This window comes from Sarcophilus harrisii, chromosome 6 (genome assembly GCF_902635505.1).
Source record: "Sarcophilus harrisii chromosome 6, mSarHar1.11, whole genome shotgun sequence".
NCBI classification, from domain to species: Eukaryota; Metazoa; Chordata; class Mammalia; order Dasyuromorphia; family Dasyuridae; genus Sarcophilus; species Sarcophilus harrisii.
This window is the reverse complement of record NC_045431.1, coordinates 249763853-249835941: the sequence shown is the minus strand read 5'-3', so window position 1 is coordinate 249835941 and position 72089 is coordinate 249763853. Positions and strand designations below refer to the sequence as shown.

Here is a 72089-nt window from a genome sequence, read left to right as displayed (position 1 = left end):
CTGAGTAAATTGCATTTCTATAGACAACTGAATCAGGAGACCTCAAATTCAAACTTCTGAAATAGCCCTACCATAATTTAAAAAAAATAGACAGATGCCCAAAAAATGAAAATCTCTTCTTTCAGACTTCCCCTTCCCTTCAATATAAGATTCTATGGATGAGTTTCATACCTATGTCCAGAGTCTAAAATTGATGTTTTTCAGGATCTAAAACGTAACCAATTCTTGTTCATATACTTAAATTTACCCTTCAGTAGTCACGAATGTTGAAAACTATCTTTGTATGTATTTTAAAAAGTAAAAAAAAAATTAGAAAAAAAGTTAATTACAGAACCAGGTTTTGAAACAGTTCCTCCAACTCTTTCCAGTTACGTGCTTCAGACTTTTATTACTTAGGAGAAATGTGAGTGGAAACCTGAAAGTCCACTAGTAATCAGCATACTTCCAGAGAGTAAACCTGAGATAATAAATTAAACAAATGAGGTAGAGCCAAAGCACTAGGTAAGCCAATCTCAACTGAACCAAGGAGAATTGTGGTGTGAAAGTTGTTACAATCTGTGGATTGGCTAGAATATAGGAAACCAGGTGTAGACATCATGGGGCAGATTTAGATGTTGGAAATTTTGCCAAGAAAATAGCTAAGTAAGATCAAATGAAGATCAAAGCAACACTAGACAGCTACCTACAATTCAAAGTGTTCCTGAGCCCTGATAATTCTTTCTAAATGTACATGCTCATTTCCCTCTAGAAATAGTATTTTTTTTTCATACTAAAATGTATGGCAAAAAGAAAAGAAGAAAAAGGAATGATTATAGGGAATTTTAAAGTTAAAAAAAAGATCTTTATCTTGATTTTGGGGCCAGCAACAAAAGTTCTTTGTTTCTTTCTTCAAATGTTAGGGAAAATCAAAATATTCCACAATAAATAGGAAGATTAAATCAGTAAAAGTTCCCCGGATCAGGAAAAATACATTTGATTCTGAATTGTGGCATTTAGGTTGTAATCAAATGTTTATCTATTTGATAAGTAATAAAAGCTTACGAGGAACCCAGTTTCAAGGTAACATAGCTAATAAGTGTTTGAATAGGAATCCAAAATACAGTTCTTCATTTTAAAGTGTAGCCTGGGTCAGTCATTTCAGCCCAGGGTAAAGCCCTAACAAGATTCCCAGAACTGGAATAAAGACATTTTCCCTCAAATCTAGGGGGAAAAAAAAGGAATCCCCCCACCATTTGAACTATATTCCATTGGGAAAACATGAAAAATTTTTTCTCTTATTAAAGGGGTAAATAGATGATCAAAAGTCTTGATAAATAATAACATATTCTAATAACAAGTTCTAATTTATCAAACTCCTTAATAAAACAAGTAATCTAGGAAAAAATAAGATAAGAATGTACATTGTTTAATCAAAATTTAATTTTTATTTTAATATTTTCTCAATTACAAGTAAACAAAACAATTTATTATTTTTTTTATTTTGTGTTTTAAATTCTTTCCCACCTCTCTCCTCTTTTTCCCCTTTGAGAAGATAAGAAATTTTATACAAATAATACAGGTGCATTTATGGAAATCATTTCCATATTAGTCATGTTGCAAAAGAAAGTGCATTCTTAAAATATTCTTAGAGAAATAAAGAATGAGGTGGAGACTGCAAGATTCAAAAAGGTGCAAAGTGACCAACAACAAGATTTGTGCAATGAACATTTAGAGGTTTCCCTATTTGGCTAAGAATATATTCAAGTACCTATCTAGGGAAGAATTTAATTGCTGATAGAAACCTTGATTTTAGCAATGGTCCTGTGGATGGCATCTTTGACTTCTTTGTTCCTCAAGCTGTAAATGAGGGGGTTTAACATGGGGATCACTGCTGTGTAAAACACTGACACCACCTTGTTGAGGTCCAGAGAGAAGCTTGCACTGGGCCGCACATAGATGAAGAAGAGAGTCCCATAAAGGATGCTGACAGCAGTTAGATGGGAAGAGCAGGTAGAAAAGGCTTTGCGCCTTCCCTCAGCAGAACGGATTCTGAGGATGGCTATGAGGATGTAGATATAAGATATGATGATGATCAGACCACTGAACACCAACACTGACCCAGCCATGATAAAAAGGACGATCTTGTTGACTGAGATGTCAGCACAGATGAGAGTAAAGAGAGGTGAGATGTCACAGAAGAAGTGATTGATGACATTGGGGCCACAGAAGGGGAGCCGGAAAGCACCAGTGGTGTGAGTCATGGTGCTGGTGAAACCTGCAGCGTAGGGGCCGGACACCAGCTGGATGCAGAGTCTCTGGGACATGGCCACAGAGTAGAGCAAGGGGTTACAGATCGCTACATATCGGTCATAGGCCATAGATGCCAAGAGGAAGCACTCAGTGGCCACAAAAAAACCAAAGAACCATTGCTGCAAGGCGCAGCCCAGAAAAGAGATGGTCTTTCTTTCCTCAAAGAAGTCTCTCAGCATCTTTGGGGCCACCACAGAAGAGAAACTGATATCCACAAATGATAGATGACTGAGGAAAAAATACATAGGGGTGTGAAGGCGAGCATCAATTCGGATGAGGAAGATCATTCCCAGGTTGCCTGTCAGATTAAAGAGATAAAAGGACAGAAACAACACAAAGAGGGCTACTTGTAGCTTAGGATGATATTTCAAACCCACAAAAATGAACTCGGTGACCCTGGTGTAGTTTCCATTGGCCATTTATTCCTGGTGATCGCTGCTAAAAGAAAAAAAAAAAGATAATATATTTGGAATTCATGCTTTCAACATGAATGTCCATATCATATACTGACCCAGATGCAATACACCAGCTAGTGAAAGATGGGGCAATTAAATATACTAGTATCCTAGATATACTTCTATTGGCAATGCATTTTATTCATTTGGTGACATTATTTACTATTACTATTATTATTAATTATGATGATGATAAAAAGGACAAAAAGAAGAAGAAAAGAGAAGAAGGAGAAGAAGAAAGAAGCAGAAGGAGAAAGACAAAGAGGAGGAGGAGGAGGAGGAGGAGGAGGAGGAGAAGGAGGAGGACGAGGAGAGGAGGAGGAGGAGGAAGAAAAGGAGGAAGAGGAGGAGGAGGAAAAAGGAGGAGGAGGAGGAGGAGGAGGAGGAGGAGGAGGAGGAGGAGGAGGAGACAGGAGGAGAAAAAGAACAAGAAGAACATGAACAAGAATAAGAATAAGAGCAAGAAGAAGATATATCAAGTTGTGCAATGAATAAAGAAATGTTAAATTTGAGAAAACTTGAATTCAAGTGCTGTCTCACACATACTGGCTGTGTGACCCTAGAAAAGTCATTTAACATGAGCAATCACTTAACAGTATTAATAGTACTTTAGACAACTCTCTAGTTCTATATTAGGACCTTCTTTAAATTGATAGTAGGAGTTCCCTGTATCTCTGGAACCACTAGCCCTTCCCTATCATTATCATAACCATCTTAATATTATAATAACCTTCCATTATTATTTGATTTTATAGATTTCAAATTACTTTCATCTTCATCATCTCACCTGACCCTCATACAATTGTATGAGACAAAGTGGGTAATTTTCTCCCCATTTTATAGAAAATGAAACTGAGGCTCAGCATGTTTAAATGATTTGCTGAAAGATACAATGATGGTAAATGAAAAAGTGAAAAACAAAAACAAAAACTCAGGCCTTTTTATTCTTAAATAAACAATTCACATTTTAGGTAAATCTCTTATCAATTTAATCATAGATATATTCAGAGGGTTTGTTTTTGTTTTATTTTCCTCAAACAAACACTATTACTAATGTTTTGTTAAATAAAAAACATATCAGAATTTATACATATATTTATACATATTCAAATTTCCACATTCATTCATATAAATAGATTCAAAACAGGTATAGTATAATTGGGAGAGAAGGGGTGCAAGCATATAAAGGGGTTCAGTGACTCTTGAATTGATCCCTCAAGATAACTAAAGAATCCATGAAATAGAGATGCAAAGAGAGTTTTCTCCATGCAATAGGCACAGCTTGTGCCAAAACATCAAGGTGGGACATAGAATGCAGTGTATTGGAAAGAGCAACCTGTCAGTGGACAAGGATTTATCAAGTACTTGCTGTATGACCAAACCTGAACTAAGCACTGTTGGAGATTGGTCTGATTGGGATACAGAGGATTTGAATGAAAGTTATATGCAGGAATTATGGAAAGATCTATTAGAGATCATTATAATGGACTCTAAAAGCAGAACAAGTGTGAATTTCCCCTTAAAGAACCATTAGTTTCTTGAGCAGAGAGTGAAATGGCCTCTATATTTCAAGGAACCCAGTTCAACCAATCTTTCCTCTTGACTGAAAATTTGGGCACAAAGTTGTCCCTAAACCAATAAGTGATAATCATTTTCAAAAGGTAGAAACAGGGAACTGATTCCTTCCTGAGTTATTCTTTCTTCAATCTTGGACTGATAATTCAACATGAACACACACACACACATACACACACACACATTTTCACATATATACACACATAAACATAAATGTACCCACTTGTTAAAAAAAAAATTCAATTCAATGAGCATGATAATGCCTACACTGTTCATGGCTCCTCTACTAAGCTCTGGTACAACACAAATGCAAAAAGGGCATTTCTTTCTACAAAAAGCTTTTATATTTGTAATCCCACATTTAATTGGTGGGGGAAGTTTTTACTAAATGCTTTTTTGTGCTGAGCACTGTACAGATTTTATCACATTATATCCTCATAAAAATGTTGAAAGGCTGGTTCTATTATAATATACATTTTACATTTGAGGAAACTGAGATACTCAGAGGTTAAATAATATTCCTAGGGTCAAACAGCAAATAAATGTCTGAGATTAGATTTGAATTCAGGTCTTAGTGACTCCAGACCCAATGCTTTATCATCTCTGTCACCTAAGCTAGTATGGGACTATGCATATGAACAGGTAAATAAATGAAAAAAAACATAAATTAATGTGAAATAATTATGGGGATGACAGAATATGATGATGATATATACATGTATATGCATATACTTATACAAACATATGTATATGTACTTATATACATGTATATATGCATATAAATGCATACTTATACATAGGCATGTGTACATATATACACACATATCCATATAAAAGTACATATATCCTTCCATCAAATTGGACTGATAATTGTCTCTCATATACCATTTTCTATTTCCCAGTTCTGTTTCATAGAGATAAGTAATTCTAGTCTGCAATATACTCCTTGCTTATTTCCAGTGGAATTTCACATTCTTGTGTAGAATTCATAGCTTATTTCAAAGCAAATCTCAAGAGATAAGTCTCATGAATACACTTTTTTGTATTGATTTAAATGATAAAAATGACATTTTCTCCCTTTTATTATTATTAATAATCTCTATTATTAATTGAAGCTTTACATGATCTAATCCTTCCTTACATGCATATATGTATATGCATGTAAACATTTAGGTGCATATATGTGTACATTTATAGATAAAAGTTGGAAAGATTAGATTATGCAAGGCTTTAAATGCCTTTAATGCCTAAAAGGCTTTAAAGGACATACTGAGAACTTTGTATTTTATTCTTGAGGCAATGGTGAGCTACTGAAGATTTTTGTATAGAGCAGCAACATGTTTTAGGGATATCAAATTGGCAGTCATTCACAGGCAGGGTTAGAGCAGGAAGAAATTTGTAGCAGAGAGACAAATTAGAATATTGAAACAATCAATTTCTTTTTCTTATTCTATCTACTTCACAGAGCTGAAAAGTGGAACAAATCATATACAAACAATTAAAAAGTTAAACAAAACCATTGTTTACTCCCACCCTATCCAAACTACCAGACCCCAGCCTACTTACCTCTCAAAGAGAAAAAAGAAGTTGGCACTTAATTTGTATTCAGTTGATTCTATTTCAATACACTGGTGTCCTTTTAGGTGACTACCAGTCTTCCAAGGTAGTTTCATAACAATTCACATTAATCAAACTTCTAATCAAAATGCCAATACTTCTACTACAAGCCCTATATCTGAAGATGTCCTGCGGAGGAAACAAGTATTTTCTGTCTGCTTTTACAGTGCTGACTCTTTTGAAGGAAAATTTCACATTTTGTCTTTGGAAAACTCAGTAGGGAAGAAAATCACTGAATTTCATGAGACTCTTTAATGGAAGGTGATGTTCACAGCATAAAATAAGTACATGTCTTTAATGAAACCATACCTAAACCCTTTCAAGCAAAAGAATTTGTTAATCTTAAAAAAATCTTATCAAAGTATCTACTTTGAAATATCCAACTTCAGAAACTGAATGTCTTTTTTGTGATTCCTCTTACAGAGGATAGATCGAAAAATTGTAGATGGACTTTTCGTCCATGAAGGAAAAACCCATGGCTAGGATATCAAAGATTCATTGACACACAAATTTTTTTTAAGTAATAGCAAATAAAATTTATTCATTGACTGAGAGGAAGGGAGAAAATAACATTTTTATCATTTAAATAATTTCACTATTTGCTCAAATAACAAATCTTTCAAAAATTCTCACCTATAGTTTTTTTTTCCTAGCTTCAGGAGGACCATTTGATTTTTAACAGTTCTAGCCCATTGAGGACTAAAAGAGAAACAGAACAGTAACTGAATTGGTTAAAAACAACATGTGATCAATGTCCAGCCCAAGTTCTAGATGATACTCATCATCACAATCTCTGGTGTAGTATTATAATCTCTAAGACAACCAAACCATTGTCCCTTACTCTTCATTTGAATGACCTATTTGGGGAGTGGGGTGGACCTACTTTGTAAACTGTTACTTTTTTTCTAATGAAAGCTGAGGCTTTTTTTTAAATGGTGGTGGGGGTATTCTTGATTAAAAATAACTCAGCTTACATTTCTCAGAATTCCTTTGTTTTATTTGCAAAGCTTTACAAAAGGATCACAATCAGAATGAAGGATTCAATGTTTTGTTTCTCACCCTTACCCTTTCTCTTTTACCTCTTTTCTATACCACTATGGCTCACAGAGGTGACAATATTTCCCAGTAGTCTTTAGTTTAATTCTCATTCACTTTCACTGAGGAATCTTCCTTCCTTCTTTAGAAGAAATGTCGAGTGATTTTGTTCCAGCGATCTAAATTGCCTGGTCAAGGCTACTTACATCATGTTTCTTTTCTTTTTTTTCCCCTAAGGGAGCCAATGTCTCTCTAGTGTCCCCCTTCCTTGGGAGTTACAATGCTAACAAGAAGAGAAATAATTAAAAAGTCTTCACTACTTTCACATCCTAAACAAGTCCATAGAGATTCAATTTCATAAATGTTTTCTTCTGTCTTTCTCTTTCCTTACTCGTATCTTTATGAGTAAAGCAATGGTCCTTAAAAACCATATTACTCAAGCTAATGATTCTTGTGACTCCTCATCAAGTATCACTAAGTATCTGTAACATTTTGGCTAACATGTACGAATGGCATACCATGCCATTAAAGGTGAGTTAAAGGAATTCGGGGTGTACAACTTAGAGGGAAAAAAAGGAAAAAAAAAACTTTGAGATCTAGAAAAAAGTAGGACAAAATAGAATGAGAGATGTCTTCATTATATTCATTCTATTTGACTCCATCCAGAGAGTAGAATGAAAAGCACTGGAAAGAAGATGCAGAGTAAGTCCAGGCTCAATATAAAGGGGAGAAAACAAAACATTCTCAATAATTAAAAATGACCCTACTTTAAATAACCTTGAGCTCCCTTTCCTTCAAGTTCTTCAAGTGGAGGTTGGATCATTTTTTTCAATCAACATGTATTAAGTAAGCACTTATTATGCGTCAAGCACCATGGTAATCCATGAGAGCACAAAGATAAAAGGGAATTAATTGTTGTCTATGAGAGTTTACATTCTAATATAAGGGGAGATCATATATATGTACATAATATTTAGACACAAGAGATGGAGACTCATGTGAAAGGAGCATCCAGAATGGCAAGAATATGGGGTGCTTAAAGGAGGGATGTCTGTAAAAAAAGACTGAAAAGTAAAGAAGAGATGAGGTTGTGATTGTTAAATGCTTATTAGAGTTTCACTTGATACAATAAGTAATATTCATTAAGTTAGAAAGTAAAATGATCAAATCAATACTTAAGGAAAACTAGTTGGTAGCTGTGTAGAGCTATAGGTTCCAATGGAAAGAGATTTGAGTCAGGGAGACTAATTAGGAAACTATGTCAATAGTCTAGGCAAGAGATGCTGAGAGCCTGAACTGTATTGGTATTCATGTGAGAGAGATAAGGGATCAAGTATAACAGATGCTGTAAGAGAGAAAAAACAATATTTGGTACCTTATTGGATACATAAAAAAAAAAATTTAAAAGATTAAAAGTGTAGTAGGACCATCAAAAAGAGTAGGGAAGTTTGGAACAAACATTATTTTGGGAAAAGAGGACAATAAAGAAATAATGAATTCTATTTTGCACATGTTGATTTTAGAAATGCCTAAAGGACATGGAACAGATAGATGGTGCAGTAGATAAGAGCACCAGGCATAGATTCAAAAAGGTCTGAGTTCAAATACAGCCTCAGACACTAATTAGTAGCTTTATGACTCTAGGAAAATTATTTGTTATTTTCCTATAAACCCCTAATCTGTGAGCTGAGATCACACAGAAGAACTTGCAAAGCATGTCAGGTCATAGAGAGTCAGACAAAACTGAACAACTTAACAACTACAGGACTTGAGAGAATAATTCTATAAACCTGTATCTATGAGTCATCAGTTTGGAAATGATAACTGAACCCATATGAACTAATGATGTCACCAAGTGAACGACTACTGGGAAAAAACAGAAAGCTCTAAATTACAAGTTTGTTGTCCATTTCCAGTTATGGAGCTTGACATGACTGATAATGAATTGAGAATCTGAAAAAGACTAGAAAGGAGAACTAATAGATTGATATTAGTGTTATCAAAGCCTAAAGAGGGAATATTAAAGAAGGGATCTTAAGAATAACAAATGCAACCGAAAGGGCTACAAGGATAAGGATTAAGAAAAGGACACTAAATTGGACAAGAAAGAAATGACTGGTTCCAATTGAGTGATGAGCTCAGATGTGAAATTATGGATGTGAGAAGAGAAGAAGGACATGCACCAAATGACTTTTGAAGGTGTCTGGCCATGAGAAAAATAAGAGATATATTATGATAGATAATTGAAGTGGTAAGACATAGGGAGGGAAGTGTCTTTTGTCTTTTCTTAGGTGAGGGGAAGTTATAGGTATATCTAGTTGTCAGCAGAAATGGAACCGGAGACACACATACACACAGAGAGAATGACAGAGAGAAACAGAGACTGACAGACAGAATCAGAGACAGGCAGAGATAGAGAGAGACACAGAGACAGAGAGAGTTTGAAATTAACCATTTTCAGCAGTATTATGGAGGTTATTCTCAGATATTGGTTAGATAAGATGGCCTTTGAGGTCTTTTATATTTCTGAGATTTGATCATTCTATACCAGGATAATAGTAGAGATTCTGATCTGAAAAGGATGTTAAAGATCTCATAACACAGTTTCTCACTTTATAAGCTATGATCCAATAACATAGTTAATGAGTAGCAAAGCCAAGATTCAAATGAAAGTCTTCAAGCTTCAAATTCATTGTGTTTTCCATGTCAAAAGGACTAAAAGCTTCTTAACTATTTCAACTCAACAGACTTCTATCCGGTGTTTAAGATAGTCTAGATGCTGAAGAAGATAGGAGATAAGTAAGATAATTATTTCCAAATAAATTATAATTTAGTTGATTACCCAAAAAGAACAACTCCATCTTGGAAGTTAAGGGATAGGAAGCAAGATAAAGAATATAAATAAAGCAGAGGAGTGAGAAGGGATAGGGTAAATAGGTAAGAAGATAGTGAGTACAAATGGGAAGGAGGAAAATGCACAAATAATTATAACTTAGAATGTGAATGGGATGAAATTACCCATAAAAAGAAATAGAGAACAGATTTTAAAAATTGAATTAAATAATGTCATTTTCACAAAACATAAAAATAAGATATACACACAAAGATAAAATAAAGGACAGGATTATAATTTAGTATGTTAAAAAAAGACAGGAATAGTAATTATGATCTCAGAGGAAGTTAAAGTTAAAATAGATTTAATCAAAAGTGAAAAAACAGAGAAACTATAGTATGTGTCAGAAATATAACTCAACATTGTTCTAGACTATTTAAAATACCTATACAATATAAAATATGCCTGCCAACACAGACACAGGTACTATATGAACATAAACATAAATTATTTTTTGTACAAATAAACTCAGACCTAAATAATTGAAGTAATAATTATTGTTCATGGTTAGGTCTAGCCAGTATAATATTTAAATGACAATTTTACCTAACTAATCTATTTGTTCAATATTATCCCAATTAAATTTCTTAAAAATTATTTTGATGAGTTAGAAAGTAAATATCAAAATTCATTTGGAAGAATATAACGTCAGAAACTTCAAAAAAAAAAAGAGTGAAAAGATGGAAAAGAGATGTATTTAGCACTATCAGACCATAAACTGTATATACTGTTGAAATGTAAAAAAAAAATTCAATTAATTTAAATTTAAATTTCTTGTACATACAAAAGCTATGTATCAAGAATAGAAGAAATGCAAAAAATTGGGGGGAAACTTTCATAGACAATCTCTCAAATAGGATGTGATTGGGTTGGAATATTGTTGCAGGGCAGAAAATGAATGATGAGCTGCTTGATATAGAAAAAATATGGAGAAATTTGGACTCATGAAAGAAGATGTTTTCTACCTTCATAGAAATAGATAACAGGAAGAAATAAGCATAGGATGGTCTTATAAACATGTATATGATTATATATCTGTATATTTTTAAATATCTATATATATGTATTTATAAATGTATATATACACATATGTGAATATATGTATGAGTACATATATATGTATGTGTATGTGTAAATATATATACATATATATATATATATATATATATATATATATATACTAACTTAATTGTAGCCTTCTTTACAGTGGAGTGGGAAAAAATAAAGTAAAAATGAACAGCAGATGACAAAAGAAAATCAATAAGAAATCTGAGAAGCTTTGAAAATAATGCATAATATTTATTATATAGGTGTTCTTGAAATGGAAATGTATTATTTTACATTAAATATTCTCCTATGGTCTGCTTTTTATGTGGCAATTTTTTTTTCTTTTCACATTTTGTTTTTTTTTTTAATTTTCAGAAGAAAAAATATTGTTTTTTAAAGATCTGAAGAAAGAGATTTGTTCTTTCAAGGGGGCAAGAATAAAAAACCATTTATTAAGTTCTTCCTATGTGTCATTCACATTAAGAATCTCTGGGACTACAAAGAATCAATATGGTCCTTTCCCTTTAAAAGTTCGTATCGTATATAAATGCACTTAAAGGTGATCTAGAGTTGAAAAGTATGAGGTTTGGAAGGAATGGGAAGAAACCATAATGCCCTGATTCCAGAAATATATTAAAATTAAAAACTCTCCCGTCAGAACTTAGGGTCCAAATGTAAAATCCATGTTTCAGTTAAAGGAAGAGAAAGACCCACAGCTAGGCACTGTGCTTTGGAAATGATTGGAAACTGTCATGTTGGCTTGGTTCTGGGAAAAGATAGAGCACTGACTTGATTTGGAAGGTTTTCTACAGGAAATGCCATTTAGACTGTATTTTAAATAGTCAAAAATTTAACTGGAAGGGATGGGAAAGTATTAACAGAACTTGAAAAGATCAGTGATGGTTGGGTAGACAGATTGATTCATTCATTGATTTATAGGAACTTTAGAGTATATAACTGGATGGTAGGTAGTAGTTGTATTATTCTATTATACAAATGTCAGAGAAATTAAGTGACTTGTCTTGCATCACACAAGTGAAGAGATCAGAGATATGATACAAACTCCAAATCCATCTAACTCCAACATGCTTCATTTAGCTCTCCATAAAATTATTTTCCTACAGCAACCTTGTAAGACAGAGAGAGCATGGATTATTCTCCTCATTTTACAGATAAGAAAATTGAGACTTATAGATATTAAATGACTTACCCAGAGTAACAAAATGTCAGAATTTGAATGAGTTTAGGGTACTAAAGGTAGGAGTAGAAAGGAGGGCAAATATAAGATGCATTTAGGAAGTAGACTCAAGTCTTGTAGAATTTTGGGAGGTGCTATTAGACCCTAAAGAAACACTGACAAGCAATTAAATGTATCAGTTAATTTGGGCAGGGGGTAGGGAGGAAGTTAAATGGGAAAAATGGATTTGATGTCCATAGGTATGATAAGTTAAAGATATAAAAATAGATTAAATTGACAACTGAGAGAAGATTATTGAGATAAAAGCCATAGGAAGTGCTTACTTTTAAGGAAGAAAGCCAGTGAGGAAGACAAAATCGCTAGAATTGATCCTAAGGAATATTGCTGGGGAACTCAAGAAAGAGGAGCTCATGAACCCAAAGATTTCTTATTATCTATTATCTATTATAGACTTATCTATAAATATGGAGGCTTCTGCTTCTCTCCATATATTCCTGAGGTTTTGGAAAGAAAATTTAAGGTCCCTAAAAGAACTTAGAAATAAACCATTTCCAAAAACATGGGTAAAATAAGCAATTACTTTAGGTAATCAGTTGTGCTATACATCCAAACTCGTGGTCTTTCTTAGAGTCACAATAGTATCCTAGGGCCCAAGATAGGAATTGGTCAACTCCCCAATGGTTGTAAGTGACAGTTATTTTCAAAGATATAAAAGATCTATGAAATACCAGATTTTCCAGATTTTCCCAGGAGGATGATGCCCATTTATAGACCAAATTCTACCACCTTTGGGGAGCCCAATGTCAATAAGGCATTATTAAAATAATTTTGGATAATCAAGAACAGCAGTAGTTATCACTGGTATTTTTATGTGGGATGTCTGTTTGTGTATGTAAACACATATGTGCATATGAAGAAAAAATGTTTCCAACAAAATGAATCCCTCCAAAGGAAAAAAAAAGTATATGCTGAAGGCATGATTAGATAGAGGAAATAAGCCGATTGATAGAATAATGTGTTTCTATTAAATTATCTTCCATGGAAAGAAGAAGCATACAAAACCTGCAAATGCAAATTCTAGAATGCTGGAAATGTGCAATTTAATGGAACAGAGGCAAATTGATAAGGAATTTATTCCATTTCCTTTCTTGGAGAAGAATTTAATTGCTGATACAAAACTTTCTTTTAGCAAGTGTTCTGTGGAAGGCATCTTTGACCTCCTTGTTCCTCAGGCTATAAATGAGAGGATTCAACATGGGGATTACTGCAGTATAAAACACAGAGACAACTTTGTTAAGATCCAGAGAGAAAATTGCACCAGGTCTCACATAGATGAAAAAGAGGGTCCCATACAAGATGGCGACAGCAGTAAGGTGGGAAGAACAGGTAGAGAAGGCTTTCCGTCTCCCTTCTGCAGACCGGATCCTGAGGATGGCTGTGAGGATGTAGATATAGGAAACAAGGATGGTCAGACCACTGAATACTCCAACAGCTCCAGCAACAATGAAAACTAACAATTTATTAAGGCTGGTATCAGCACATACAAGGGACAGCAGAGGAGATATGTCACAGAAGAAGTGATTGATGACATTAGGGCCACAGAAGGGAAGACGGAAAGTAGCTGTAGTGTGTGTCATAGTGTTCATGAATCCAACAGTGTAGGGACCAACCACCAGCTGGATGCAGAGTCTCTGGGACATGGCCACAGAGTAAAGCAGAGGGTTACAGATTGCCACATAGCGGTCATAGGCCATGGACGCCAAGAGAAAGCACTCAGTGGCCACAAAAAAACCAAAGAACCACTGCTGCAAGGCGCAGCCCAGGAATGAGATGGTCTTTCTCTCTTCAAAGAAGTCTCTCAACATCTTAGGGCCCACCACAGAAGAAAAACTGATGTCCACAAATGATAAGTGGCTGAGGAAAAAATACATGGGACTGTGAAGGCGGGCATCAATACGAATTAAGATGATCATTCCCAGGTTGCCTGTTATGGTAAAGAGATAGAAAAACAGAAAGAGTACAAACAGGATGACTTGAAACTGGGGATAATATTCCAAACCGAGGAAAATGAATTCAGTGACTCTGGTGTAGTTTTCATTGGCCATTTACTTGGATTGATTTCTGCTGGGACAGGAAAAGATAATGACTGACAAAAAATGTCATTGACAGATGTTTTATAGCACTTTAAAGTTTACAACGCATTTTACATAATAATTTCATGTGAACCTGATAATAGCCTAGTGAAGCACATGGCAGAGTACCATGGAGAGATCATTAGCTCTGGAGCTACAAGATCTAATTCAAATACTGCTTCTGAAGCCTCAGTTTGCTCATCTCTCAAATGGAGGGCTAGGATTAGATGGCCTTATTGATTTTTCAAGGTTATGAGTTGAACAAGATTTTGTGAGGATCAATTGTGGTGGACTTGGATCTTTACAACAATGAGGCAATTCAAGCCAGTTCCAAAAGACTTGTGATAGGAAGAACAATTCACATCCGAAGTATAGAAACTAAATGTGGATCAAAGCATACTATTTCACTTTTTTCTTATTATTTTTGTTAGTTTACTTAATTTTTATTTCTCATTTTTTTTCTCTTTTCATCTGATTTTTCTTGTGCAACATAATAAATATGGAAATATGTTTAGAAGAACTGCACATGTTTAATCTAGATGGCTATCTTGAAGAGAGGGGAGAATGGCAGAAAGGGAAAAAAAATGGAAAACAAGGTTTTGTTAAGGTGAATGTTAAAAATATCTTTGCATGTATTTGGAAAAATAAAATACTATAAAAATCATTAGATGGCAAAAAAATAAATAAGTTTATTTTTCAAAAAAGATTATGAGTTGTAGGGAAAAAATACTGTGAATCAGTGAAGATATATACTAACTCCATACCCTAAGACTTCCCTGTAATATAGCAAAGCACAACCTTATTTCTCCTTAAAATTATCAAATAAGTGCTTATGTATATTCCTGCTGTGTTAATCATCAGGTTTTGTAAAGCACCCTACACTCTTAGATCCCAAAACTTATATTGCAAGTTATCATCTCACATACCAATATGTTCTAATCTATAATTAGAATGATGTAGACATAGTCCATGCAATATACATTTAAGAGTAGGAATCACTTTAATTCCATGAAAATAATTGTGATTTTTCCAAAATGATTTTGTTCATTGTCATTAATATGAATGACACTGATAGAACACCTTCTTTCTTTAGACCACAAGAGATAAACTCATTATAAGAGTTTTATCTGGAGGAAACTGGCACAGCATCAGAGCTGGGAAAAATATTTGGAAGCCTCAAAGACCATGGGAAAGTACCAACAAGGTTATAATGAACCACATATCCATATACACACATTCTACACACATTCATATTCCTATACAATATATTTTTTGCAAGAAAAGAAGAAGCCTGATGACTACAGTTATAAAAACAAAAGCAAAAAGAGCATCATTAAAACCTTAACATGAATAAATAAACTAATAGGAAAAACTGTCCAAGAATAAATTAGTCAAATATTTAATCATAATATAATACTTCTATTGATAAGAGAAGTCACTTGTTTATCTAAATCAATTCCAATTTAATTCCTTTAAAATTATTAAGTGCCTATGATACATAAAGCATGGTGCTAACTCTGGAATGCAGAAAAATAGAAAACACATAGACCTGCCCAGAGGGGGAGAATAAGGATTGAATATGATTTGGTATCAAAAAGACCTAAGTTCAAATCTTATTTGTGACTTGACTACAAGTTACTTGATTATGGCAAGCCACAGTTTTCTCATTTGTAAAATGGGAATAATAATAAGAATACTTTCCTTGTGGTGTTTTTGTGAGCATAATATATGTAAAACCCTTTGAAAACATTTTATCTACATCAGTTATTGTTATTGCTACAGTTTTTTCAGGGAAATCATTAATTCCTCATCAACATCCTCCTTCAAAACCTTACCATGTAGAGGTGAATCCAAGGCTAGAAGAGAGGGGACCAAGACCACACAGGTCTCACCAAATTGAAGGCTTCAGGTAGAAATTCAATGACATACTATCACCCAGGAACCAGCTGTACTGACTGGAGAGACACTCATTATAAGGCTCACCCCAAGATGAGTTAATCTTGACCAGAAGCAGCTCTCAAAGAAAATCTTTGAAGTTTTAGCGACATGGTAGTGTATGCAAGTGAGGAGAGTAGTTATTTTGCAGAAGTCGGTTTTCCAAAATATTGAATAATTACAACATATTCTGAAGTGGAACAAATACTAAAGCTATCTTGTCCCAATGATATTGGAGCAACGCTCACTTTCATGAACTACCTGATGAGTTGTTAACCAGTTTTTATTTGAAGACTTCCAAAGAAAGGGAAACTCACTCTTTCCTAAAGTTTCCCAGTAAGCATTTGAACAGGCTGCATTTTTAAGAAATGTTTTCTCATATAAAGCCTAAAATTACTTTTTTTTTCAACTTCCCTCCAAATTCTCTTAACTCCACCATCTAGGACAAAACAAAGAAGCTCATCCCTCTTCAATATAATAGTCATCAGATATTTGCTCATTTTAAATTTTATCTTCCCCTAAATATTTTTTCTAAGCTAAACATCTCTAAGTCCTTCAACCAATATTCATAAAGCATGATCTAGTTATCCTGCTCTTAGTTGCTCTAAAGAGTATTAATGTTTATCCCCAAATGTGATCACCACAAGTAAATGAAATACTCTAGATATGGTTTGACCATAGCAAAGTACAGAAAGATTATCATCCCCTAAAATGGTTCCTTAGGGACCCTAAGAAATGATTCATTAACATTTTTGTGCTGATAATTGAAATTTAGTGTCCTACCAAGTTTCAAGTTATTGATCAGCCAAAATAATTAAATAAATGAAGTATAAACAGAACTTCTTATCTCAGCTATGTATTGCTGTGTTTTTTGTAGCTATACCTTCTCTGAATGTATTTATTTATACAAAAACATGTGTATATCATATATACACACTCTTTTGTCCCTAATTTTCTTTGTAAACTCAAAATAATCTAGTCATAAACAACCCCCTCCCCAATCCTTTCTCAGAAACAAAATCAGAATGGCAGTTAAGGAATGGGATTCAGGCAGTGGATTATAATGGCTAGGTATCTGAACTTGGAATCAAAAAGACTTGAGTCTAAATCCTACTTCCATTTCTAATGATGTAATAATGGACAAATCATTTTAAATCCTTGAACTTTGGGTCCTTTATCTTCAACTTGAAGGCAATCATACCTGTAGTACCTATGTCATAAGGTTATTTTGAAAAAACTGCTGGATTGGGGATTAAAGCACCAGATTTAAAATATACCTTTGCTACGCTCTACCTGTCCAGATTTGGGTAATTCACATGACATATTTTGGTCTTGGTTTCTTCATCTGTAAAATGATGGAGTTGGACTAGATGGTCTCTAAAGTCCCTTTCAGCTAGCATCTTTAGAATAACTGAAGCCTACTTGTCCCCTTCATAATCTTCTTCATCCCTCGTTTTCTTATCTGTAAAATGAGTGGGTTGGACAAAAGGATCTTCCAAGTCTAAATCAACATAAAGTTCTTTGGATATGTGATTATTAATAGCTAGCATGTATATAGTAAAGCATGTATGCAATACCTTTTGCTTCTCTTACACTATTTGATTTTCACAATTACCCTATAAGGCAGGTGCTATTATTACCCCCATTTTACAAGTAAGGAAATTGAGGCTGAAAGAAAAAAAAAAAAAGGATTTATCCAAAATTATATATTGAGCCTCTAAGGGAGGATTTAACTCAGGTTTTCCAACTGTAACTCTTTTACTTTCTGGGTTTGTATGCAGTAAGGGCAGGAAGGGAAGGGAATATATTATATCATGTCAAGCAGACAGAAATAATTGCTTTACAGTATCCTAAGTATGGTAAGAGAATATCAACAATTTTGCAATTTCCTTGGAAGATTTTGAACCCTACATGTATGTATATACATCTTTCCTGGGTTTTTTTTAGCCTTGTGTATAAATGCGTCTGTTTTTGTGAAGCTTCACTCTCTAAAATATAAACCACCTATCATCCTCATTTTTTTCATCATCAGTTTCAAAACCTAACTTATTTTGTACTTTAAGGTTTGCAAAGCATGTTGCAAGTATCTCCATTATTAGCTTCATTTTACAAATAAGAAAACTGAAGCAGTCAGAAGTTAAGTGCCTCACCCAGAGTCACATTGCCTGTCACATAAGCAGTCACTTAGTGCCTGAGGCTGATTTTAATTAAGGCCTTGCTGATTCCAGATTTAACATTCTAGCTAAATAGTTAGGTATCATGAGGCCATCTTCAGTCTCCAGTTGTCCTGATCTATATCTGGCCACTGAGTTTAGATAGCTCAGGAGGGGAAAATAAGGCAGATTATTTTGTACAGACCTCCCTCACTTAAATCCAATTCACCTGCATGTTATGGTATCACCTCTCTGTTGTCATGGTCCTCATGGAGGATGAAGGATAAACAACAACAATCTCTGTGTCTGAAATCAAGAAGATCTGACTTTAAATTTCGTTTAACAGATGTGTAAGTCTAGGCAAGTCATTTAACTCAGCCTCCTGTTCTTCAACTACAAAATGGGAATGAAAATAACAAATATCTCCTAAGTTTGTTGTGAAGATCAAATGAGATAATAGTATCTCATTTAGAGATGTAGTAGGTGCTTTAGAAATGCTTGCTTGCTTCCTTTCAACATGATGGGTCTTTGTGCAGAGCTCAAGTTTAGAACTCATATTGGGACCTTCAATATCTACCTTCACTAAGTGGAATTCCCTTTGCCTTTATTATTGAGGGGTTGAGTCTGTTGAGGGCAAGAAAAGAAATGAGTCAGGAATTAAACTTTTTTCTTATAATTGGTATTTCTTAAAATAGAAAGCTATAAAACAATCCTACCTTCCCTGAATATAATCCATTTTTTCATTTGGCTGCCTTACTTTGGAAGGATTACATTGTCAATTACCACTTTCTTCTTTCTTTCTCAGAAATAAATAGTTTGTTGTACATGGCTTTAAACCATGGACTTTTAGGCCTTAAAACTCTCAATTTACCTAGTTATTTAAAGACAGTAAAGTAGAATTTATCTAGAATGGTTAATCTGAAAAGTCAGCTAATATATAATACAAAAAAAAGGATTAAAATATCACTAAGTTGAGTTGGTCAACTGACATTTATTATTTCCCTATTATGTGCCAGGCACTGAGTTGAGAGCTGGAGAAACCAAAAACCAAAAACCAAAACCAAACCAAAAAGGCAAAAGACAGCCATCCAAGAAATTACAAGTTAAGATAATTATTTTAATTAGTCTTATTGTGGGGGAAATTTTCTCAATAATCCGAAGAGTGGGGTTCTCATTCTGCCTTTGCAATGTGACCCTAGAAAAGTTATTCCATCACCTTGAGATCCCGCTTCAGTGTTTTTACAAGTGAGAGAAGTTAACTGTTTGATGAATCATATTGTTTCTAATTTTCAAATTCAACAATTTAATTTCTGAACTCCAAACTCCCATTCCCCTACCCCTTAATATCTTTGGCTCTCTTAAAAAGTAAAAAGAGAAAAAAGAATGGCAATGGCTAGACTTACATTTTCTTGGTTATTCTTTTTTTTTTCTCTTTAGAATTAAAAAAGAGGAATTACAATCAAAAATGGAAACACCAGCTTTCCACTTCTCAGCATTCTGGATCTCACCACTCATCCCTCACCCCCCAGCCCTCTCTGCACATGGAGGTGGCATTATTTCCCAGCAGTCCTTCTGTTTTTATTCCGGATTTGTTCCACAGTAAAACTTCCCTGTAAAGAAGGATTCCCATTCATCCCAAGAATCATAACTGTTGCATCATGGGTTTCTTGGGGAGCCTATATCCCTCAAGTAATGCCTTTCTTGGGAGTTATGCTAAGAGAAAAACTAATTAAAGAACTTGTGCTATCTTCACACTCTAAACAAGTCTATAGAGATTCAAATGAACATGAATGCTAAGAATTTTCATTAAATTATATTGTCTCTTGCCTTTCCTTATTGGGTCCTTTGTAGAATGATGGATCTCTAGATTTCTAAAGACTCACCATAACAGTCCTTCCAGGGTTCACAGAAGGCTTTTGAAAGACTGTGTCATTATCATCATATTTAATGAGGTGTATTGTGACTTGTGCCAGTCCTGTAGGGAGGATGTTTCAGATAAGTTTCCACTAACATTAGGCTATGTCTTCCTAGGAAAAAAAATCATAAGACTTTTTTCTAGACAATACATCCTGGCTTCTAGAATTCCTTATGTACCTTAGCCTAGAATCTTGTAGTGACAGGCTTGATTATGCTTCCTTCCATTGGAGTAAAACTATTGGGCTGGCATTAAGGATAGAACACAGAACAGGGAAAGCTTGAGTTCAGATTCATAGGTTCCTGTGTTCACAGCTGGAAGGGACCTTACAAATCATCTTGTTCAAATTCTCAATTTGCAGATGAGGAAAATGATGGTGGTTTACTCAAAGTCACATGTAGCGAGTATCTTAGCTGACATTAGACCTCAGGTTTTTTGTTTCCAAATTCAACATATCAAACCTTTTTTTCACATTCTCAATTTTTGAAACAGAATCTCATGAACAATATTTCATAATTGAGTAATCAGGAGTTTGCAGAGACTCAGTGGTAAAAACATATACATATATAAAAATATGTACTTATGTGGGTAAAATGAGGCTACTTGCATTACATATTGCACAATGTTATTGTGAAGAAAGAATATTGTAAACTCTAAAATGCAATACAAGTAGGAGTCATTACTGTCATAAATGATTCTCTATGGAGAATTTTTTTCTTAATTATAATCTCTTAATGATAAATGTTAGAGGGCATGTGGGAAAAGTGGGACATTAAAAATTATGCTGAATTGTTGGTAGAGTTGTGAAATGATTCAACTATTCTGAAGAGCAATTTGAAACGATGCCCAAGGGGTAAAATTGTGCCTATCCTTTGATTCACCAGGTTCACTACTAGTTCTGTATTCCAAAGACATGATAAAAGAAGGAAAAGGACCTATATATATACAGAAATGTTTGTTACATCCCTTTTGTAGTGGCAAAGAACTGAAATTGATTGGATGCGCATCAGCTGGGGAATGGCTGAATAAGTTGTGGCACATGAATGTAATAGAATATTATTGTTCTATAAGAAATGATGAGCAGACTAATCTAGAAAAACCTGGAAAGACTTAAATATACTGATGCTGAATGAAGCAAGCAGACTCAAGAGAACATTGTACACAATAATAATAAGAGTATGTGATGAATAACTGTGATGGACTTGACTCTTCTCAACAATGGAATGATCCAAGGCAGTTGCATTAGACTTGGAATGGAAAATGCCATCCACATCCAAAGAGAGAACTAGGGAGCTTGAATATGGATCAACACATATGTAGTTTCACTTTTGTTTTTTTGTTTTTCTTTCACATTTTTTTCTCCTTTTAGTTGATCTTTCTTGAACAACATGACAATTGTGAAAAAAAATGTGTTTAAAAATTGCACATATTTAATATATATTAGATTACTTGCAGTCTTGGAAGGAGGGAAATAAAGAGGAAAAGAGAAAAATTTAAAACACAAAGTCTTACAAAATGAATATTGAAAACTATTTTACCTATATTTGGAAAAAGAAAATATTACTGAAAATACAAAAACATTATATTCTGAATTCATTCTAGAAATCTCTTAATATACTATTTCATTGAATCTTAGGATTTTCTATCCTGAGAAGTTAATATAATATTATTATTGCCTACATGGGGAAATGAAGGCTTTTATTTTGTTGTATGATCATTTTTTAAATCATATCTGATTCTTTGTGTCCCCATTTGAGATTTTCTTGGCAAAGTTACTGGAGTAGCTTGCCATTTCCTTCTCCTGGTCATTATTGTAGATGAAGAAACTAAGGGAAAAAGGGTTTAATGACTGGCGCAAGTTCACACAGCTAGTATGTAGCTGTGACTAGATTTGAACTCTGGAATATGAATATTTTTAACTCTAAACCCAGCTCTCTATCCACCTGTGTCACCTATCTGTCCCATATGTAGGATAGAAAGATAATAATAAGACTGTTTTTGTTAATTATAATAACTAACATTTCTGTAATTCTTACATCACTTTGTATATGGTAACTCATTGGATGAAATTGCTTATTCAAGAATTATTTGAAGAGATTTTGATTGCTTGTTTTTTTAGAATTTTGGGAGGTATTAAAATTCAGGTGACAAAAAGTAATAATTTTATTATTGATGCTTTATACATTATTCTAAGAGATTCAGACACAGATATACAAAGATGGAGAAGCACAGAGATGGAGACAGATTTATTATACTCAAAATTATCCATTTTTTCACAGAAAAATCCATTAAAATATTGGAAAATATTTTTTCTCTGAAATTTTCCATACACTAAAATTAATTGACTTATTCCTTAGCTTTATTAAAGTTACCAAAATCTATTTTAAAAATGGGAAAATATGTATGTATGTGTGTCTCTGTATATAATATATAGGAAGATAGACTATAAAGATAAATATATGAGAAAGAGCTATTCTAAGTTTTTTGAATGAATATAGATATCCTTTGACAAAACTGTTGCAATTATTTTACTATTATTCTGATAGAACCTTTACTAATATTGACTATATATTCAGCGCAATTCTTACAATCATGATTCGTAGGTTGATCTACTATTAAACCACTGATAGAGGTCTTTCGTAAAATTACAGAAGTAGAAAATTGCATTTTTTTATTATTCATGGTGATTTTTCGTTTTGTTTTTTATTCTGGAACTGTAAAAGGAGCATACTTATTCCTGATGTCTTTCTGTAGTGAATGAAATATTAGGAAGAAAGCTTCCAGATAATGAGAATTTTCCTAAAGTAAAATAGACTGCCCTTTTGGTGATAGTGGATTCTCCCACCCTGGATGTCTTTAAAGAAAAGATAAATAATCACTTATAATGGCCTCTACAATCACAAATTCTATTCTGTAATTATGGGATTATGTGATCTCATAAATGCCTGATAATTCTAAGATTATATAAATGACTCTAACTAATAGCACAATAAACCTGAAATCCAATTTGTACCTGAATAAGAATTCCCTCTGTTATAAAAATAATAGATTGATCCTCAAGCTTTTACTTAAAGACCTCTAATCAGGAGAAACCCATTCTTTCTGGAGGCAGTGAATTTTACTTTGGGATTTCTCAAATTGTAAGGAAATTTTCCTAAATCTGTTCTTCTCCAACTTTCATTCAGTGTTTTTTCCTCTGACCTCTGGGACCAATCAAATGAAGGGTAACCCATATTCTGCAAAATATCCCTTTCAGGCAGAAACCAAATCTGACCATTTTCTTCTTAGGTCAAACATCCTCATTTCCTTTCATCAATTATCACTTGGCACAATCTCCAGACTTTGCAGCATTATCCTAGAAATGTTCTCAACCCTTTTGTGGCCTTCATAAATTGTTATGCATGGAACTGAACAAAATGTTCCAAGCACATTTAACAGGATAGAGGAAAGTACAACTATCATTTTCCCATTCCTTTAGTATTAAAAATAGATTTCTCAATGTAGCCAAGTATTCCATTAGCATTTTAAGTATCATATTGCCTTAATGAATCATTGATTTTTAATGTCTAAAATACACAAATATATCATATATATAATATATGATATATGAGTGTATATCATATTGATACTATATTTAGCCTCTCTTCCCTATCTTTTACTCATGAAGTTTATTATTTTAGACTCAGTTATAAGAAGTCATAGCTATTCAAATTAAATTCCAACTTCTTAGACATAGCCCAATATTCTGTAGCCTAACCAGATCTTTTGGAATCACACCTTTGCTAGCCAATCACTTAGCTATCGCTCTAGCTTTGTGCCATTGGAAATTTGATAAATATGTGCCTCTATTTTTACTTTTAGTCACTGATTAGCACACTGAATAACACAGAAAAAAAATTATTGTCTCCTGGGTAGGATTCAATTTGTGACTGAGCCATTATAATTATCATTCTTAATTAAATTGAACTTACTGGCCTTTATTTCAAGCCTTCAAGTATAAGTTCAGAGATAAATTGAATCTGGCCTCTCCAGACCACGGAAGTCATTTGGGAATAAACTCATCATTGAGTTGGTTACAGGGTGATAAATTCAGGGGTCACAGGAACTCTCAAAGTCTGCTTGCTTAGTCATAAGGTTACAGCATCTTCAATACAGGAAATATTATTTGAAAAATATTCTCAAGTATTCTTGAAATCATTCATGCTCCTTATTAATAAAAAAGTGAAAAAAATATATATTCTCTCTCACAGAATTATTAAAATCTCACATTAGATGAGATCTAAATAATCAGCTAGTCTCATCCATACCTGAAAAAAAAACTTTTCCTATAATATGAGTTGTTGTTTATCTAGCCCCTGCTTGAAGACCTTCAAGAAAGGGGATTCACTACTCCCTAGTATAGACATTTCCAGTTTGGGAGAATTTATTTGCTAGCATTTTTCTGATAGTAACCATGACTTTTTTTTTTCCTTTTCAACTTCCCTAATTACTATTAGAATTATTTTCTAGGGTCAAACAAAACAAATGCAATCCTACTAATATATGAGAGCCCTTTAAAGACTTTAGTGCATTTAGTCCATGTCTTGTATGATTCTAGGCTAAAAATTCCTATTTTATTCAACCAATTTTTATATGTCATGCTTGCCAGTTCACATATAGTCCAGGACACTATAGTGTCAAAATTTCATCACTGGAAAGATTCTTATTTAATCCAGGGCATCTTACATAGTGAGTTGGTAAACTTGTTTTAGATAAATTGTTGTGTGTATGTTTCTTTGTGCATCTATTACATGTATATTTCAACATAATAGGTTTCCTTTGTAATTCCATATTTTTAGGCATGTAAAATATTATTCTGAGGAATCTATAGTTTTATCCAGACTCTCAAAGGAGTCCATAATACAAAAATGGTCCTTTCTTCACCCTTAATGATCTCTTGTTTGTTTCAGTGGGGACCTCTAGGTTCATCAAGATATCCTGCACAGGTTCTCAGTACAAAAGAGTACTGAGCTAACATCACCTCCCTTATTTGGTTCCTTATACTCCAAGGAATCATTTTCTAGTGTTGAAACCTGAAATCTAAGTCTAGATTTCTAATGTGGGTATCATATTCCAATGTTTCCTACTGAGGCATCATTTCTTTGCAAGATTCTGGAAACCCCCCATGATTGATTGTCTAAGGGAATGAGATAAGAATGAAAGACACAAAGATAATTGCTTTCCTATCTAGAAACCTCAATATGGTGGAAAGATATTGTAAATTTTAAAGTTTCCAGGAGAATGCTGGGAAAATTTAGATGTAGTACTTTGCCATCTTGGTTCCTCCCTCATTCCCAGAGGTCTCCTTTTAATCTCCAGTTTAGTCACTTTAAAAAAAAGGATTTTTAATGCCTAAAACTCTCTTAGAACAATGGTAGTATGATATATCACAGAATAAGGTATAATGTTGTTACAGTGAAATTGCTTTGTGAAATGGCACAAAAATGTGAGATATTGTATTTTGAGCTACTGTGGATTATTGAGTGATCCCAAGAACTTTTTTTAAATTATTATTAATCTTGCTATTCTATTAAGGAACCAATAAAAAAAGAAAAAGACAACATTGAACAACAAGTACTTCCCACTGAATGTCCAAACACACTCCCTTACAAATTACATGATCCACCAACTCTGCTACTGTATCCATGTAATCTTGGACAAGTGACTTTACTTCTGTGAGGATCAGTTTCATCTTCTATAAAATGGACTAGATGATGTCCAATTTCTCTTCTAACCATAACCATATGGTTTTATTCCTATCAAACATTTTATCAATTGTTAAGAGACAGGAAGGATTTGATGTTACACTTGGGAAGTATGATATGAACATTGACCATTGTAATTGATGCGAGTTCTGTTGGATTTCCATATTGATTTTGCATGCAATATTAAAGTTAGTAAATATAATACTATTTAGAGTCTATATTCTCCATTGGGAGCTATCATTATGGAAGGCAAACTCTCCTTTCTTTGCCTCACTTTTCCCACCAAAGATACTGATAATCTCCAATTACCTTGTCCCTCTAAGTACCATGCTTCTAAACATGGATTTTCCCAGAGACTTTTTCTGTCAATCAGCATCCATCTATGGGTTAATATTAGACTCAAACACTATGATTTAATTGCTCACATACAGGTATAAAAACTTCAAATATTTGGGGTTTATCAGAAAACTAATTTCTGATCAAGGAAATCACATCTAACTTTTATAGTAGATTCCAACAGAGTATATCAGTACTTATTCTTTTTTCAAAGCAATTAGAGAATTGTATGATTTGTTCAGACATAAGAGAATCTACCTTTTATATGTGATAAGCAGAAGCTGTGATATTTAGCCTCGAGGGAAGGTGGGATTAACTTGCTGCACATATTCTAAATTGTGAATGGTTTTCTTTACGTTCTAAGACTCATTTTGAAATAGCCAGTGAAGATTTCCCTCTAAGAAATGGATTCCCCAGAGAAACAGCATTTAACAAACTACCCTGGGGCTCATTAAAAATGATGTTAAGAATTGAATAAAAACAATACCACAGGTTCTTAAAAGAAAGTAACTCAGACCAACTACTTTGTGATTCTGCAACATGAAATGATGGACTGAGATGATAAGTGTAATTCATATTTATGGAATGCTTTAAAGCTGGCAAAATATTTTACATGGGCCATCTCATCTGATCCTCCCAACAATCCAAGCAGGTAAGTGAACAGACTTTATTGCCCCCACAGAACACAGGAAACCAAGATTCAAGAGACAGGAGCTTGTTTAGGAACATCATGTTGGTAATTTGTGAGAGGATTTCAACTGTGATCATTCTGAGCCCATATCCAGCACTCTCTCTTCTAGGGCAAGCTACCTTCAACTAAATCATGGGTTTCAAATTATGGAGTTGGAAGGAACTTTCATGCTCATCTTATATGAGGCTATTATTTTGTAAAAGAATTAAAGGAATTGCAATATTGCATTAACATCATGAAGACGTCATGATATTCCTGGGCAATTTGGTACCATGTAAAGAGTAATAACTCTGGAATCAGAGTTCTTTGATGTAAATCACACCTCTGATTCTTGATTATTTGTGGAAATTTACTCCCCTTTGAAGTTTCAGTTTACTCATCTGTGAAATGAGAAGTTTGGGCTAGATGGCCTCTGAAATTCCTTCTTCTTGATTTATGCTCCTGTGTAGGTAAAAACATTGTTTCTAAGGGAGAAACAATGATGAACTCTGAAAACATTACTGTGCAAGTCATCATATTTTAATGGTAATATTAGAGTCAGCTACATATCTGCTGAAAATCCCATAAACTCATGCGTGAATACACAAAACACATTCGCATGACCTAGTGCTGAGTTTGGAATCAGGAATACCTGGGTTCACATCCTGTTTCTTACTGAATAGAGCATGAAATTTGGAGCTGAAGGAAATTTTAATGCCAGCTCTACCATTTAGTATGTCTATTCATTTCTTTGAACTTCAGTGCTTTCAAATGCAACATGAAGATCATGAATGCTCAAGAGCAAGAAAGACTAGACACACATACACACACACACACTCATAATCACAAACACAAACACAGAATCACACATACAAACATAAACAATAAACACATATACACAAACTATACACACACTCATATGCACACACACTCACATACATATACAAACAATAAAGACATAGCCATACAAGTAATAAATACAAATATGCAAACACATACACATATATGTAAGCACATTCTCTGAAATCAATACTGAAATCAATATATAGAGAGATATGGATTTTTTTTCCTTCTCAGTTATAAATCAATATTTTTTTTCTCATTACCTGAATTATCTGCTTTCAAAATACATGAAGAAAGCCTATAAAAGATCCAACTGAAGACTTCAGAAGTCTTGAGCCAGGAAGTTATTTCATTCAATAAACATTAATCAAACATTATTTTGTGTGTATCATGTAAAAAAAAGAAATAATGTGAGATCCTAGGAACAAAAAGACAAAACTTCAAAGAATTTATTTTACTAGGAAATGGGAAAAAGGAAAATGAGAAAATACAAATAAATAGTATAAAGCAGACAGGTACTGAGAAAGAGAAAGAGAGAGAGAGAGAGAGAGAGAGAGAGAGAGAGAGAAAGAAACACACACTGACAAGTACAAATCATCAGGAAAGCTTGCTAGTATAAAGTAGCATTGGAATTGTGCCTTCATGAAAGCTAGATATCGCAGGGGCAGGTAAATGGTGCTATGGTTAGAGTACCAGAGAGGAAGCACTTTGTTTAGGTGTTTACCTCTTCCAACACTCATTAATAGAGTGATAACTGGCAAAACACTTAATTTGCTTCAGTATCTTTATCTGTAAAGGGGAATAATTGGCACTACCTCCCAGCATTGTTACAAGAATCAAATGAGATAACATTTGTAAAGTGCTTTGAAAATCTTAGAGCTCTATAGAAATGCTAGTCATTGTCATCATTTTTAAGAGGGGAAGGAAAGGAGACAGAGCATTCTAGATCCGGTAACTCAATTATGCTGAAATCTGGAGACAGAATTATTAATAGAGATGTTCTTTCTCTTTCTCCTAGCAGATTACAACACATAATGGAAGCTAGGAATCAAACTATGGTGACTGAATTTCTTTTCTTGGGATTTACAAATCATCTCCCACAGCAAGTTTTCCTCTTTCTAATGTTTCTGTCTTTTTATCTTGTCACTGTCTTTGGGAACTTGGGCATGATCGTTCTGATATGGATAGACTCCCAGCTTCACACTCCCATGTATTTTTTTCTCAGTCACTTATCCTTTGTGGATATCTGCTCTTCTTCTACTGTTACACCTAAGATGTTGGTGGACTTTTTTGTGGAGAAGAAAATCATCTCTTTTCTGGGCTGTGCAGCCCAGATGTGGTTCTTTGTACTCTTTGTAACCACTGAGTCCTTTCTTTTAGCTGCAATGGCATATGATCGGTGTATGGCAATCTGCAACCCATTACTGTATACAGTTATCATGTCCCAAAGTGTCTGTATACAGCTTGTGGTTGGGCCTTATGCCATGGGCCTTCTAGCCTCTACTACTCATATGGCCTTAACTTTCTGGTTACCCTTTTGTGGCCAGAATGTCATCAATCATTTCTTCTGTGACATCTCACCCTTACTCTCCCTTGCATGTGCAGACACCCACATCATTAAATTAATCCTTTTCATCATGGCTGGGGTTGTTGGAGTCTTAAGCGGACTAACCATTCTTGTCTCTTATGTCTACATTCTCATGGCCATCCTGAGGATCCGCTCTGCTGATGGGAAGTCCAAAGCCTTTTCTACCTGCTCCTCCCATCTGACTGCTGTCAGTATCATGTATGGAACCCTTTTCTTCATCTATGTGCGTCCCAGTGCAAGCTTCTCCCTGGATCTCAATAAAGTGGTATCTGTGTTCTATACAGCAGTGATCCCCATGTTGAACCCCCTTATTTATAGCTTGAGGAACAAGGAGGTTAAAAATGCATTAAGAAGGACTTTGGAAAGGAAGATGTCTCTATTGAGCAAGTAAAAAAGTCCTCTGTCATTCTCTGTTTGAAGATCTGTTGGCAAGGCAGAAAAGGATTTAGGTAGGTGGTGATTAGAATGGAGAAGTCCTAACAAGCATGCTTTATTATCTTTCAGCTATAATTGCCATGGACTGCCGGCCTGACTTCTGAATCCTGGAAAGGCACTTGTGCTTTTCCAACACAGACTGATGAAAAGTTTGATAATCATTCTTGTGTCAAGGAATATTAGGAATCATTTAAACCAAGCTCTCCTTTTACAAGTGAGGCACCAAGGCCTAGGGAAGCTACATTATGTGTGTAACATCACCCAGCTCTTAGCATAGTGTTAGGTGCTTAATAAATTGTTCACTGGATGATGGACCCAGTCATGATGGAGCCAGAATTGGAATTCAGGGCTTCTCCTTTGTGACCCCATGATCTCTGCTGGGTTTCAAGAATCAAGCCTCACTGTTGGTTACATGCAACTAATTTTAAGATTTGTTCCTTATTTAAATTTCACTGATTTATTTTCCCTTCTATTTCCCATTTCTCATTTTCTTTTTTTTTTTTTGATGTAGCTGAATTTTGTTTCATTCATGTTAGTCTTCCAATAGTTTCGATATGATATTGTAATGAATTAAGACACTTGTAAGTTATTTAATAGAAAAAAGATTTATTTTGTTATATCCTAGAAAGGATTCTCAACAAAAGCATGCAATGAGAGTACAATGTGTGGTCTCCTGCTTCTAAATTGCCCTTGTTAATCTGCCAGCCAATCATCTAGGAGATGCTAGTGTCCTTCATGACATTTTTATTTATGAAACCAGGAAGTAATATCAATGGCTAAGGTCTTTGTTTTCTTTAGCCATTTAAATACTGAGGATCTGTTGAAGGTCTAGCCAAGATCACATATTAAGGGTCTCTGGTAAATATTTCTAAGACAAGGAGTTGGGGAGAAAATTCAACAAATTGAAGGAAACCACTTAAAAAACAGAAGAAGCAGTAGCCACAATAATGACAAAGTCCAAAAATAATAGCTACAATGAAAACAAAATGATTTATTTCCTAAAGTAAAACATTGCAATAAATTCCTAAGGACCAACCACCCACCTGGAGGAGAGAAAAGGCTTTAAGTCCAGACTAAGTATTGATGTCATTTCTCTACCCACCACCTCCCCACTCTGCTTTTGACTCAAGGAACCCTTTGTAATCTTCCAAAAGTCTCCTACTTCCATTCTTTAAATTGGTATCCCAGCAGTCTACCTGGTGGCAGTGTTACAGTACATACAGACTAATCAAGCTTAACAAGAACTGCAGGATCATTCTGCAAATGGGGGGAAAAAAAAGGATTCCCAGCAATTACTAGCTAGAAGTCACTTCTTATACCACATGTTCATTCTAAGCTTGAAATCCTTTCCTCTTAAATTCAACATACCCTAATGAAGGGTCACAATCTTTGGGGGGATGTCTTGTATTACTATTATTGAATAATCCTAATTTTGTAATTTTATATTTTGTGAAAGTAAGTTTCACTGACTGCATGTGTGTGTATATATGTGCGTGTGTGTGTGGATCTTAGTTCATAAATTACTCCTTAGATCTAGTTTCCTCATTTATAAAATGAGCTGGAGAAGGAAATGGCAAATCCTCCAGTATTTTTGCCAAGAAATTCCAAAATGAGATTATGAAGAGTCCTGGGTAACTGAAAATAACTCAAGAATAACAACAACTAATGTTATTAATATTATTATTATATAAAGTGAGTGTTTTACAAGTTTGTGGGAATATGGACAGCATGGTTGCAATAATTGGGGACTTGGCAAAAATGGGGTACCCATTTCAGAGCGTGACCAGTTTCCTCAAGAAATAAACAATGTATTTGAGAACCTAAAATGAAATTTAAATATTATCTCTGATCAAATATCTCTGATATGTTCTAAATAGGAATCAAAAGGAATATGCATCTAAGTGAGCTTAGCATGACTCATTTATTATAAAATGCCTATATGATGATCCTGAAAATTCATAAACAAAAAATATGACACATCCTTATGATAAAATAATAGCCAATAAAGGCCATTAAGGAAAAATAATTCAAACTTATTTAGAGAATAAATAATATAATCTTGATGGATATGTAGATCAAAGAATAAATTATAGAAACAAATAATTTTATTAAAAAATTACAGGATAACAGACCAGTAGAAATGACATTGAAGAATTAAAAATATAATCTGTTTTGCTGCTATACTTTTAAGACCTTGAGACCTTTTCATGTGGCTTGTAGCTAAAACTTCCATATGTACTATCTACTTCATAAGAATGGGGGCTCCTAAGAGAGTAAGACATGTCTTATTTTTCTAATTGAATTATCAACGTTTAGCCTGATACCTTACAGATAGTTAAATATTTAATAAACATTTCATTGATTCATTTGAAAAAAGATATTTTGCATGTATCATTATTCTAGGTTAGTAAAATAATTCTGATAATTAAAATTTTCACAGGTGGCCACTAGAATGGCCAAAACAACATATTTGTTTAATTTCAATAATACACAGATTTTTATAGCATTTATGATTATTAAAAGTAAAGAAAGCTAAAATGAATATTTCAATACTAGATAAAGCCAAATAGCTTTAAATAACAGAATAGAGAGGGAAAAAATGTTCTCTTACACATTGTTTTGTTCCTTTTTCCCTCAGAGAAAAAATATAATTTAGGGAGTATGAGCCTTTATTTATTTTTTTTTTTTTGAAGAATTATGTTGGGCGGGGAACAGAATCAAGATGGCAGAGTGTACAATGGACATTGTCTGAACTCTTCCTGGCTTCCCCCAGAATCAACACTAAACTAAGCTTCTCAACAGATTTAGGAGTGACAGAACCCATAAACATTTGAAGGATAATAATTTTCCAGCTTAAGATGTCTTGTAAAGACCTCATAAAAAGTCTGTCTCAATTTGGCAAGGGCAAATGCAGCTCAGCTGAGGTGGGTAGTGGGGAGGATTAGCACAGGAAATCCCATTGCAGGGATGCCTAATTCAGGGAATCTAGCAAGAGACTCTTAGCTAAAACACAGCACCATTGGTTACTCTTTCCTGGTTCAAAAGGCCAGAGCAACAGACTAGCTATGAGACCTCCAATGCAACAACAGAGGGCAAATTGTGAACCTCTGCATCCCACTAAAACAGGCAAGACTTGGCCAAGCCATTCAGTGCAGCGGGGAAGCCCACAGCAACACTCCCAGTATAGTCAGTGGGAAGCTCTTGTTGCCCTGCAGAGGACGCTCAGAAAAATCTCCCCATGCCCTAAGAGCAGACCACAACCTTTAAAAATGAGAAAAAAATCAAAAAGAGCTCTGACATAAAGAACTACTATGGAGAAAGGCCAGAATAGAACACAAATTCAAAAGGAGACAGCAAATGCAAACTACCTGCAAATGAAACCTTAAAGGAGCAGATGAATTGGTTAGCAGTTCAAAATACTCTCTTGGAAAAATTTTAAAAGGATCTTAAAAGAGAAATAGAAGAAAAATGGGGAAAAGAAATGATAGCATTGCAAGAGTTATGAAAGTTTGAGGGGGACAGCCCTCAAAAAAGGAAGTACAGAAATTGACTGATGAAAACAAATGCTTAAAAACAAATTTGATGAAAGGGAAAAATATGCTGAAGAAAACAACCGCTTAAAATAAAATTGGGGAAGTTAGCACTGAACAAAACATCTCCATTTTAAGTTCAAATGGCTAAATGTAAAAGGAGGTGAAAAACTGAAGAAAATAATTTGCTAAAAGTTACAATTAGATGGACAAATGGAAGTGAATGGCTCAATGAGAAATCAAGAATCAATGAAACATTTTAAAACATGAAAAATAGAAGAAAACATAAAATGCCTCACTGAAAAAACAACTGACCTAGAAAATTGATCAAGAGAGAGACTTTTACGTATAATTGGATTACATGAAAGCCATGATGAAAAAAAGCCTGGTCAACATCTTTCAAAAAATCATCAAAAAACTGCTCTGATATCCCAGGACCAAAGAGTAAAACAGTCATTGAAAGAATTCATCAATCACCTCCTGAAAGAAACCCCAAATGAAAACTCCAAGGAATATTATAGCTAAATTCCAGAATTATATTGTAAGCAGTCAAAAAGAAATAATTCAAATGTTAAAAAACCACAATTAGGATTACCAAAGACTTATCAGCTTCTATATTAAAATATGGGAGAACCTGGAATATTATATTCCTGAAGACAAAAGTACTTGGACTACATCTAAAAATCATGGACTCAGCAAAATTAAGCATTATCTTTCAGGGGGGAACTTGGGCATTCAATGAAATAGGGAATTTTCAATCATTTGTGATGAAAAGAGCAGAACTGAACAGAAAATTGGATTTATAAAAACAAGACTGAAGAGAGATATAAAAAAGGTAAATAGAAAAAAAAAGTGTTTTAAAAGGTTAAAATGTTCTTATCCCCATATGGGAAGAAGATACATGTAACTCTTGAGAACTGTACCTTTGTCAGGACAGTTAGAAGAGATATACATAAAGTGTGTGGTTATACATTTACTTTATTTAATGATATAATTTAAAAAATTAGAGGTGAAAAAAGAATTGACTCAATATCAGGAAAACTATCAGCATAATTGATCACAGATATAACCAAACTAAGAGAAATCACATCATTATCTCAATAGATGCAGAAAAAGCATTTGACAAAATAAAACACCCAACCTTATTAAAAACATTTAGAGAGAGTATAGGAATAAATGGAGTTTTTCTTAAAATGACAAGTAGTATCTTATGTAAAACTATCATCAAGCTTTATATGTAATGGTAATAAAGTAGAAGCATTTTCAAACAAGGTTGCTCATAATCACCACCACAATTCAGTATAGTACTAGAAATGTTAGCTTTAGAAATGAGAATAAAAAGAAATTGAAGGAATTAGAGTAGGTAACAAGGAAACCAAGTTTTCACTGTTTGCAGATGATATGATGCTATAGGATGATGATCCTAGAGAATCAGCTAAAAAAACACTAGAAGCAATTAATAACTTTAGCAAATTTGCAGGACACAAAATAAATCCACATAAATCAATGGCATTTCTATGTTACCAACAATGTTGAGTAGCAAAAGTTAGAAAGATAAATCCCATTTAAAGTAACAGTAGATAATAAAAAAATATTTGGGAGTCTACCTGCTAAAACAAAGCAAGAACTAAATGAATTGATATATTAATTATATTATATATCAATTATGAAATGTATTAATAAAATGCAAAGAAAGGTGGCCTAACAGTACCAGGCCTAAATTATATTATAAAGTGATGGTCATCAAAATCATTTGGTACTAGCTAAAAGTAGAAGATCAGTAGAATTGATTATATTCACAAGATAAAATAGTCAATGACTATAGGTATCTAATGTTTGATAAACTCAGAGACTCCAGCTTCTGGGATAAGAAATCACTATTTCCAGCTAAAATCTCTACTGAAGGGTGGAGCCAAGATGGTGGAGAGGATGCACTCTTCTTTATGATCTTTTCCTACAACCCTCAGACTAATTACCAAATCTGGCCTCTGAATTAACTCTGGACCAGCACAATCCACGATTATTAGGAGTATAACAAACTACCAGCAAAAGATAATTCTGAAGATTGCCAGAAAATGTCTATTTCAATTGGCCACAGAGGGAAGCGGGCCAAGTGCAAGCAGGCCGAGCACAGACGCTGAGTGTATCATAGAGTCTGGGGCGGTAGGGGTTCCTCATGGTGGAAAATCTATGGGGAAGAATCTGCAGCAGTGTTGGCTACTCTGTCCTGGCTGCAAGCCAGCAGATCAGCAGAGAAGTTATAAAACATCCAAAGCAAACACAAAAGGTAAATAGTGAACTCCAAAATGTCAGAATTTCACAAGACCTGACCACACCCAGCCACAATCAATAATTTCAAGAGAATGACAACAATGAAACAGCATACTAAAATTTGTGGGATGCAGCCAAGGCAGTAATAAGGGAAATGTTATACCTCTAGATCAGGGGTCTTCAAACTTTTTAAATAGGGGGCCAGTTCACTGTCCCTCAGACTGTTGGAAGGCCGGACTATAGTAAAAACAAAAACTTTGTTTTGTGGGCCTTTAAATAAAGAAACTTCATAGCTGGGTGAGGGGGATAAACTGCCCACGGGCTGTAATTTGAGGACCCCTGCTCTAAATGCTTATTTGCATAAAATAAAGAAAGAGAAGATCAATAAATTGGTCTTCTAACTAAAAACTAAATAGCTAGTTTAACTAAAAACTAAACTAAACTAAGGTAAAACTTTACTAACTAAACCAAAAAAAAAAAAAAAAAAAAAAAAGCTAGAAAAAGAACAAATTAAAAAACCGCAAATACCAAATTTGAAATTTTAAAAATAAAAGGAGAGATTAATAAAATTAAAAGTAAAAAATACTATTGAATTAATAAATAAAACTGAGTTGATTTTGTGAAAAAAAACAACAGAATAGATAAACATTTAATTAATTTGATTAGAAAAAGGAAAGAGGAAAATCAAATTGTTAGACTCAAGATTGAAAAGGGAGAACTTTCCACAAATGAAGAGGAAATTAGAGCAATAATTAGGAGGTACTTTGTCTAACTTTATGCCAATAAATTTGATAACCTAAGTGAAATGGAGGAATACCTACAAAAATATAGATTGCCCAGATTAACAAAAGAGGAAATAAATTATTTAAATAGTCCCATTTTAGAAAAAGAAATCCCTATTTCACAAATTTTTTTTAGGAAATATGGAAAATAGTATGGCAGAAATTAGGCATTGACTGATATCTAATATCCTATAGCAAGATAAGGTTGAAATGGGCTCATTATTTAGATATAAAGGGTAATACTATAAGGAAATTAGGGGGAAAATGAATAGTCTACCTTTCAGATCAGAGGGGAGGGAGGAATTTATGACCAAAGAAGAAGTAGAAAACATTAGAGAATGTGGAATAGATTTTTTAAATAGATTTTTAATTTTTTTTTAAAATGTGTACACACAAAACTAATGCAACCAAGATTAGAAGGTAAGGAAAAAGATGGAAAAATTATATCCAGTGTTTCAGATAATGGCCTCATTTCTAATATATCTAGAGAACTGATTCAAATTTATAAGAATACAAGCCATTCCCCACTCAATATATAGTGAAAGGATATAAACAGATAATTTTCAGATAATGAAATTAAAGTCATTTATAATCATGAAAAAAAATGTTCAAATCATTATTGGTTAGAAAAATTCAAATTAAAACAGTTTTGAGGTACCAATTCATACCTCTTATATTGTCAGATTGCATGACAGAAAATGATAATAATAAATGTTGGAGGGAATGTTACAAATGGAATATTAATACATTGTTGGTGGACTTGTGAATTAACATAGCTATTCCGAAGAGCAATTTGGAACTGTGCCCAAAAAGCTGTCAAACTATGCATACCCTTTGATCCAGCACTGTCTCCACTGGGCCTGTATCCCAAAGAGATCATAAAAAAGTGAAAAGGATCCACATTTGCAAAAACTATTTGTAGCAGCCCTTTTTGTAGTGACAAGGAACTGAAAATTGAATGATTGCCCATCAGATAGGGAATGGCTAAATAAATTAAGCATATACATATAATGGAATATTAATTTTCCATAAGAAATTATGAGCAATATGATTTCAAAAAAGTCTGGAAAGACTTAACTGATGCTAACTGAAGTAAATAGAACCAAGAGAACTTGTTCACAGAAACAAGATTGTGTGATCAAATGGATGGACTTGGCTCTTTTCAACATGAGGTGATTCTAGACAATTCTATTTGACTTGTGATGAAGAGAGCCATAGGCAACCAGGAGAAGAATGTGGAAACTGTGGATCAAAGCACAGTGTTTTCACTTTTGTTGTTGTTTGCTTACCTTTTTTCTATCACCTTTTGTTCTGATGTTTTATGTACAGCATGAGGAATATGGAAATGTCTTTAGAAGGATTGCATGTATTTAACCTATAATGGGTTATTTGCTGTCAATGGGAGGGAGTGAGGAAAAGAGAGGGAGAAAAATTTGGAACACAATGTTTTGATAAGATGAATGTTGAAAAGTATTTTTGCATATTTTTTTTGGGGGGGAAGCTATTAAAACAAATTTTGAGTTTTATGACAAGGGCTTATTCTCTCTGATCATATTCTTACCATATCCTTAAAATTTTGTTATTTCTAAAACTTCTAGAATTTTTTAATATCGTAGAAATTTTCCTCAACTTGGAACAACTAAATGTGTTACCTTCGATGAGTCTCTTACCTTCTCCATCGTTTCCTTTTCTTAAAAAATGGAATAATAGTAATACTCTCCCAACCTTATAAGATCATTATGGTGACTTGGTTGCTATATGTAAAAGTGTTCTTCAAAATATTCAGAACTGAAAATGGGGAACCTTATTACTATTAAGGAAATATATATGATTGAAAACCTTTTCTAATAACAATTATAATAATTCGTTTTTCTATAGCATTTGAAAGTTTGCTAAAAGCTCAAAACTCCATAAGGTAGATAGCAGAACAATTATTATCTCCATATTAGAAATGGTGAAACTGAAGCTCCATGAAGTTAATTGACTTTTCAAAGAATACACAACTAGATACACACTTAGATTGCATTGGAACACATGTCTACAAATTCCAATCAAAAACTTTACCCCCTAAAATCCCAATAAATTATATTTGTGCAATGTTCTAAAGTTTTCAAAGCACTTTATATCAATTATCTTTTTTAACTTTCATATCAATCTTATGAAATAAATTCTACAACCTTTAGTTATATATATTTTTTTCAATTACAGAAACTGGAGCTCAATCAAGGGTCATAGCTAATAAATATCAACATCTCAAATTTTGATTTGAGCTCAGAATTCTTTCCCTTTGAAGATGTATATACGAATGACTTTGCCCCATACAGAACAAATATGGTAGTAAATCTTAATGTCAAAGCTGGAGTTGGCTCATAGGATCACATATTTAGAATTGGAATTGGAATTTAGAATTGGAATCAAGGGACTATCTAGTTTTCCCTTCTTATGTTCCAGATAAGAGAAGTATCAGAAAAGGTTAATGACTGCTTTGTTACACAGCAAAACAGTATAGTGTAATGGAAAGAATATTGTACTAGATACACAGTCTGTAGTGTTGGGCTTGTCATTTACTTTAGCTATCTATTACTTTCCACTCCTTGAAAATGAGGATACAACTGAGCATTATCTACTTCCACTGGTTCTTACCTAAATAAAAAAAAAAAAAAAAAGAAACAAAGAAACCTCAAGGTTCCATTTAAATAGAAGCTTATATGGGGAACTAAAATTAGTACTGTGAGGGCAGAGTGATCCCAAGAGTGTTTGTTTTTCCAAAGAAGTTTGAATATTTGAAAAAATAATTCAACAAGAAAATAAAAATTCCTTCAGTTAAAAGAAAGAAAATGTTGCATATTCATATTCAATAGGATCTCTATGGACCAGTTTAAGTTATGAAGATGGTTAAGTCCCATCTAATTAGTTTATCTCCTTAATAACAACTCCCAAGGAAAGGGACACTTGAGGGAGAATATCTCCCCAAGATAAAGGAGATGAAACTATGCTTCTTGAGAAGAAAATACTCCCTTTTTTCTCAAAGAAATCTTATGATCCTGCTATAGAATTAGCTTCTCTGTTTACTGAGGTGTAAATGGGTGAGAACTGGAGGGTGTAGGAGAAAGGGTGAGAGAGAAACTTATGAGAAAACAGAGATTGGGCAATTCATTCAGAACCTCTTCTTGTTACCTATAAAAGGCAAAATATCAAGAACATGTAAGTTTTTAAAAATTTTTTCCTCTCTACATTTTTTTTAAATTCAAGGAATCCTCAACAAACTTTTAAAACATTTAAAATAGTAGGGATAATATACAATGATAATATGGTTGACTTATAATAGATGAGTTCCAGTACAGTGTTCCATACTGACCAAACTTGGCATGGCCATTAGGTAGCTCAAGGACTACTTATCCATCAACTGCTGGTCCATTTCATTCCTTGTTTTAGATGGACTTAATTATTTTAAAAAAATGTCTTTTTGTTGCCACAATGTGCAATCAACTAAAGCAGAACAAATACTGAATGTGACTTCAAGTTTAAAAAGGTAAATGCCTTTGAAATGCTGGATATTTGAGAAATAGAAAATGGAAATTTTCAGTTCAGCTATTTAAAAATCTATCTACTAAATCAGCACTAATCTATCAGCATTCTTCCTTTTCCCTGTCCAATAAGCTATCCCTTCTGAAGACAATAGAAATAGCAAAATGATGGCAGTATCACTGAGATCTATGATAACAAGATGTCAAGTACATAATAGATGTATATAAGTTCATATAGACACATATCCCTAAATGTGTGATATGTTCACATGTATGCATTTATATGTGTGTACATATATGAAAATATGTATGTATGTACATATGTGTTACTGGCTCAGAGTTGGTGTTTGAGAAATATCGATTTGATTGATGACTGTCAGGGGGTAAGAAGCAGGTAAATGACTTATACTGCTACTTTGCTTCAGAGTCAGGGTTTCACTCCCAGACTTTCTTGACCCTGAGTAACAACTTCCATTTATAATAGGCTTACATAAGCCTGCTTAACATCTTGCAGTTTTAGATTCTGGAATAACAAGGGAAGTATTTTAGATATATATTAACAAGAATAACTAATTTTTACTTAGCACTTAACAGCTTACAAAGCATGTTTCCCATGTTATCTTATTTGTTCCATATAAGATAGACACTCTTACTATCCCAATTTTGTAGAGGAGGAAAATGAGGCTGAGGAGGGGTAAATGTCTTGCCTAGCATCACACAGATAATCAGTGTTTGAAATCATGTTTTCCTAGTGCCAAGTCCAGCCCCCTCTCCACTACATTGGCTCATGGGGGAAAATAGGAGAAAAGCACTTTCTTCACAACAGCATCATGAAATAGGCAACATAAGTCATGTTATCCTAATTTTATACATGGGAAAACTAAAGCTGAGAGAACTGTTGTGATGACTTCTAGGTAAGGAAATTAACATGTGCTAGAGTCAAGACTTCAGTCTGTGTCTTCTTACTATTTCCCACCCCACAGCTATTGAAGGGTATTTATTCCTCTGAGTTCTGGGTTCTCACCAGAGAAATAACCAGTGGGCAATAACGGGAATTTTGCTCCAGTTTATAAGCATTTCAAAAACTCTGATAACACTTCCTAATCAATTGATTACTGCACTCAATGAGTGAAAATATCTTAAATAGAAAACTATCAGATATTTTTGTCCTTTTCCCCCAATCTTTTCCCAACAATTTGTGGGAATCAATAACATTACATAAAGTTTATTCTAGTGAAAAAATGTTCCTGTAGCTTTGAACTTTACTTGGAGAAAGAAATATTTAGGACAATGATGCTCCCTACATAAGATTCCTTAGGAGTCACCTCCCAGTAGCCTCGGTTGTGGTCCTATAGCATTCTAACTCACCCAATAATACTGCCATTCCTACTCCATCTTGATTAATTCTCCATCTTCAGAGGATAAAGATAAGTAGATATAAATAACTTCTTTTACTCCTGTATTCTGAATGAATTTGGGACAGGAAGGAAGCATGGAAGACAAGAGACAGTCATGCATTCAGAGACTAAAAATTGGAATCAATGGCAGTTTCTCATTAATTGAGTAATATCAGGCAAACCACTTCCTCTCTCTGGGCCTCAGTTTCCCCACATGAAGAAGAGGCTCTTGAAGATCCTGCCAAATTACAGATCATATTAGTTTATAGCTTTACATGAATTACTTGGGACCAAGGACCATAATTAAATTTATTGACATCAAATAAACCTTATACATTTTTAAAACTTAAATATATTATTATGTAATATATCTTCCTTTTATTGCATCCACTTGTTTTGAGTGGGTTTGATAATAAGTTCACAATATCTTAACATATATTCTTTAATTTTTCATCATAAAACCATAATTTTACCATTTTGGATATTAAATTTATTTCTGAAAAACTAATCTAAATATAATCTTGATTATAGGCTTTCAATTCTATTTAATTTAGGTGAATTCCCAAGCAACTGACAACATAATTTTCATCCAAAAGTTGAAAGTCCCAAAGAAACACTACCACCACCAAGACAAAAGCAACTCTACCAAATGGTGGTGAATATGTCTTCATAGACACAGCTTTATATGGTTGAAGATATTGATTCAGATGACAGGGCAGTTGAGTAGATTTGAAATTAGGATTCCTAGATTTAAATCTTGACTCCTAAATTGTAATGATATGATATTAATGTTCTTAAGTGCCAGTTTTTCATCTGTAAACTGAAAGTGTTGAACTAAATAACAAGGTATATCCATATATTTCCTACAATTGGATCATAAGCAATTCTTGAATTAAAAGTCCTGCAATCTCATGGAAGTATATTTTTGTCTTTCCTTCAACAGAAAGAACCAGGCATAAATGGCCAGTGGAAACTACACTGGAGTTACAGAGTTCATTTTTGTGGGCCTGAAGTATCATCCAAAGATACAGGTCATCGTTTTCCTTCTAGTTCTATTGTTTTATTTAATTAACATGACAGGCAATCTAGGAATGATCATCCTTATACGGGTTGATGTCCGCCTTCACACTCCCATGTATTTTTTCCTCAGCCACCTGTCTTTTGTGGACATGAGCTTTTCATCCATAGTAGCTCCCAAGATGCTTAGAGATTTCTTTGAGGAGAAAAAGACCATCTCTTTCCTGGGATGTGCCTTACAACAATGGTTCTTTGGGTTCTTTGTGGCCATTGAATGTTTCCTCTTGGCATCCATGGCCTATGATCGCTATGTTGCGATCTGTAACCCATTGCTTTACTCCATTGCAATGTCCCAGAAACACTGCAACCAGCTTGTGGTTATCCCCTATGCTGCTGGATTCATAGATGCCATGATTCACACTCCTGCTGCTTTTCGCCTCCCTTTTTGTGGCCCAAATGTCATCAATCACTTCTTTTGTGACATTTTTCCTCTTCTCTCCCTCATATGTGCTGATACCAGCATCAATAAGTTATTAGTTTTTGTTATTGCTGGGATTGTTGGTACTTTCAGTGGTCTGATCATCCTGGTCTCCTACATCTACATCCTCACAGCCATTCTCAGGATCCAATCTGCAGAAGGCAGACAGAAAGCCTTCTCCACTTGCTCTTCTCATCTCACTGCTGTCACCCTTTTATATGGTACCCTCTTTTTTGTCTATGTGCGTCCTAACTCAAGTTTCTCCATGGACACCAATAAACTTGTCTCTATGTTTTATACATCAGTGATCCCCATGTTGAACCCCCTCATCTATAGCCTAAGGAACAAAGAGGTCAAAGATGCCATCCATAGAACCATTGCTAAATTTTGTATCAGAATGTGAATTGTCTACACTAAAAATTGGAGTACCATGACATTAGCATGAGAAGCACATCAGAGAAGTGCAAAACAGAGAGCTATTGGGTACAAGAGAGGAAGTAATCCTTGACAAAGAAAATCTTCTTGAAGATCACAGGAGCACACACATGGAGAGAGAAAGGTCTAGTCCAACACTCACAAAGAGAAGGAGAGCAAATGATTTGCTTGGGATCACATAGGTGGTAAGTTATATAGTGGAAGCTTAAACTTAGTTTACATGATTCCTTGTTCAGCACAATTATCACTTGATTTGACATTTCGAAGAGAAATAGAAATTTCCCCAATAAATAAAAGGAGGGAAAGTTATTCTAGGCACTGGGAACTGTGAGCAAATGTGGAAGGAGAGAATCAGGCTGGAACAGAAGACTTGGAGGAAAGAAATATGAGAAGAAATAACCAGATAGTGAAGGACCTTGAATGTAAAACAAAGATTGGTTTTTGTTTGTTTAATTTAATGTATTTTAATCGATAAAATCAAACGATAGCACAGAAGGTAGAAAACATTTAGAACATTTTAGACAATTTAGAACATTCAACAAAGAGAACTCAGGTAAGTATAATGAATGAATGAACTCCACTCTATGAAGCAAATATTACAGATTCCATTTAATGGCCATCAACATGAAATTTACTTATTAAAATAATTAAATGCTGACATTCAGATAAAGACTTTGAGTTTTACTCAGTGGCAGTATCATCGATGAGGTCTAATCAAGGAACAATTATTGCTGATTGAAAACTCAGATAAAAAATTCACTTTTACTTCTAAGGATATGCAAAATGGAGTCACTGAATAATAAAGAATAAAATGATAAATATATACATGTAAATGATACTGTAAAGGACATTTTACATGGATTGGGGAAGAAGATGGAGAAAGGCAAAACAGGAAGAAGAAATATCTTAAAGGAGCAATAGCAAAAGTCCAGGTGGCAATGTTGTTATCAGGGGAATTAAGAGGAGTCAAATCAAAGAAACATTGCAGAGATGCAATCAAATGAACTTTATAAATGATTGGGAGGCATAGAAAGAGACCTTACCTCAAGGTTCTGAATATGGGAGACAAGATGAATTTGAAAATGGCAAAGTTGGAATTAAAACAGGGTAACTGGGACTTTGCCTTGGATATTGATTGCACAATACACTATTCCTAGCACCCGAAGGTGCACTTCTAACTGTCTCCACACACCCCATCCCAGAGCTAAAACTTTTCAGGTTTCCAAGCTGTACTTGACCCCATTGGGGTCCTATGGCTGGCATACCTATATTCTGGAGTGTCTTTCCACCAATTTATAAAATATGCTCTCCACATTTTCTCTTTGCATGAGTCATGTAGCTGGATATCTGCTTAGACTGAGTGGATTAGATTATGTGTGTAAGCAGGTGTGAGGTCAGCAACAAAAGTATAGGGTCCCTAGCAACAGCCTGTTGCTTCTCTTCCTCATCCTTCAATTAGTAAGCACAATCCTAACCTTACCCCCAGATACTATTGGTCTCTGACTCCCTTTTCTCCTTTGACCTTAAGGAATCTTTCTTTTTTGTAGTTTAGGGAATTAGCATTGAATTCATTCATCTTAAGATGCTGTTTCTGAAAGTTTCTGTCATTAGCCATGTGGGATTCTAACTCTCATACCTTTAACTAATTTCCTGAGAATTGACCCATCCATCTTGTAATCCTTTCATCCAATATATTATGAAAGCCTCAATCATGTTTCATTTCCTTGCTTCTGGTTTATGTAACTGACAATCCTAACAACCAGCTTTACTACACTACCTTACTCAGTTCTGGAACCATGTTCAAATAAATTTTGCTATTGCTCCTTAATAGAGCATGCCAATATGCACCCCAATTCACCATCCCTGTAATTTTTCTCCATTAAAGTATCCCTCTCTGGTCACCCTTTCTCTAGGGCTATGGTCTTACAGTATAAGCTTCTTAAGGATAAAGATTATCTTTGCTTTTATATGGTGTCCACAGTAGAATGTTTGCCACATATCAAGAACTTTAATGTTTTGAATTCATTTTTTTCATTCTTAACCTCTCTGGGATTCAATTTCTACATCTGTAAGAAAAAGTTTTAAAGTAAGTGAAGTCCAGAGTCTTTCCCATCTTCAAACTGTTTTCCTATGATTGTACATTGCTTCTTCACATATATTCTCCATCTTCTTAGAACTCCCAAAGATAACATAATTGTTATTACCCTCTCCAAAGTTGATTTTCCATTCTCTCACATGACCTGACACATAGATCCAGGAGAAGTTAAAATTCTCTTAGCTCCTTATCACCAAACTTAGTTATTTACTTCACCACCATCATTCAGTAACTATTTCTGCTTTAAAACTCATCTCATTCTATCCAGATGCTTATTACCGTCCTCTGTAAGCCTCCATTCACTCTCCCTCCTCAAGAAGTTCAGTACTAAGTTTTTAATCTTCTTTGCTACTGTAAACCTTCTATCCTTTGAAGATTCTGACCTTAAAGTTACTCATATGCTATGACCACTCTCTAATCTAACATCCATTAATAGTAATTTGTACACTTTTGATCCCCATGTCAAGTATATTTCCCCATTCTCTTCCACAGTTCTACTATATTTGTCCCAAGTTGTGGTGTTCCTATTTGGTTTTATCTGTCAAAGACAATACCATGGTTGAAATTTTAATGCAGTAAGACTGAGGAAATACAGCAACTCAATATATCTATGTGCCCTGGCAGAAGTCTCTTAGAGCTACCTATTCAAGACGAGGTTAAAATATTTTGAAGTTGTAAAAACTGTAATTTTATTTGTTTTATTTTATTTTGTTTTACTAAAAGAAGAAGGATAAAATACTAAGAACCATAACATTGGAGAAAGTCTAAGAAATCAGGAATTTTGAGAAAATTAATATATTAAAGTACTCTGAAAATACTTGTAAAGAAAGATTATCTTGCCAAAAAAAGATGGGGAAACAGTAAACAAAAAAATTCTGTAGAGGGAAAAGTGTGAATTTTCTATCCTTATGAGCCATTGGTACACAAAAGCCATTAGATAGTCTGCTGATTTATTTGATGCTAGCAAAGTATTACATGAATGTGACTATAAGAATATATGTGTATATATAATGACTATACAAAAATATTTTTATAATCTTCATGTCTCAGATTAATTATAATATGCCAAACTAATAGGAAATTTGCAAAGCTACAAAAATGTAAAGTCAAAAATAATATTGAATTGTTAATCTTTCAATAAACATTCTCATATCTATCTTGCTAGATTGAAGCATACTTTTTCATTTTATTTTTCTTGTTTATTTCTGCCTATGTTTTCTTCTGCAACATAGCAAATATATAGATAATTTTCTGTTATTTTACATATATATGGTGTCGGCAGTAGAATGTTTGCCACATATAAAGCACATTACTGTTTTGAATTCATTTTTTCATTCTTAATGCCTCTGGGATTTAATTTCTACATCTGTAAGAAAAAATTTTAAAGTAAGTGAAGTCCCAGGTCTCTCCTATGTCCAAACTGTTTGCCTATGATTGTACATTGCTTCTTCATATATATTTTCCATATTCTTGGAACTCCCAAAGACACCATAATTGTTACTACCCTCTCCAACGTTGATTTTTCATTCTCTCACATGATCAGACACATAGATCCAGGAGAAGTTAAAATTCTCTTAGCTCCTTATACCAAACTTGGTTATTTAATTCACCACTATCATTCAGTAACTATTTCTGCTTTAAAACTCATCTCATTCTATCCAGATTCTTATTACCATCATCTATGAGCCTCCATTCACTCTCCCTCCTCAAGAAGTTCAGTACTGAGTTTTCAGTCTTCTTTGCTACTTTAAACCTTCCATCCTTTGAAGATTCTGACCTTAAAGTTACTCATATGCTATGACCACTCTCTAATCTAACATCCATTAATAGTAATTTGTCCACTTTTGAACCCCATGTCATGTCTATTTCCCCATTCTCTTCCACAGTTCTACTATATTTGTCCCAAGTTGTGGAGCTCCTATTTGGTTTTATCTGACAAAGACAGTACCATGGTTGAAATTTTAAGGCAGTAAGACTGATCAGCAAGAGCATAGGAAAAGAGGAAATACAGCAACTCAATTTACCTATGTGCCCTGGCAGAAGTCTCTTAGAGCTACCTGTTCAAGATGAGGTTAAAATATTTTGAAGTTGTAAAAACTGTAATTTTATTTGTTTTATTTTATTTTACTAAAAGAAGAAGGATAAAACATTAAGAACCATAACCTTGGGGACAGAGTGTAGGAAATCAGGAATTTTGAGAAAATTAATATATTAAAGTACTCTGAAAATAGTTCTAAAGAACGATTACCTTGCCAAAAAAAGATGGGGAAACAGTAAACAAAAAAATTCTGTAGTTGGAAAAGTGTGAATTTTCTATCCTTATGAGCTATTGGTATACAAATACCATTGGGTAGTCTGCAAATTTATTTGATGCTAGCAAAGTACTACATGAATGTGACTATAAGAATATATGTGTATATATAATGACTATACAAAAATATTTTTATAATCTTCATGTCTCAGATTAATTATATACCAAATGTGAAACTACTAGGAAATTTGCAAAGCTACAACAATGTAAAGTCAAAAATAATATTGAATTGTTAATCTTTCAATAAACATTCTTATATCTATCTTGCTAAATTGAAGCATGCTTTTTCATTTTATTTTTCTTGTTCATTTTTGCATATGTTTTCTTCTGCAACATAGATAATATGTAGATCATTTTCTGTTACTTTACATATATATTCAACATCATATTGTTGATCTTATCAAGAGTTGAGAAGGGGCAGAAAAGAATTAGAGAATTTTGAACTCAATTTTTAAAATTTTTTTATTAAAGATTTTTATTTACAAAACATATGCATAAGTAATTTTCCCAACATTGACTCTTGCAAAACATTTTGTTGCAAATTTTCTCCTCCTTTGCCCCACCCCATCCCCCAGCTTACAGGTAGTCCAATACATATTAAATATGTTAAAAATACATGTTAAATCCAATATATATATACATAATTATACAGTTATCTTGATGCAGAAAAAAACAGATCAAGAAAGAAGAAAAAGAAAAACTGAGAAAGAAAACAAAATGCAAGCAAATAACAGAGACAGTGAGAATGCTATGTTGTGGTCCACACTCTTTTCCCACAGTTCTTTCTCTTAGTGTAGAAAGCTTTCTCCATCACTGAACAAGTGGAACTTGTTTGAATCATGTCATTGTTGAAGAGAGCCACATCCATCAGAATTGATTGTCATATAGTCTTCTTGTTTCCAGGTATAGTGATCTCCTGGTTCTGCTCATTTCACTTAGCATCGCTTCATGTAGGCCTCTCCAAGCCTCTCTGAAATCATGCTGCTGATTGTTGCTTATAGAACAATAATATTCCATAAAATTCATATACCATAACTTATTCAGCCATCCTCCAACTGACTGGGATCCACTCAGTTTTCAGTTTCTTGCCACTATAAAGAGGGCTGCCCCAAGCATTTTTGCATGTGTGGTGCCTCTTTGAGATATAAGCCCAATAGTAACATTGATGGATCAAAAGGTATACACAGTTTGATAACTTTTTTTTTAATTTTATCATTATCGTTATTATTATAGCTTTTTATTTACAAAACATATGCATGGGTAATTTTTCAATATTGACCCTTGCAAAACTTTCTCTTCTGAATTTTCCCTCCTTCCTCCCAACCCCTCCTCAGATGGCAGGTAGTCCAATGCATGTTAGATATGTTTAACAATATGTTATTTATATTATCCAATATATGTATAAATATTTATACAGTTATCGTGATACACAAGAAAACTTGGATTTAGAAAGAAAGGAAAAAACCTGAGAAGGAAAACAAAAATGCAAGCAGGCAATAACAGAAGGAGTGGAAATGCTATGTTGTGATCTACACTTATTTTCCTTAGTCCTCTCCCTGGGTGTAGATGGCTCTCTCCATTACATTGGTAGTTTATTCTTGGCTGCATTCCAAGTTCCTTTGCCTTTTGGAATATCAGATTCCAGATCCTTCAATCCTTTATGGTAGAAGCTGTTAGATCCTCAATAATCCTAAATTGTGGCTCCTCGGTATTTGAATTGTTTTTTTTTTTTTTTTATTTTGGCTGTTTGTAATATTTTTTCCTTGGTGTAATGCTCTGAAATTTAGCCATGATATTACTTGGAGTTGTAATTTTGGGGTTTCTTTCAGAAGGTGTTCAGTGAATTCTTTCAGTGGCTATTTTATCTTCTGATTCTCTGACATCTGGACAGTTCTCTTTGATGATTTCCTGAAAAATAGTGTGTAGGCTCTTTTTGTCATCATGGTTTTCAGAGAGTCTAATAATCCTTAGATTGTGTCTCCTAGATCTATTTTACAGGTCAGTTGTTTTCTCAAGTAGATATTTACATTTGTTCTATTTTTTTTTCTTTTGGGGGGGAGGGTTTGCTTGACTGATTCTTGATATCTCATCATGTCATTCATTTCCATTTTTCAGTTCTGGTTTTTAGTGAATTATTTTCTTTTTTTACTCTTTTTGCTTCTTTTTGTATTTGTCCAATTGACTTTTTAAATGAGTTGTTTTGTTCTATGGAATTTTTTGATCTATGGAATCACAAATTCTGTTTTTAAGGAATTATTTTCCTTTCCAATTCACTCATTCTGTTTTTCAGGAAGTTGTTTTTTCCCACTTTATCAAATCTATCTTTTAATAAGTTATATATCTTTTCTAAATGCTCTTACAAAGTTTTCCTTTTCTTTCTCCATTTTTCTTCTAGCTCTCTTTTGAGATCCTTTTAAATTTGTTCTAGGAGAGTCTTGTGTAGTGGGGACAGGTTATATCACCTTTTGGAGCTTCATGTAGAGACAATCTGCTTTTAGTCTCCTCAGGGTTTGAAATAGATTCTTCTCTTACACCAAAGAAACTGTCTATAGTTAGAGTCCTCTTTGTCTTTTCACTCATTAAAAAAAAAGTTAGGATCTGCTTTTAGAGCAAGGGAAGTTTACCAAGCTTCCTCTACAGGTAGCAGCTGAGCAGCAGGGAAACAGAAGCACCTGTGCTGTGTCAGTGCTGACTCACAGAAACAACAAGATTGTGTGATTAACTGTGATGGAATTGCTTTCTTTTGTTGTTGTTTTAACAAGGAGGTGATTCTAGGCAATTCCAATGGACTTATGTTGAAGAGTGTCATAGTCAGCCAGGGAAAGAATATGGAAACTGAATGTGTTTTCACTTTTTTGTTATTATTGTTTGCTTGGCTTTTTTCCTTTCACTTTTTTATCTGATTTTTTGTGTGCAGCATGAGTAATATAGAAATGTCTTTATAAGAATTGCACATATTTAACCTATAGTGTGTTATTTGCAGTCCGTGGGAGGGAGTGGGGAAAAGAGAGAAAGAAGAATGTGGAACACAAGCTTTTCGTAACATGACTGTTAAAAACTAGTTTTACATTTTGAGGGGAAAAGCTATTAAAAAAATTTGAGTTTCATAACAAGGGCTTAATTATTCTCTGACCATATTCTGACCATATCCTTAAAATCTTGATATTTCTAAAACTTCTAGAATTTTTAATATCCTAGAAGTGTTCCTCAACTTGAAACAACTAAATTGGGACTTTGGATAAGTCCCTTAGCTTCTCCATCATTTCTTCTGCTTAAAAAGTAAAATGGTAGTAATACTCTCCCAAGCTAATAAGATCATTGTAGTGATCTGGTTGCTATATGTAAAAGTGTTCTGCAAAATATTCAGAACTGAAAATTGGGGAATCTTATTGTTATTAAGGAAATATATGTGATTGAAAATATTTTCTAATAACAATTATAATAATTCATTTTTCTATAGCATTTGAAATTTTGCTAAGAGCTCAAAACTCCATAAGGTAGATAGCAGTACAATTATTATCTCTATATTAGAAATAGTGAAATTGAAGCCCCATGATGTTAATTGCCTTTCAAAGAATACACAAATTATATTGGAACTCATGTCCACCAATTCCAAATCTAAAACTTTCCCCCCTAAAATCCCAATAAATTATATTTCTACAATAAAAAAGTTAAAAAAGGAACCTAAAGGTTCCATTGAAATAGGAGCTTATATGGGAAACTAAAATTAGTACTGTGAGTATAGAGGGATCTCAAGAGTGTTTGTTTTTGCAAAGAAGTTTAAACATTTGAAAAACAATTCAACAAGACAATAAAAATTCCTTCAGTTAAAAGAAAGAAAATATTTCATATTCATATTCAACAGGATCTCTAAGGACCACTTTAAGTTATGAAGATGGCTAAGCCCCATCTAATTAGTTTATCTCCTTAATAACAACTCCCAAGGAAAGGGACACTTGAGGGATAATATCTCCCCAAGATAAAGGAGATGAAACTATGCTTCTTAGGAAGAAAATACTCCCTTTTTTCTCAAAGAACTCTTATGATCCTGCTATAGAATTGGCTCTTCTGTATACTGAGGTATTAATGGGTGAGAACTGAAGGTGTGGGAGAAAGGGTGAGACAGAGACTTCTGAGAAAACAGAGACTGGGCAATTCATTCAGATCCTCTTCTTGTTACTTATAAAAGGCAAAATATCAAGAACATGTAAGTTTTTTTTAATTTTTCCTCTCTTTATACATTTTTTTTTTAAATTCAAGGAATCCTCAACAAACTAAAGCATTCAAAATAGTAGGGATATTGTGCAATGATAATGTGGTTGGCTTTTAGCTAATGAGTTCCAGTAGAGTGTTCTATACTGACCCAAACTTGGCATGGCCGTTAGGCAGCCCAAATACTACTACCAGTCAACTGCTGGTCCATTTCTTTCCTTGTTTTAGATGGACTTAATTATTTTTTTAAAATGTCTTTTTGTAGACACAATGTACAGTCAACCAAAGCAGAACAAATACTGAATGTGACTTCAAGTTTACAAATTTTAAATACATGCCTTTGAAATGTTGGGTACTTGAAGAATAAAAAATAGAAATTTTAAGTTCAAGTATCTAAAATCCATCTACTAAATCAGCACTAATCTATCAGCATCCTTCCTTTGCCCCATACAAGAAGCTATCCCTTCTGAAGACAATAGAAATAGCAAAGTGATGTTAGTATCACTGAGATGTATGATAACAAGATGTCAAGTACACAATACATGTATATATGTTTATATAAACCCATATCTGTAAATGTCTGGTACATATGTGAAAATGTAGGTATATGTGTATGTGTATATGTGTGTATATATATATATATATATATATATATATATATATATATGTGTGTGTGTGTGTGTGTTTGTGTGTGGGTATATATATATATATATATATATATATACATGTATGTATCTATATGTGTGTGTACTTGCTAAGGATTGGTAACCTATTTGACTGATAAACTGTCAGGGGGTAAGAAATAGGTAAATGACTTATACTCCTACTTTTTTTCAGAGTCAGGGTTTCACTCTCAGACTTCCTTGAACCTGAGTAGCATCTTCCATTCCCTAGAACAGACTACACATCTTGCAGTTTTAGATTTTGGAATAACAAGGGAAGTATTTTAGATATATATTAACAAGAATAACTAACTTTTACTTAGTACTTCGCAGTTTACCAAGCAGTTTTTCCATGTCATCTTTTTTGTTCCATGTAAGTTACACACTCTTACTACCCCAATTTTATAGAGAAGGAAAATGAGGCTGAAAAGGGGTAAATGACTTGTCTAGGGTCACACACATAATAAATGTTTGAAATCATGTCTTTTTAGTGTCAAGTCCACCCCTCTTTCCACTACACTGTCTCATGTGGAAAAATAGGAGAAAAGCACTTTCTTCATAACAGCACCATGAAATAGGCAACATAAGTCATGTTATCCTAATTTTATACATGGGAAAACTAAAGCTGAGAAAACTGTTGTGATAATTTCTGGGTGAGGAAACTAACAAGTGCTAGAGCCAAGACTTCAGTCTGTCTTTTTACTATTTCCCACACCACAGCTATTGAAGGATATTTACTTCCTCTGTATTATGAGTTTTGGGTTCTCACCAGAGAAATAACCAGAATTTTGCTCCAGTATATTAGCATTTCAAGAACTCTGATAACACTTCAGAATCAATTGATCACTGCACTCAACGAGTGAAAATTAATATTTTAAATAGAAAACTATCAGATATTTTTGTCCTTTTCCCTCAGTCCTTTCCCAACACTTTGTGGAAACCAATAGCATTACACAAAGTTTATTGTAGTGGAAAAATGTTCCTGTAGCTTTCAACTTTACTAGGAGAAAGAAATATTTAGGACAATGATGCTACCTACATAAGATTCCTTAGAAGTCACCTCCCAGTGGCCTCGGTTGTGTTCCTATGGCATTCTAACCCACCCAATAATACTGCCATTCCTACTCCATCTTGATTAATTCTTCATCTTCAGAGGATAAAGATAAATAGATATAAATAACCTCTTTTTGTCCTGTATTCTGAATGAGCTTGGGACAGGAAGGAAGCATGGAAGACAAGAAACAGTCATGTATTCAGAGACTAGAAATTGGAATCAATGGCAGTTTCTCACTCACTAATTGGGTAATATTGGGCAAATCACATCCCTTCTCTGGGCCTCAGTTTCCCCACATGAAGAAGAGGCTCTTGAAGATCCTTAAGAATTATAGATCATATTAGTTTATAGCTTTGCATGAATTAATTGGGACCAAGTACCATAATTGAATTTATTGGCATCCAATAAACCTCATACATGTTTACACCTTTAAAAATGTTATTATGTTATGTATCCACCTTTTATTGCATCCACTTGTTTTGAGTGAGTTTGACATTGAGTTCACAATATTTTAACACATATTCTTTAATTCTTCATCATAAAATCACAATTTTATCAGGTTTGATATTAAGTTCATCTGTGAAAAACAAATCTAAATATAGGCTTGATTATACCTTAAGGCTTTCAATTGTATTTAATTTAGGTGGAATTCCCAAGCAACTGACACATCATTTTCATCCAAAAATTGAATGTCCCAAAGAAATACTATCACCACCAAAACAATGGTGGTGAATATGTCTTTATATGGTTGAAGACTTAATTCAGTTCAAAGGGCAGTGGAGTGGATGTGAAATTAGGGTTACTAAATTTAAGTCTTGACTCCTACATAGTAATGATGTGACATTAATGTTCTTAAGCCCCAGTTTTTTTTTATCTGCAAAGTGAAATGGGTGAACTAAAAAATAAGGTATTTCCTCATATTTCTTACAACTTGATCATAATCAACTCTTATATTCAAAGTCATGCAATCCAATGGAAATATGTTTTTGTCTTTCCTTCAACAGAAAGCATTGGGAATAAATGGCCAGTGGAAACTACACTGGAGTTACAGAGTTCATTTTTGTGGGCCTGAAGTATCATCCAAAGCTACAGGTCATCCTTTTTCTTCTATTTCTTTCGTTTTATCTCATTAACATGATAGCCAACCTAGGAATGATCATCCTTATACGGGTTGATGTCTACCTTAACACACCAATGTATTTTTTCCTCAGCCACCTGTCTTTTGTGGACATGAGCTTTTCATCCATAGTGGCTCCCAAAATGCTTAGAGACTTCTTTGAGGACAGAAAGACCATCTCTTTCCTGGGCTGTGTCTTACAACAGTGGTTTTTTGGGTGTTTTGTGGCTATTGAATGTTTCCTCTTGGCATCCATGGCCTATGACCGCTATGTTGCAATCTGTAACCCATTGCTTTATTCCATTACAATGTCCCAAAAACACTGCAATCTGCTTGTGGCTATCCCCTATGCTGCTGGATTCATAGATGCCATGATTCACACTCCTGCTGCTTTCCGCCTCCCTTTTTGTGGCCCAAATGTCATCAATCACTTCTTTTGTGACATTTTCCCTCTCCTCTCCCTTATATGTGCTGATACCAGCATCAACAAGTTATTAGTTTTTGTTATTGCTGGGATTGTTTGTACTTTCAGTGGTTTGATCATCCTGGTCTCCTATATCTACATCCTCATAGCCATCCTCAGGATCCAATCTGCAGAAGGCAGACAGAAAGCCTTCTCCACTTGCTCTTCTCATCTCACTGCTGTCACCCTTTTATATGGTACCCTCTTTTTTGTCTATGTGCGTCCTAACTCAAGTTTCTCCATGGACACCAATAAACTTGTCTCTATGTTTTATACATCAGTGACCCCCATGTTGAATCCTCTCATCTATAGCCTAAGGAACAAAGAGGTCAAAGATGCCATCCATAGAACCATTGCTAAATTTCGTGTTAGGATATGAATTTTCTATACCAAAAATTGGAGTACCATGACATTATAGGATGAGAAGCACATCAGAGAAGTGCAAAATAGAGAGCTGCTGGGTACAAGGGAAGAAGTCATTCTTGACAAGGAAAGTCTTCTTGAAGATCATAGAATCACACATATGGAGGTAGAAAAGACATCAGAAACCATCTAGTCCAACACTCACAAAAAGAGGGAGAATAAATGATTTCCTTAAGATCATATATGTGGTAAGTTATAGAGTTAACATGATTTAATTAGCATGATTCCTTGTTCAGCACAATCATCACTTGACTTGACATTTCAAAGAGAAATAGAAATTTTTCCAGTAAATAAAAGGAGGGAAAGTTATTCTAGGCATTGGGAACTGTGAGCAAAAGTGGTACACACAACATGCTAGAAGTGGAAAGAGACAAAGGATCATGTGGAAACATAGAAGGTTTGGAGGAGAGAAATATGAGAAGAAATTACCAGATGGCGAAGGACCTTGAATGTAAAAAAAAAAAGACTGGTTTGTTTGTTAACTTAATATATTTTAATCAATAAAATCAAAGGATAGCACAAAAGGCTGACAGTATTACAAATATGTCCATTTAACGAAGAGAATTCAGATAGGTATAGTGAATGAATGAACTTCACTCTATGAAGCAAATATTACAGATTCCTGTCTGTAATGGCCATCAACATGAAATTTACTTGTTAAAAAATAAATGCTGACATTCAAATAAAGAGTTTGAGTTCTAGGCAGTGGCAGTATCAAAGTCAATGAGGTCTAACCAAGGCACAATTATTGCTGATTGAAAACTCAGATAAAAAGTTCACCTTTACTTCTAAGGAGACTGAAAATGGAGTCATTGAATAATAAAGAATAAAATGATAAATAGATGTATGTAAATGATGCTGTAAAGGACATTTTACATGGATTAGAGGATGGAGAAAGGCAAGACAGGAAGAAGGAATATCTTAAAGGAGCTATAGCAAAAGTCCAGATGGCAATATTGTTGTCAGGGGAATTGAGAGGAATCAAATCAAAGACACATTGCAGAGGTGCAATCAAACAAACTTTATAAGTGAATGGGAAGAATAGAAAGAGATCTTACCTCGTGATTCTGAATAGGGGAGACAAGATGAATTTGAAAATGGCAAAGTTGGAATTAAAACAGGGTAACTGGGACTTTGCTTCGGATATTGATTGCACAATGCACTATTCCTAACAGCAGGAATTGCACATCTCACTGTCTTGACACATACACCCCATCCCAGAGCTAAAACTTTTCAGGTTTCCAAGCTGCACTTGACCTCATTGGTGTCCTGTGGCTGGCATACCTATATTCTGGAGTGTCTACACCAGTTTATAAAATATGCTCTCCACATTTTCTCTTTGCATGAGCCATATAGCTAGAGATCTGCTTAGATTGAGTGTATTAGATTATGTGTATACACAAGTGTGAGGTCAACAAAAAATATAGAGTCCCTAGCAACAGCTTATTGCTTCTCTTCCTCATCCTTCAACTAGGAAACACAGCTGTAGCCTTAACTCCAGGCACTCTTGACCTCTGACTTCCCTTTCTCCTTTGACCTTAAGGAAACTTGTTTTTTGGTAGTTTAGGGAATTATACTTAGATTTATAGAAACAGAACCTAAATTGATATGCTGTTTCTCAAAATTTCTGTCACTAGACTTGTGGGATTACTTGTGGGATTCTAAATCTTCACGCCTTTAACTTCTTTCCTGAGAATTGACTCATCCATCTCCCTAATACTTTTGTCCTGATGGGTAATATCTTCATTTGACACAATATATTATGAAAGCCTCGATCATGCTTCATTGCCTTCCTTCTGGGCTATGTCCCTGACAATCCTAACAACCAACTTTACTACACTACCTCACTGCAGTTCTGGAACCATGTTCAAATAAATTTTGCTATTTCCCCTTAATAGAGCATGCCAATATGCACCGCAATTCACCATCCCTATAATTTTTCTCCATTAAAGTATCCCTCTCTTGTCACCTTTTCTCTTTGTCTATGGTCTTACAGTATAAGCTTCTTAAGGATAAAGATTATCATTGCTTTTATATGGTGTCCACAGTAGAATGTTTGCCACATATAAAGCACATTAATGTTTTGAATTCATTTTTTTCATTCTTCACCTCTCTGAGATTTAATTTCTACATATGTAAGAAAAAGTTTTAGAGTAAGTGAAGTCCCAGGTCTCTCCTATCTCCAAACTTTTTTCCTATGATTGTACATTGTTTCTTCACATATGTTTTCCAACTTCTTGGAACTCCCAAAGACGCCATAATTATAACTACCGTTTCCAACGTTTATTTTTCATTCTCTCACATGACCTCACACATAGGTCCAGGAGAAGTTAAAATTCTCTTAGCTGCTTATCACCAAACTTAGTTATTTACTTCACCACCATTATTTAGTAACTCATCTCATTCTATCCAGATTCTTATTACCGTCATCTATGAGCCTCCATTCACTCTCCCTCCTCAAGAAGTTCAGTACTAAGTTTTCAGTTTCTTTTGCTATTTTAAACCTTCCATATTTTGAAGATTCTGACCTTAAAGTTACTCATATGCTATGACCACTCTCTAATCTAACATCCATTAAGAGTAATTTGTCCACTTTTGAACCCCATGTCATGTCTATTTCCCCATTCTCTTCCACAGTTCTACTATATTTGTCCCAAGTTGTGGAGCTCCTATTTGGTTTTAGCGGTCAAGATAGTACCATGGTTGAAATTTTAAGGCAGTAAGACTGATCAGCAAGAGCATAGGAAAAGAGGTAGTACAGCAACTCAATATGTCTATGTTCCCTTCAGAAGTCTCTTAGAGCTACCTGTTCAAGATGAGGTTAAAATATTTTGAAGTTGTAAAAACTGTAATTTTATTTGTTTTATTTTATTTTACTTAAAGAAGAAGGATAAAACATTAAGAACCATAACCTTGGGGATAGAGTCTAGGAAATAAGGAATTTTGAGAAAATTAATATATTAAAGGACTCTAAAAATAGTTCTAAAGAAAGATTACCTTACCAAGTAAAAGATGGGGAAACAATAAACAAAAAAATTCTGTAGTTGGAAAAGTGTGAATTTTCTATCCTTATGAGCCATTGGTATACAAATACCATTGGATAGCCTGCTGATTTATTTGATGCTAGCAAAGTACTACATGAATGTGACTATAAGAATATAAGTATATATATAATGACTATACAAAAATATTTTTATAATTTTCATGTCTCAGATTAATTATATGTCAAATATGAAACTACTAGGAAATTTGCAAAGCTACAACAATGTAAAGTCAAAAATAATATTGAATTGTTAATCTTTCAATAAACATTCTTATATCTATCTTGCTAAATTGAAGCATAATTTTTCATTTTATTTTTGTTGTTTATTTTTGCATATGTTTTCTTCTGCAACATAGCTAATATGTAGATCGTTTTCTATTGTTTTACATATTCAACATCATATTGTTGGTCTTTTCAAGGAGTTGAGAAGAGACAGAAAAGAATGAGAGAATTTTTAACTCAATTTTTAAAAAAAATTTTTATTAAAGATTTTTATTTACAAAACATATACATGAGTAATTTTCCCAACATTGACTCTTGCAAAACATTTTGTTGCAAATTTTCTCCTCCTTTGCCCCACTCTATCCCCTAGCCGGCAGGTAGTTCAATACATATTAAATATGTTAAAAATACATGTTAAATCCAACATAGGTATACATAATTATACAGTTATCTTGATGCAGAAAAAAATCAGATCAAGAAAGAAGAAAAAGAAAAACTGAGAAAGAAAATAAAATGCAAGCAAATAATAGAGAGAGTGAGAATGCTATGTTGTGGTCCACACTCTGTTCTCACAGTCCTTCTCTTAGTGTAAATAGCTTTCTCCATCACTGAACAAGTGGAACTTGTTTGAATCATCTTATTGTTGAAGAGAGCCACCATCCATCAGAATTGATTGTCATAAAGTCTCCTTGTTGCCATATATAGTGATCTCCTGGTTCTGCTCATTTCATTTAACATCACTTCATGTAGGCCTCTCCAAGCCTCTCTGAAGTCATCCTGCTGATTGTTTCTTATAGAACGATAATATTCCATAAAATTCATATACCATAACTTATTCAGCCATTCTCCAACTGATTGGCATCCACTCATTTTCAGTTTCTTGCCACTACAAAGAGGGCTGCCCCAAGCATGTTTGCACATGTGGGTGCCTTTCCCTCCTTTAAGATCTCTTTGAGATATAAGCCCAGTAGTAACACTGCTGGATCAAAGGGTATGCACAGTTTGATAACTTTTTTTAATTTTACCATTATCATTATTATTATAGCTTTTTATTTACAAAACATATGCATGGTTAATTTTTCAACACTGACCCTTGCAAAACTTTCTGTTCTAAATTTTCCCTCCTTCCTCCCAACCCCTCCCCAGATGGCAGATAGTCCAATGCCTGTTAGATATGTTTAACTATATGTTATCTATATTATCCAATATATGTATAAATATTTATATAGTTATCTTACAGCACAAGAAAAATCGGATTAAGAAAGAAAGAAAAAAAACCTGAGAAGGAAAACAAAAATGCAAGCAGGCAATAACAGAAGGAGTGGAAATGCTATGTTGTGGTCCACACTCATTTTCCATAGTTATCTCCCTGGGTGTAGATGGCTCTCTTCATTACTGAACAATTGGAGCTTGAAGAGAGCTATGTTCATCAGAATTGATCTTCATATAGTCTTGTTGTTGCCATGTATAATGATCTCCTGGTTCTGCTCATTTCACTTAGCATCAGTTCATGTAAATCTCTCCAGGCCTCTCTGAAATCATCCTGTTCTTCATTTCTTACAACAATAATATTCTATAACATTCATATGCCATAATTTATTCAGCCATTCTCCAATTGATGGAAATCCATTCAGTTTCCAGTTTCTGGCCATTACAAAAAGGCTGCCACAAACATTTTTCCACATGTGGGTTCCTTTCCCTCCCTTAAGATTTCTTTGGATATAATCCCAGTAGTAAAACTGCTGGGTCAAAAGGCATACACAGTTTGATAACTTTTTTGAGCATAGTTCCAAATTGCTCTCCAGAATGATTGGATCCATTCACAGGTCCACCAACAATGTATCAGTGTCCCAGTTTTTCCACATCTCCTCCAACGTTCATCATTAACTTTTACTGTCATCTTAGCCAATCTGAGAGGTGTGTAGTGGTATCTCAGAGTTGTCTTAATTTGCATTTCTCTGATCAATAGTGATTTGGAGCACCTTTTCATATGACTAGAAATAATTTCAGTTTCTTCATCTGAAAATTATTCATATCCTTTGGCCATTTATCTATTGGAGAATGGCTTGATTTCTTACAAATGTGAGTTAATTCTCTCTCTCTCTCTCTCTATATATATATATATATATATATGTGTGTGTATATATATATATATATATATATATATATATACACATATATATATGTAATGAGGGCTCTATCAGAACCTTTGAATGTAAAAATGTTTTCCCAGTTTGTTGCTTCCCTTCTAATCTTATCTCATTAGTTTTGTTTGTACAAATATTTTTTAAATTAATATAATCAACATTCATCAAATGATTAAAAAAAATAGAGATCATTATTGATCTTTAGTTTTTCTTTGGTCACAAATTCCTTCTTCCTCCACAAATATGAGAAGTAACCTATTCTATGTTCTAATTTATTTACAATCTCATTCTTTATGTCTAAATCATGAACCCATTTTGAGCTTATTTTGGTATACAATGTTAAGTGTGGGTCAATATCTAGTTTCTGCCATACTAGTTTTAAATTTTCTCAGTAGTTTTTTGTCAAATAGTGAATTCTTATCCCAAAAGCTGGGGTCTTGGGGTTTGTCAAACACTACATTGCTATAATTATTGACTATTTTGTCCTGGGAACCTAACCTATTCCACTGATTCAACTAGGCTATTTGTTAGCCAATATCAAATGGTTTAGATGAGCGCTGCTTTATAATATAGTTTTAGATCTGGTACAGCTAGGACACCTTCATTTGCTTTTCTCTTCATTAGTTCCCTTGAAATCCTTAACCTTTTGTTCTTCCAGATGAATTATGTTGTTATTTTTATGTCAGTAAAATAGTTTCTTGGAATTTTGATTGGTATAGTACTAAATAAATAATTAGTTTAAGTAGTGTTGCCATCTTTATTATAATCACTCAACTTATCAAAGAGCACTTAATATTTTTCCACTTGTTTAGATCTGATTTTATTTGTGTGGAAAGTGTTTTGTAGTTTTGCTCATATAGTTCCTGACTCTCCCTTGGCAGATAGATTCCCCAAATATTGTATACTATTGACAGTTATTTTAAATGGAATTTCTCTTTGTATATCTTGCTGTTGGATTTTGTTAGTGAGGTATAAAAATGCTGATGATTTATGTGGATTTATTTTGCATCCTGCAACTTTACTAACATTGTGGATTATTTCTAATAGCATTTTAGTAGCATTCTCTGGGGTTCTCTAAGTATACCATAATATCATCAGCAAACTGTGATAATTTGGTTTCCTCATTACCTACTCTAATTCTTTTAATCTCTTTTTCATCTCTTATTGCCAAAGCTAACATTTCTAATACAATATTGTATAGTAATGGTGATAGTGGGCAACTGTGTGTCACTCCTGACCTTATTGGGAATGATTCTAGTTTATCCCCATTACATATGATACTTACTAATAGCTTAAAATAGATGCTACTGACTATTTTAAGGAAAAGTCCATTTATTCCTATACTCTCCAATGTTTTAATAGGAAAGGCTTGGATTTTAACAAATGCTTTTTCTGCATTTATTGAAATGATCATATTGGTTTTGTTATTGATATAGTCAATTATGTTATAGTTATATCAATATAGTCAATATATATTGAACCAGCTCTGCATTCCTGGTATAAATTCTACTTGGTCATGGTGTATTATCCTGGGGATGATTTTCTGTAATCTCTCTGCTAATATTTTATTTAAGATTTTTGCATCACTATTCATTAGGGAGATTGGGCTATAATTTTCTGTCTCTATTTTCACCCTATCTGGTTTAGGTGTCAGTACCATGTCTGTGTCATAAAAGTAATTGGGTAGAACTCCTTCATTCCCTATTTTTTCAAATAGGTTACATAATATTGGGGTTAATTGTTCTTTAAATGTTTGGCAGAACTCACATATAAATCCATTTGGCCCTGGGGATTATTTTTAGGGAGTTGATTAATAACTTGTTCTATTTCTTTTTCTAAAATGGGACTATTTAAGCAATTTACTTCCTCCTCTGTTAATCCAGGTAACCTATATTTTGTAGGTATTTCTCCATTTCACTTAGGTTATCAAATTTATTGGCATAAGGTTGGAGAAAGTAACTCCTAATTATTGCTCTAATTTCCTCTTCATTAATGGAAAGTTCTCCCTTTTCGTTTTTAAAAGTAACAATTTGATTTTCCTCTTTCCTTTTTCTAATCAAATTTACCAAAGGGTTATTTATTTTGTTGGGTTTTTCATAAAACCAACTCTTAGTTTTATTTATTAATTCGATATTTGTTTTAGGTTCAATTTTATTGATCTCTCCTTTTATTTGAGAATTTCAAGTTTAGTATTTGGTTAGGGGCTTTTAATTTGCGCTTTTTCTGGGTTTTTTTTTTTAGTTGCAAGCCTAATTCATTGATCTTCTCTTTCTCTATTTTATACAAGTAGGCCTCTAGAGATATAAAATTTCCCCTTATTGCCCCTTTGGCTGCATCCCACAAATTTTGGTATGTGTCTCATTATTGTTATTCTCTTGGATGAAATTATTAATTGTGTCTATGATTTCCTGTTTCACCCATTCATTCTTTAGGATGAGATTATTTAGTTTCTAATTACTTTTTGGTCTATTTTCCCCTAGCTTTTTATTGAATGTAATTTTTATTGCATGGTGATTTGAAAAAAATGCACTTACTATTTCTGCCTTTCTGCATTTGATTTTGAGGCCTTTATGTCCTAATATATGGTCAATTTTTTTATAGGTTCCATGAACTGCCAGGAAGAACATGTACTCCTTTCTGTCTCCACTCAATTTTCTCCAAAGATCTCCAATACCTAATATTTCTAGTGTTCTATTTATCTCTTTAACTTCTTTCTTCTTTCTTTTTTCTTTCTTTCTTTCTTTTTTCTTTCTTTCTTTCTTTCTTATTTATCTAATTCTGAGAGTGTAAGGTTGAGATTGCCCACTAATATACTTTTACTATCTATTCCTTCTTGTAGCTCTCTTAACTTCTCCTTTAGGAATTTCCATGCTATACCACTTGGTGCATATATATTTAGTATTGATATTACTTCATTATCTATAGTACTCTTTAGCAAGATGTATTTTCCTTCCTTAACTCTTTTAATGACATCAATTTTTGCTTTTGCTTGATCTAAGATCAGGATGGCTACTGCTGCTTTTTTTACTTCACCTGAAGCATAATAGATTCTGCTCCAGCCTATTACCTATACTCTGTATGTATCACTCTGCTTTAAATGTGTTTCTTGTAAACAACATATTGTAGGATTCTGGCTTTTAATCCAGTCTGCTGTTTCCACTTTATGGGAGAGTTCACCCCATTCACATTTATGCTTAAAACTACTAATACTGTATTTCCTGCCATCTTAATATATCCAGATTATACTTTTCTCTTTCCTTTAACCTTTTTCCCCTCTCCAGTATTTAACTTATGAGCACCACTTGCCTCAATCAGTCCTCCCCCATCAGAATCCCTCCTCTTTTCTTATACCTTTCCACTACTATTTCTGTACCACTTCTATTTAGCCTACCCCTTCCCTTTTCTTCTTTCCCCTCCCACTTTTTAATAAGGTGATAGAAGTTTCTCTGTAGATTAAACATGTCTAATATTTTCTCCTTGAGCCAAATCTGATGAGAGTAAGACTCCCACAATGTTCACCCCTCTCCCTTCTTTCCCTCAAATATAATAGATTTCTTTTGCCCCTTCATGAGATGTAATTACCCTCTTTTTGCCTCCACTTTTCCCTTTTTCTGATACAATCCCCTTTCTACCTCTAGTTTATTTTTTATACTATGCTAATAAAATCAAATTACACACGTCCTCTCTATGTATACCTATAAGAGAAATATGTTTCTCAAGAGTTCTTTTTACCTTTTTATGATTTTCTTGTGTCCTATATTTGGAGGGCAAATTTTTTGTTTAGTTCTGGTCTTTTCATCAGAAATAAATGGAATTCACTTGTTTCATTGAATGCCCATCTTCTTCACTGGAAGAAAATGCTCAGTTTAGGAGGGTAGTTTATTCTTGGCTGCATTCCAAGTTCCTTTGCCTTTTGGAATATCAGATTCCAGGTACTTCAATCCTTTAAGGTAGAAGCTACTAGATCCTCAGTAATCCTAAATTGTGGCTCCTTGGTATATGAATTGTTTTTGTTTTGTTTTGTTTTGTTTTTGGCTGCTTATAATACTTTTTTCCTTAGTATAATGTTCTGAAATTTAGCCATGATATTCCTTGGAGTTGTAATTTTGGGGTTTCTTTCAGGAGATGTTCACTGAATTCTTTCAGTGGCTATTTTACCTTCTGAGTCTATGACATCTGGACAGGTATCTTTGATGATTTCATGAAAAATAGTGTGTACACTCTTTTTGTCATCATGGTTTTCAGGGAACCCAATAATTCTTAGATTGTCTCTCCTAGATCTATTTTACAGGTCAGTTGTTTTCCCAAGTAGATATTTACATTTGTTCTATTTTTTTTTCTTTTTGGGGGTTTTGCTTAATTGATTCTTGATGTCTCATTGTGTCATTCATTTCCACTTGTTCAATTCTGGTTTTTAGTGAATTATTTTATTTTTTTTACTCTTTTTACTTCTTTTTGTATTTGTCCAATTGAATTTTTAAATGAGTTGTTTTGTTCTATGGAATTTTTGGATCTATGGAATCCAAATTCTGTTTTTTTAAGGAGTTATTTTCCTTTTCCAATTCACTAATTCTGTTTTTCAGGAAATTATTTTTTCCCACGTTATCAACTCTATCTTTTAATGAGTTATATGCCTTTTTGAAACCCTCTTACAAAGTTTTCCTTTTCTTTCCCAATGTTTCTTCTAGCTCTCTTTTGAGATCCTTTTAAATTTGTTTTAGGAGAGCCTTGTGTGGTGGAGACCAGATCATATCACCTTTTGGAGCTTCATGTAGAGACAATGTGCTTTTAGTCTCCTCAGGGTTTGAAATATATTCTCCTCTTTCACAAAAGAAACTATCTGTAGTTTGAGTCCTCTTTTCCTTTTTACTCATTAAAAAGAAGTTGGGATCTGCTTTTGGGGCAAGGAAAGTTTACCAAGCTTCCTCTATAGGCAGCAGCAAAGCTGCAGCTGAGAATCAGGGAAGCAGAAGCACCTGTTCTGTGTCAATGTTGACTCACAGAAACAAGATTGTGTGATCAACTGTGAGGGCCTTGCTTTTTTTTTTTTTTTTTTTTTTTTTTTTTTTTTGAACAAGGAGGTGATTCTCAACAATTCCAATGGACTTGTGTTGAAGAGAGTCATAGTCAGCCAGGGAAAGAATATGGAAACTGAATCTGGATCAAAGCACAATGTTTTCACTTTTTTGTTATTATTGTTTGCTTTTTTCTTTCACTTTTTGATCTGAATTTTCATGTGCAGCATGAGGAATATAGCAATATCTTTAGAAGAATTGCACATATTTAACCTGTAGTGGGTTATTAGCTGTTTGTGGGAGGGAATGGGGAAAAGAGAGGAAGAAGACTGTGGAACACAAGGTTTTCCGAACATGACTGTTAAAAACTAGTTTTATGTTTTGAGGGGAAAAGCTATTAAAAAGAATTTTGAGTTTCATGACAAGGGCTTATTTACTCTCTCACCATATTCTGACCATATCCTTAAAATCTTGATATTTCTAAAACTTTTAGAATTTTTCCTCAACTTGAAACAACTAAATTGTGACTTTGGATAAGTCTCTTACCTTCTCCATCATTTCCTCTGCTTAAAAAGTAGGATGGTAGTAATACTCTCCCAAGCTAATAAGATCATTATGGTGATCTGGTTGCTATGTGTAAAAGTGTTCTGCAAAATATTCAGAACTGAAAAGTGGGGAATCTTATTGTTATTAAGGAAATATATGTGATTGAAAATATTTTCTAATAACAATTATAATAATTCATTTTGCTATAGCATTTGAAATTTTGCTAAAAGCTCAAAACTCCATAAGGTAGATAGCAGAACAATTATTATCTCTATATTAGAAATAGTGAAATTGAAGCCCCATGATGTTAATTGACTTTTCAAAGAATATACAATTAGATTATATTGGAACTCATGTCCACCAATTCCAAATCTAAAACTTTCCCCCCTAAAATCCCAATAAATTATATTTCTACAATATTCTAAAGTTAAAAAAGAAACCTCAAGGTTCTGTTGAAATAGGAGCTTATATGGGGAACTAAAATTAGTACTGTGAGTACAGAGTGATCTCAAGAGTGTTTGTTTTTGCAAAGAAGTTTGAATATTTGAAAAACAATTCAACAAGAAAATAAAAATTCCTTCAGTTAAAAGAAAGAAAATGTTGCATATTCATATTCAACAGGATCTCTATGGACCAGCTTAAGTTATGAACATGAAATGGTTAAGTCCCATCAAATTAGTTTATCTCCTTAATAACAACTCCCAAGGAAAGGGACACTTGAGGGAGAAGGATCTCTATGGACCAGCTTAAGTTATGAAGATGGTTAAGTCCCATCAAATTAGTTTATCTCCTTAATAACAACTCCCAAGGAAAGGGACACTTGAGGGAGAATATCTCCCCAAGATAAAGGAGATAAAACTGTGCTTCTTGGGAAGAAAATACTCCCTTTTTTCTCAAAGAAATCTTATGATCCTGCTATAGAATTGGCTCTTCTGTATACTGAGGTATTGTGAGAACTGAAGGTGTGGAAGAAAGGGTTAGACAGAAACTTCTGAGAAAACAGAGACTGGGCAATTCATTCAAATCCTCTTCTTGTTACCTATAAAAGGCAAAATATCAAGAACATGTAAGTTTCTTTTAATTTTTCCTCTCTTTATACATTTTTTTTAAATTCAAGGACTCCTCAACAAACTAAAGCATTCAAAATAGTAGGGATAATGTGCAATGATAATGTGGTTGGCTTTTAACTAATAAGTTCCAGTAGAATGTTCTATACTGACCCAAACTTGGCATGGCCCGTTAGGCAGCCGAAGGACTACTGGTGGTCCATTTCATTCCTTGTTTTAGATGGACTTAATTATTTCTAAAGATGTCTTTTTGTAGACACAATATACAGTCAACCAAAGTAGAACAAATACTGAATGTAACTTCAAGGTTACAAAGGTAAATACATGTCTTTGAAAGGCTGGGTACTTGAGAAATAGAAAATGGAAATTTTAAGTTCAATTATCTAAAATCTATCTACTAAATCAGCACTAATCTATCAGCATCCTTCCTTTGCCCCATACAAGAAGCTATCCCTTCTGAAGACAATAGAAATAGCAAAGGGATGTTAGTATCACTGAGATGTATGTTTATGAGATGTCAAGTACACATTACATGTACATATGTTTACATAGACACATATCTGTAAATATGTGATAAACGTGTATATGTGTATATGTTTATGTATATACATGTATGGGTGTGTATATGTTTTATGTGAATATATATATATATGAATATATGTATGTATCTATATATGTGTGTACTTGATAAGGATTGGTATTTGGAAAATACCTATTTGATTGATGAACTGTCAGGGGCTAAGAAATAGGTAAATGACTTATACTGCTACTTTTCTTCATAGTCAGGGTTTTACTCTCAGACTTTCTTGACCCTGAGTAACATTTTCCATTCCCTAGAACAGACTACACATCTTGCAGTTTTAGATTTTGGAATAACAAGGGAAATATTTTAGATATATATTAACAAGAATAACTAACTTTTACTTAGTATTTCACAGTTTACAAATCAATTTTCCCATGTCATCTTTTTTGTTCAATATAAGTTAGACACTCTTACTACCCCAATTTTATAGAGAAGGAAAATGAGGCTGAAAAGGGGTAAATGACTTGTCTAGAGTCACACACATAATAAATGTTTGAAATCATGTCTTTTTAGTGCCAAGTCCACCCCTCTCTCCACTACACTGTCTCATGTGGAAAAATAGGAGAAAAGCAATTTCCTCATAACATCACCATGAAATAGGCAACATAAGTCAAGTTATCCTAATTTTATACATGGGAAAAGTAAAGCTGAGAAAACTGTTGTGATAATTTCTAGGTGAGGAAACTAACAAGTGCTAGAGCCAAGACTTCATTCTGTGTCTTTTTACTATTTCCCACACCACAGCTATTGAAGGGTATTTACTTCCTCTGTATTAGGAGTTTGGGGTTCTCACCAGAGAAATAACGAGAATTTTGCTCCAGTATATTAGCATTTCAAAAACTCTGATAACACTTCAGGATCAATTGATCACTGCACTCAATGAGTGAAAATAAATATTTTAAATAGAAAACTATAAGATATTTTTGTCCTTTTCCCTCAATCCTTTCCCAACACTTTGTGGAAACCAATAGCATTACACAAAGTTTATTCTAGTGGAAAAATGCTTCTGTAGCTTTGAACTTTACTAGGAAAAAGAAATATATAGGACAATGATGCTCCCTACATAAGATTCCTTAGGGGTCACCTCCCAGTGGCCTTGGTTGTGGTCCTATAGCATTCTAACCCACCCAATAATACTGACATTCCTACTCCATCTTGATTAATTCTCCATCTTCAGAGGATAAAGACAAATTGATATAAATAATCTCTTTTAGTCCTGTATTCTGAATGAGCTTGGGGCAGGAAGGAAGCATGGAAAACAAGAAACAGTCATGTATTCAGAGACTAGAAATTGGAATCAATGACAGTTTCTCACTTACTAATTGGGTAATATTGGGCAAATCACTTCCCTTCTCTGGGCCTCACATGAAGAAGAGGCTCTTGAAGATCCTTAAGAATTATAGATCATATTAGTTTATAGCTTTGCATGAATTAATTGGGACCAAGTACCATAATTGAATTTATTGACATCCAATAAACCTCATACATGTTTACACCTTTAAAAATGTTATTATGTTATGTATCCACCTTTTATTGCATCCACTTGTTTTGAGTGGGTTTGACATTGAGTTCACAATATTTTAACACATATTCTTTAATTCTTCATCATAAAACCACAATTTTATCAGATTTAAAATTAAATTCATCTGTGAAAAACAAATCTAAATATAGGCTTGATTATAGCCTTAAGGCTTTCAATTGGATTTAATTTAGGTGGAATTCCCAAGCAACTGACACATCATTTTCATCCAAAAATTGAATGTCCCAAAGAAATACTATCACCACCAAAATAAAAGAAACTTTACAAAATGGTGGCGAATATGTCTTTATGGATATAGCTTTATATTGTTGAAGAGTTAATTCAGATCACAGGGCAGTGGAATGGATCTGAAATTAGGGTTACTAAATTTAAATCTTGACTCCTACATAGTAATGATGTGATATTAATGTTCTTAAGCCCCAGTTTTTTCATCTGCAAAGTGAAAGGGTTGAACCAAAAAACAAGGTATTTCCACATATTTCCTACAGCTTGATCATAATCAACTCATATTCAAAGTCCTGTAATCCGATGGAAATATGTTTTTTGTCTTTCCTTCAACAGAAAGCATCAGGAATAAATGGCCAGTGGAAACTACACTGGAGTTACAGAGTTCATTTTTGTGGGCCTGAATTATCATCCAAAGATACAGGTCATCCTTTTCCTTCTAGTTCTATCGTTTTATCTCATTAACATAATAGCCAACCTAGGAATGATCATCCTTATACGGGTTGATGTCCACCTTCACACCCCAATGTATTTTTTCCTCAGCCACCTATCTTTTGTGGACATGAGCTTTTCATCCATAGTGGCTCCCAAAATGCTTAGAGACTTCTTTGAGGAGAGAAAGACTATCTCTTTCCTGGGCTGTATCTTACAACAATGGTTCTTTGGGTTCTTTGTGGCCATTGAATGTTTCCTCCTGGCATCCATGGCCTATGATCGCTATGTTGCAATCTGTAACCCATTGCTTTACCCCATTGCAATGTCCCAAAAACACTGCAACCAGCTTGTGGCTATCCCCTATGCTGCTGGATTCATAGATGCCATGATTCACACTCCTGCTGCTTTCCGCCTCCCTTTTTGTGGCCCAAATGTCATCAATCACTTCTTTTGTGACATTTTCCCTCTCCTCTCTCTTATATGTGCTGATACCAGCATCAACAAGTTATTAGCTTTTGTTCTTGCTGGGAGTATTTGTACCTTCAGTGGTTTGATCATCCTGGTCTCCTATATCTACATCCTCATAGCCATCCTCAGGATCCAATCTGCAGAAGGCAGACAGAAAGCCTTCTCCACTTGCTCTTCTCATCTCACTGCTGTCACCATCTTTTATGGTACCCTCTTTTTTGTCTATGTGCATCCTAACTCAAGTTTCTCCATGGACACCAATAAACTTGTCTCTGTGTTTTATACATCAGTGACCCCCATGTTGAACCCCCTCATCTATAGTATAAGGAACAAAGAAGTCAAAGATGCCATCCATAGAACCATTGCTAAATTTTGTATCAGGATATGAATTTTCTATACCAAAAACTAGAGTACCATGACTTTAGCATGAGAAGTACATCAGAGAAGTGCAAAATAGAGAGCTATTGGGTACAAGGGAGGAAGCCATTCTTGACAAGGAAAGTCTTCTTGAAGATCATAGAATCATACATATGGAAGCAGAAAAGACATCAGAGGCCATCTAGTCCAATACTCACAAAAAGAGGGAGAATAAATGATTTGCTTAAGATCATATATGTGGTAAGTTATAGAGTTAACATGATTTAGTTAGCATGAGTCCTTGTTTAGCCCAATCATCACTTGAGTTCACATTTTAAAGAGAAATAGAATTTTTTCCAATAAATAAAAGGAGGGAAAGTCATTCTAGACATTGGGAACTGTGAGCAAAAGTGGTACACACAACATGCTAGAAGGTGGAAGGAGACAAAGAATCATGCGGAACCATAGACGGCTTGGAGGAAAGAAATATGAGAAGAAATTACCAGTTGGCAAAGGACCTTGAATGTAAAACAAAGATTGGTTTTGTTTGTTAATTTAATGTATTTTAATCAATAAAATCAAAGGATATCACAAAAGGCTGACAGTATTACAAATATTTCCATTCAACAAAGAGAATTCAGGTAGTTAAAATGAATGAATGAACTTCACACTATGAAGCAAATATTACAGACTCCATTTAATGGGCATCAACATGAAATTTACTTGTTAAAAAAATGTTGACATTCAGATAAAGAATTTGAATTCTAGGCAGTGGCATTATCAAAGTCAATGAGGTCTAACCAAGGC

The 72089-nt window shown here is 33.9% G+C and overlaps 6 protein-coding genes across 6 annotated transcripts; 4 read left to right on the top strand and 2 right to left on the bottom strand.

Moving 5' to 3' along the window:
• Window positions 1-1763: 1763 nt before the first annotated feature.
• LOC100923460 (olfactory receptor 1009-like) lies at window positions 1764-2708 on the bottom strand. The gene has a single exon (XM_003773924.1). The coding sequence runs from the start codon at window positions 2706-2708 to the stop codon at window positions 1764-1766; it is 945 nt and encodes a 314-aa protein (XP_003773972.1).
• Window positions 2709-13269: 10561 nt separating this feature from the next.
• LOC100923721 (olfactory receptor 1009-like) lies at window positions 13270-14214 on the bottom strand. Its single transcript, XM_003773925.1, has one exon. It carries the CDS (start codon window positions 14212-14214, stop codon window positions 13270-13272), a length of 945 nt encoding a protein of 314 aa, XP_003773973.1.
• A 14657-nt stretch (window positions 14215-28871) lies between these two features.
• On the top strand, window positions 28872-29816 carry LOC100923986 (olfactory receptor 5G3-like). Its single transcript, XM_003773926.2, has one exon. It carries the CDS (start codon window positions 28872-28874, stop codon window positions 29814-29816), a length of 945 nt encoding a protein of 314 aa, XP_003773974.2.
• Window positions 29817-42326: 12510 nt separating this feature from the next.
• On the top strand, window positions 42327-43265 carry LOC100924254 (olfactory receptor 1009-like). Its single transcript, XM_023506435.1, has one exon. The coding sequence runs from the start codon at window positions 42327-42329 to the stop codon at window positions 43263-43265; it is 939 nt and encodes a 312-aa protein (XP_023362203.1).
• Window positions 43266-54651: 11386 nt separating this feature from the next.
• On the top strand, window positions 54652-55590 carry LOC100924515 (olfactory receptor 1009-like). The gene has a single exon (XM_003773928.1). The coding sequence runs from the start codon at window positions 54652-54654 to the stop codon at window positions 55588-55590; it is 939 nt and encodes a 312-aa protein (XP_003773976.1).
• A 14784-nt stretch (window positions 55591-70374) lies between these two features.
• Window positions 70375-71313, top strand: LOC100924781 (olfactory receptor 1009-like). The gene has a single exon (XM_003773929.1). It carries the CDS (start codon window positions 70375-70377, stop codon window positions 71311-71313), a length of 939 nt encoding a protein of 312 aa, XP_003773977.1.
• Window positions 71314-72089: the final 776 nt, after the last annotated feature.

What these genes read in the sequence shown, in the direction of transcription:
- LOC100924515 (XM_003773928.1), top strand. Translation starts at nt 54,652, where the DNA reads ATGGCCAGTGGAAACTACACTGGAGTTACAGAGTTCATTTTTGTGGGC.
- LOC100924254 (XM_023506435.1), top strand. Translation starts at nt 42,327, where the DNA reads ATGGCCAGTGGAAACTACACTGGAGTTACAGAGTTCATTTTTGTGGGC.
- LOC100923986 (XM_003773926.2), top strand. Translation starts at nt 28,872, where the DNA reads ATGGAAGCTAGGAATCAAACTATGGTGACTGAATTTCTTTTCTTGGGA.
- LOC100924781 (XM_003773929.1), top strand. Translation starts at nt 70,375, where the DNA reads ATGGCCAGTGGAAACTACACTGGAGTTACAGAGTTCATTTTTGTGGGC.
- LOC100923721 (XM_003773925.1), bottom strand. Translation starts at nt 14,214, where the DNA reads ATGGCCAATGAAAACTACACCAGAGTCACTGAATTCATTTTCCTCGGT.
- LOC100923460 (XM_003773924.1), bottom strand. Translation starts at nt 2,708, where the DNA reads ATGGCCAATGGAAACTACACCAGGGTCACCGAGTTCATTTTTGTGGGT.